The sequence below is a fragment of the Solanum lycopersicum genome, chromosome 3, assembly GCF_036512215.1.
Source record: "Solanum lycopersicum chromosome 3, SLM_r2.1".
NCBI classification, from domain to species: Eukaryota; Viridiplantae; Streptophyta; class Magnoliopsida; order Solanales; family Solanaceae; genus Solanum; species Solanum lycopersicum.
In genome coordinates, this window is record NC_090802.1 from 39,616,039 (window position 1) to 39,688,127 (window position 72,089).

Sequence of the window (72,089 nt, forward strand, 5' to 3'; positions counted from 1 at the left end):
AAAATTCAACTTATCAATAGTTCACATAACTTTTGCCTAGGACTCACCATGTAAAAATGCACAACATAACATAAACAAACCAAAAAGGCAAAATTTCAAGTTCAAATGCTAATTTCACTGTAAGCAAGAGTGAAAAAAAGACTTTTTGCAATACTTCACTAAAATCAAAATAACTTCAATTTTAGTTACTATTTTCATTATTACAAAGAACTACTAACCTTAGTTATCAATAGATGAGGGTAACATGCCTTCATGTCGGCCTCATCCTCCCATGTTACACCCTCAACTAGGTGATTATTCCATAACACCTTTACGGAAACCAACTCTTTATTTCTTAACTTTTTGACTTTCCTATCAAGAATTTAAACTGGAACTTCCTCATAAGAGAGATTATCTTTGACACCAAGACCCTCAATAGGAAGAACAAACTTGGAGTCACCAATACACTTTTTAAGCATGGAAACATGAAAAATCTGATGAATCGAAACCAATACACTAACAAGTTTCAAATCATAGGCAACCTTACAAACCCTTTGCAAGATTTCATAGGGATCCACATAATGAGGACTCAACTTCCCTTTCTTGGAAAATCTAACCACCCCTTTCGTTGTAGAAATTTTCAAATACACTTGATCACCTTCTTCAAACTCCAAAACCCATCTCCTATGATCAGCATAAGACTTTTGCCGACTATAGGCCATTCGCAACCGGTTCCTTATGATATGAACCTTCTCTAAGGTCTTATAAATCAAATTGAGACCAAGAAGCGAAGGCTCACCCACTTCAAACCACCCTATTGGAGACCTAAACCTCCTACCATACAAGGCTTCATAGGAATCCATGGAAATAGATGAATGAAAACTATTGTTGTATCCAAACGCCACCAATGGCAAATGATTATCCCAACTTCCTTTAAAATCAATAATGCAAGCCCTAAGCATATCCTCGAGGGTTTGAATAATACGTTCCGCTTGACCATCCTTTTGGGGATGAAAAGGGGTACTTAACTTAACCTTAGAACCCAACACTTTTTGGAATGACCTCCAAAAGCTAGATGTGAATTGTGCACCCCGATCTGATAGGATGGTTAACAGAACACCATGGATATACACAATCTCATCTTTGAAGATCCTAGCGTAATCTTCTGCTAAATAAGTACACTTGATGGGAATAAAGCGAGCGGACTTAGTCAACCCATCCACAATCACCCATATTAAGTCATATGACTTTTGAGTCCGAGGTAAACCCACTAAAAAATCCATACTAATTTCTTCCCACTTCAGAGTAGGAACTTCTATTTCTTACAGTAAGCCATCCGGATTTTGATGTTCGGCCTTTACTTCTTGGAAATTTGGACAGTTAGTGACAAATTCCGCTATGTCCTACTTCATTCCTTCCCACCAATATATCTCTCTAAGGTCATGGTACATTTTTGTTGAACCCGTATGAATTGAGTATTCGTACCTTGGGCTTCTTCTAGGATTCGGTCCCTCAACCCATCTACATCAAAACATGCAATCTCCCTTGGTACCTTAACACACCATCCCCCCTAAGGAGAATGACTCATTAAACTTGACGAGAATCGATTTTTTTAACACCATTAATGGTTAAGGTATTGTTTGGACTTCACTTTCACCACTAAAGATGACTCGGAGTTATGATGGACAATGACTACACCATTTGAAAAATCTTCTAATCTCACCCCCAACCTAGCAAACCTATGAACATCCCTCACTAGGTCTTTGTTGGCTTCATCAATGTGAGATACACTACCCATAGTCATATGGGTTAGGGCATCCGCAACCACTTTAGCCTTGCCGGGGTAATAGAGGACACTCATGTACTAGTCTTTCAACAATTATAACCACCTTATTTGTAGGTGATTCAACTCCTTTAGGGTAAACACATATTGGAGAATCTTATGGTCGGTTAAAACATCAACATGAATGTCATACAAGTAATGCCTCCATATTTTTAAAGTGAATACCACGGCCGCTAACTCAAGGTCATGAGTTGAATAGTTTTGCTCACGTACCTTAAGTTTCCTAGAAACATAGGCTATCAATTTCCCATGTTGAATAATTACACATGCTAGACCCACACGGGAGGCGTCAAAATACACAACAAAACCCTTTGTCCCCTCTAGTAAAGTAAACACAGGAGCGGAAGTAAGACTATCTTTAAACATTTGAAAAGTTCTCTCACATGCCTCCGACCACTCAAATTTCTTATACTTTTGGTTAAAAGTAGTCAAGGGAGATGCAATAGATGCAAAACCATCTACAAACCTCCACTAATAACCCGCTAAGCCAGAAAAACTCCTAATATTAGTTGGAGTCAAAGGTGTAGGCCAATTTTTCACCGCCTCCGTTTTTCTTGGATCAACCTCAACTTCTTCACTAGAGATGATATGACCAAGAAATGTCACAAACCTCAACCAAAACTGGCACTTGCTATATTTGTCAAACAATTGATGTTCCATAAGGGTTTGCAATACCACCCTCAAATGACCCATATGATCACCCTCATTCTTTGAATATATCGAGATGTCGTCAATGAAGACAATGACAAATGGATCTAGGTAATTTCAAAACACCCTATTCATTAGGTCCATAAATGTCGTCGGAACATTGGTGAGACAAAAAGACATTACTAAGAACTCATAATGACCATATCTAGTCCATAATTCCGTCTTTGGTATATCTTCACCTCTCATCCTAAGTTGGTGATACCTTGACCTCAAGTCTATATTAGAAAAGTAGCTGGCCCCTTGGAGTTGATCAAACAAGTCGTCAATTCGAGGGAGAGGATAGTTGTTCTTAATAGTGACCTTGTTGAGTTGGCAGTAATCAATACACATTCTCAAGGACCTATCCTTGTTCTTTACAAACAAAAGTAGTGAACCCCATGGTGAAATACTAGGTCTTATGAAGCCCTTGTCTAGTAAATTTTTGAGTTGAGCCTTCAACTCTTTCAGTTCATCCGGATCCATCCGATAAGGAGGAATTAAAATGGAATTCATTTCTGATAGCAAATTGATACAAAAATTAATTTCCCATTCGGGAGGAATACCGGGAAGGTCATTAGGAAAAACCTCCGAAAAATTACTAACTATGGGGACCGACTCAATGGGAGGAATTTCAGAGTCTAAATCTTGGAATCTCACAATATTGTATAGACAACCTTTAGAATTTCGCCCCTTCCACTCTACAACGAGTTCATTTGGAAAGTTAAACTTCACCACCCTTGTCCTACAATCAATCGAAGCAAAGTAAGCATGCAACCAATCCATACCCAAAATAATATCAAAATCTAGCATATATAGTTCTACTAGATCAACATAAGAAACTCTATTGGACAACATTATTTGACCATTTTTATACATCCTTTTTTCAACAATCGACTCACCCACCGGAGTAGACACAATAAAAGGTTCATGCAAAATATTAGGTAAAATATAAAACTTTTTAGCTACAAGAGAGGTAACGAATGACAAGATACCACCCGGATCAATTAAAGTATATACATCTATGGTAAAGACTTTCAACATACCGGTCACCACGTCGAGAGAAGTCTCTTGTTCACCCCTAGAGCAGAGATCATAGAAGTGGTTCTTCTTAGGAGCATCATTAGAACCTTTTGCTTGAGCTTGACCTCTCTTGACCCTTCAAGTTTGGACAATCTTTCATCTTGTGACCACTTTTGCCACAACTAAAGTAATTTCCCGTTCCTACGAGGCAGTCACCAAGATGATCCTTTCCATACTTGGCACATGTAGGATTCTCATTTGGTGAATTTCCACTCCTTCCCGTTTTAGCTCTCGGTTTACTTCCCATGTCATCATCATACTTAGGAAACTTGCATAAAACTTGATTAGAAACCCACTTCTTAAATCTAGGCTTGTCTTGTATTTCAATCCTATTCTTTGAAGAACTTCTATCAAATGATCTTTCCCTCTTAGCATTTCTACTCTTTCTCTTAGCCCTTACCTCCTCAACCCTTCTAGCATGCACCATAAGACGGGAAATGTTCATGTTGTCATGTATAATGGAGGAATGACACTCCTCTTATAAGTCCTCCGACACCCCCGTCACAATGGGGCTCATTCAATCTCTAGGATCAGAAACCAATGAAGGGGCATATTTGGACAATTTAATGAATTCCAAGGAGTATTCGTAAAAACTCCTTCCTCTTTGGGGAAGGTTGATGAAATCCACCACTTTTTCCTCCCTCATCTCCCTAGGAAAGAACCAATCAATAAAAGCCTTCTTTAATATCTCCCAAGTCAATGGACCACCCCTTAATGGCCTATTCCATTGCACATACCATGCTTGTGCCACATCCTTGAGTTGATAGGTGGCCAACTAGGCCTTCTCACTTGTGGTCAACCCTATAGATAAAATTATTTTAGAGACTTCATGATGAATTCTTGGGGGTCTTCATCAACCTTAGACCCGTAGAAAGTGGGAGGGTTCATCCGAGTGGAGTCCCTTAGACCGAAAGCCATAGTAGTGAATTGTTGATGAGGACGAGGTACAAGCTTCTGGTTGGGCTTGGGCAGCAGTGGATTAAGACAATTGAATGAGTGCATCCCTTATATCTCCATCCTTCAAGGGTTGAGGATTGACCGGATCTTGGTGAGCATTAGCATCTTCTTCAAGTTGAGGAACTTGCTCACCACGGGGAGGAGCTCCCGCATTGGAAATTTCCTCTTTAAGCCTTGAAGCCGCATTCCCTCGAGTGTTCATTCTTCCTATAATCACAACAATAGTATTAGATACAAAAGCACACCATAAGTATACTCTAATGCACGATATAGGGTTTCCAAGAAAATGAGAGTTTGCATCATGTAGGTTCACATTCATAAGTGTGGCGCACTTCACAATTATGAACACGAATTACATAGATGTGGTAGAGAGACACATCGCTCTAATACTAAGTTTGTCACATCCGGGTTTACCCCCTAGATGTAATCGGCGTCGTCGCCCTCTTTGAGGACTAGGACTAGCCTCTTAGCTTACATCATCACTTTCATAAGTCGAATTTAGCGAAAAATTTAAAAACTTTTACTACTTCTATTTGGAGGTTTACATAGACCGCTACATACACATAATATATATATATATATATCGAGTATACATTGACCCTTTGTATAGGAAGTTTACATAGCCTTCTACTTTTATTTCACATACATATATGCATAAGATAGATTATAGTCTCAAAGATTTGTCTCAATCCCATACCATCTAAAGATCATAACAATTTAGGCGTACCCCTACATCAATGTAAAGAAGCGACATATAATCTTATACAAGTCGTACACAATAAAAGTGAAATGAACATAAAAGTCTTAGAAAAACAAAGGAACTTCACAGGCAAGATATTGGCATCGCCCTCGGAAAGTGAGAACCTACACACATGGATGGTAGAGAATATCCAAGTCTTCTTCAAGTTGTCTTTAATGATCCTTCAACGACTGGAACCTAAAATGTTTGGGAAAAATAAAGAAAATGGGGTTAGTATGCCACTTGTACTAAGTATGAGACATATGCACATATAATATCAAAATATGCTAAAAAGGGACATTTAGTTAAACTGTGTTATTTTCCCTTTAAAAGTCTCATGCATAACCAAGCAAGTCATACCAAGCAACCAAATATACCTACTAACTCAAACAAGTAATACACATAACCATACTTGAACCCATAATCTACTACAACCCTATCATCAATAAATAACATCACAAGTATGAATAAGAGTTAATCATATCATAACAATCAAGATAACTACTCATGAATCCTTATCGATTCAACTAGTGCAATGACCAAGCAAAGCCCCATAACCTTATTCAATCAAGTAACCTAAACAAGAAACCATAACCAATGTCATACATCACAAAACATAAACTTTAAGGACACCTAAAATCATACTTTAATAGTACAACGCAATTACATGTTCAAGAGGATAATCATCACCATATGATATCATTTATATTGTAGCATCAACATGTTATCACCATATACATCATTATCATATACATACATAATATCAACCTCCCCAATCTTCCAACAAGGTCAACTAGTGCAAGGCATAAGTAGAGTCCCATACCCCTACCTAGGCTAAGTTAAACCTCTCATGTCACCTTAGTTAGTTTATATTTCTTTACTTTATTTTAATTTAGGGAACACTTGCCTTAACCGACATAGACCATAAAAGCTAAGTGTGGAATCTTGTGTTGTAAACCTTACATCGAAGGAAGGTGGTATACCGGTCAAAGTAAAACCAAACGTAAACATAGCTTTCTAGGTGGATCCACTACTTGTCTTCCTATGGGGGCAACATAGTTCAAGAACTAAGAGATATTACATTCCCTCTTCATACCAATTGGTAGTTGAGGCTCCTCTCATGGGGATCTATTGGATGAGTATTCCTCTTTGGGAAGTCAACATCTAATAAAGAACTATAGGGCGAATCTTCCTCTTTGGGAAGTCAACACCTCCCATTGTCAAGTTCAGTCGGTGCTAAGCTAACTCCCTTTATTGAAATGTCTTTAAGCCTTTAATTATAAACATAGTTTAGTTTAGGTCATAGGGTCTACCCCTTGTATAATCATAATCAACAATATCTCAATAGGAATTGCATGAGTATAGTCCTTTCATTACATTCATATAAAAGAGGTTAACACATTAGCATTTCATAGTATATCAAGGCACATTGATTGTCATCACCATCCGGATATCACATTAACATTAATCAACCTCACAACAAAGTCAAGACATTTCAATTGAACATCATACCACCCTATCAATCCTAATGTAAGGCATACTCCAACATAAAATCATGACATAACCACAATTAATCACAAATTGAAGTAAAGATAGAGACTCCCCCTAGTTTTTCATCAATGGTGGCTTCCAAATAGAGAGAGAAAGAAGAGAGAAGGAAGAGAGTTTATTTTGGTGAGTTGTGTTTAGATTAATGAGGGTTGGGGTCTTTATATGGAGGGTTATATTAGTATTTAATGTTTCTTTAATACCTAATAACCCCAAAAACCCTTAATTAATTAAATAAAACATGTAGGAAAACTTAACCCGCACAGACGGAACCCCGTCGACAAGCCATCTGTAAGTTGATGACTACCCCCCCCCCATCCTTCACACTCATCGATTTGGCTAGAGACTTGTGCAGGGGAAGGATCCATCAGTATGGCTAAGTGTTGGAAGACGGTAGGCATTGACGCCATATTGATCCACACACGAGTCGTTGATGGTTTTTCGTGGTTGCAACACTTCCTAGGCAATGTTGCCTCCTACGTGCTAGGGTCCTATTCAAGGGACCTTGGTTGGTCCTTGGGGATTTGTACCCGGACGTTTAGACCATAAATCATCTTTAGAACTTTTTATACATACTTTCTCCTAATTTTATGGATTTCCGACTCCTAAAAGCTAGTCAAATAGGTTAAGGCACGCTAGTACCCCTTAGAACTAGTTTTCGAACATCATGGACGTTCTTGGATGTTTTGATTCTTAAACTTCCTAAATGACCCATTATAATAGGTCTTAAAACAGTGCTTATACCCAATGACACCTATGTTAGGCTCTAAAACTCGTCTTGGATTTTCAAGGTGTTACAGATAACTAGACATGAAGGATCAGCATACCTTTATCTACATTAAAATCTCTAAAACTTGGTTATCCATCCATGGAAATCACAGCTCCAAGATGTTCTTCAGATTCACCAATAATGGTGGTTTCTAGGGAGAATATTTTTTGAGGGAAAGGTTTAATTCGTGTAGAGGGATTGGGAATGGGCTATTCACGTTTTAGATGACTTATATACACCCAAAATTAACTAAATAAACCTATTAGAGTCAGTTAGTACGTGGGGTGAATTTCCCGTTCACCCCTTAAATAAAACAAACGCAAGGCAACAGTTACAGGCCACCATCGACCAGCCTTGGGTCAATCGACGGGCCGACCTTTGGCTTCCATCGATTGGTTATTTGCCAATTTTTGGGTTGAGACATGCCCAAGCTAAGTTTCCATCGATAATACTTCACCAATGGCCATTGGTCAACCAACTGGCCATCATTTGGTCCGTCGATTGACACTGCCAAGGCACTATCTCGACCAGCCTTGTGTCCTTCTTATGGGCCCTTTTGCTGGGCCCTTTAGAAGACGTTCCCAACGTAAATACAACCCTTAAAAACTTTTAGAACTCCTACATGAGTTTCACCCTAAAGAAATACTCGCAACTCGTCCAAACAGGCTAGGCCCCGACAAGACACACTTGAGCGTCTTAAGTGCTATCTTTCAAATGCCTTGGGTTCTTGGTCGTTTGACCTCCAAACTTCTCAAAACTCCATATACCATCTTTAAACATTATTTTAATACATTTTAGACTTCATAATCTCATTAAATACCATATATAAACATGTACAGACACATGAGGCACATAGTTGACAAGTCCTCAAATGTTTTGGTCGTCCCATGACGTTTGACTTTCAAATCACCTCAAACTTTACACACTACCTCTAAACCATATTATAATTCATTTTAGGACCTTAAAACCATAAGACAAACATTATAGTCTCTAGACACCCTAACTCATTTTGGGGTCTTACAAGTGACTGCCATGCAATGTCCATCATTTTTAGAATTTTGAATGGTATTGCGAAGGAGAGTGCTCGGTTGTCGTGGGTGCATAGTAGTAGACAATTGGGCCATTTGTAACTCAAGATTCTTGATCGATATTGCATGTGTGTCAACATTTTGTTCGATATTAGCCAAGTCACCTCTCGATTCCTTGGCGTGCTCATCACTAGCATGAAACCTCATCATCATCTTCTGCAACATATCTTTAACTCGTGCTATACTACCTCCACCATCTCTAGGAGCAACTTCCCGATTTTGAGGAGGAACATAGGGACCACTTTGATCATTTTTGTTACCATAGTTATACTAGTTGAAGTCGTTGTCGCGGTTGTAGTTTCCATCTCAAATATACTGGACCTCTTTATTGTAATTTCCATAGTTCCGACCTTGATTTCCTTGATCAGACACCAATTCTGCTGATTGTAGCCTTGTGCGTTCGATCGGAAACCCCCCGTATGATCATTCACTACATAAGTATCCTCTTTATAATAGTAATCATCCGCTGGAGAGGGTGGTTTAGTCAAGTAATTCACCACATTTACTTTATTTGCGCCTCTAGTGACATGTTTTAATACCAAACCAAGCTCAGTTCTCATTTGAGACATCTCTTCACAACTCATCTGTGGCCATATTGTGTATAGCTTGCACTGCAAAGGTGCTTATCCCAGTATTTGACTTTCTAGTACTCCAAGCCTTATTATTGCGAGAGATTTTCTCCAACTTCTCTGGAATTTTTGCATATGTTCACTCACCATAAGAACCATCCGCAATAGTACCAAGCACTACCTTATTATTATCATCTTGTTCTCGATAGAAGTACTCTTTCAACGACTCATCAACAATGCGGTGGTTTGGGAACCTCTCATGAACTTAGTAAATTTATCCCAAGAGCTACTCACCGACTCCCCACGTACTGACACAAAGTTGTTCACTCTATATTTGTGGTTGATATTTATGTACACCGGGTAGTACCGTGCTACGAACACATCCCTCAACTTATCCCAACTATAAATATAATTATAGGGCAACTCAATAAACCATATCGTGGCCTCTCCCGTCAGTGATAGAGGGAACACTCTTAACCCGATGACGTTTATTTCCAAGTATGGCCTCCCTATACAACTCTTGCACACGTACCTCATTTTGGGTATGTGAGCATGGCGATCCTCAGACGGTATCCCCGAAAACAGACCCATCGAGCATCTACATCAGACTACTAGTTACCACAAATGTGTGCCCCTGCAATAGAGGAGGTGGGAAAAGAGGCCCATTAGATTCAATCATATTGAAGTTGCCTCGATATAACTCTTGAGTTTGTGGGATGGGAGGTTGCATCCTCAAAGCATCATCAACTGGATTTTCCACAACCACTTGATTGTGAGCATTAACCGGTAGTGGAGGCTGATGAATGATCCCATCACCTAGATTAGCTAGGTTCTACTGATTATTCATTATTCAGAGTGTCTGGTTAAGTTCAGGATCAAATGAAAGTATTGGTTCTCCTCGTCTTCGTGTACTTTCCATACACTAGAGCTAAACATGAGAGAGACAAAAATAAAAGAAAGAAGTAAAATTAGGAAATTGTTGACTAAAATTCAGTAATGTTATTAAAGTAATCTAAAAGCCACTTTTCTCGGCAGCGGCGCCAAAATTTGATACGCTCAAATTACACTTCCCTAAAGAAGTAAAAGGGTTGTATCAAGTAAAGAACCCAACTATTAAGTTGGGGTCAACCCCTAAAGGAAAATGGTTTAGACTTAACTTCAGTGTATGATTACTTCTATTTAGTCAAGTCCTTTCCAAAAAATAGTAATTAAAAGCAGTGTTTTGTGAAACAAAAGTCTTGTAATATTTCAAAGTAAAACAAGTAACAGGAGTAAATCTTTGGTGTTTATCAAGTTCTGAGAGAAACTAGTGTGTAAGTGTTCCCCATAGGTTCATAACACTGTATTCATAGCTATAACAATTCTTCCCTACTGTGTTGGATGCAAAGTGATAAGTTAGGTATCTCTATATCTTTGGTCCGGCATTTAGTTAACTGAACCCCGTACCTTGGCCCGTCTATGTGTGTCTAGGTTACTAACCCTTACCTTTACTTCATATAAAGCATCATATTTGATGTATGGCTTAGTTATTACTTCGCGCCAATCGACGATAATTCTTTTCCTATTAACAACCTCCTTGGTCCGGCAAGTAGCAATAAGGCGAGTTCTAACGCGTCCACTTTTTAAAAAGAATTCTAAGCAAAAGAATTATCAATGCATGCAATAACCTATTTGAGAATTGTTATTAAGCTAGGTTTACTTTGTTACCCATGGTTCCCAATACCCTAGTTGTGGATTTAGTAACCCATCCATAGAAGAACACAATTCATATCGGATAAACAATAAATCGTGAACTTACTTTGACAAATTAGAAGAAAATACAAAAATTCAACTTGAAAAAACAATAATTCACTTGAAATCCAGAAATTTAAATTAATGCTAAAGTTGCAAAAACTCAATCTCCAAAAACAAACTAAGAATAATAGTCATAGAATCCAACCCCAAAAATGAGGTTTTACACCCTATTTATAACAAATATTGTCCTAAATTAAAAGGAATTCAAACAAGAAAAGCTGTCCAGAAACGCGACTACAATCGACGACCCCCAAAGACGATCCGTCGATGAAACGACGGACTGTCGACTGCCTCCGTAAGTCTAGACTTATTATTTTTTTTATCCTTTAACTAGCATCTTCTAATCCAATCGACGGACAAACATCACGATCCGTCGATGCACCTACGATCCATCGATGCGTTCCGTCGTTCCATACTTAGCTTTCTTCAACTTTGGGTACTGGGACATTTTCTAATCAGAGAGAAGAGTGATCGATGGACCGTTGATCCTTCCGTAGCCCCACACTTGTTCGGGTTTCCCTGAGTTTCTCCAGATGCCTGAACTTCCAGTCAACGATCACCATCTACGGTCCGTCGATGGAATGACGGTACGCCGATGGCCTTCATGGGTCACCTCTAAATCTCAGCTGCCTTCTGCATTTTGATTTTTGACACCTTTCATGCAAAACAAAGATAAAAACATGATAAATTTACCACAAAAAGGCTCTAGACACACACCAATCTTAAGGAAAAAGCATTAAACTACCATGAAACCGAGGTACATCAATGATATGATATTACTCCAGCCAATAAACCCTAAGTGCATCATCCTTTACATAAAGGATACCATTACGGCTCTTCGACTTCAAATTCATAACATAACCTTTTCCATGTACATGACCTTCTTAACATCATTTAAGGTTTCACATATCATTCATTCATCCATGACAAGGGTGAACTAAGCCTACCTATTCAATACATCTCATATTCACATAGCATTTATACATGTATCAAGTAAGGACACAAGTGTACCAAAACAAGGCACAACATTCTTTACTTTGTTCCATATACCATATCATTCTTTGAAGCACTTAGGAATGACCCTTATCATCTTCATGTAATCCTATAAATTAGAATAACATCATCAATATAACCATCATAGACTTTATATCATCAAGTAGGAACTTTCATGCATCAACTCTATGACTACACTCATAAGCACATAGTCATAGTCTAACATGATCACCTAATATCAATAGAAGAAAACATACTTTCACATTACTTAATATGTATATAGATATTCTCATACTCCACATAATCAACTACATAAATCATCATAATACTTCAAGTAGTGCCGACAAGGCCATGATCATCATAATACATAAAGTAACGCCGACAAGGCCACTTCAATTCACATAGCACCGCCACCATAAGTGGACCATACCAAATATCATTGTAATACAAAATCTACACATAATATTAAGAGATTTAGGGCATCATACCACCCATTCCATCTCACCACTTCAATCCAACGCTAAATTATCCAATTCAATACCATAAGGTCCTTACCTATGGCCATGAACATTACTTCAATACATAAACTATAATACTCAATGAATCTAGTTCAATTCAATATGGATTTATCAATCTACAACAACCTAGATATCAATTCAATAAAATTATTTCATCAATCAATAGCCCATAGAAAACTACACTAGAATTCATAAGCATTAAGTCAATATCGATTCAATAAGCTTAATATTCATAATATCTAAGAATATGCAATACTCAATTGAGAAAATTGAAACAGCCTATAATACAATCAATCATAATCTATACATGAATCATAAAACCATAACAATCTACACTTGAATTCATTAGTATCAAAGCATGATCGCATAAACCATATTTTTGTCAAATTGAGAGATTTCACAAGGTCAAGGGTTCATGGAGAATTTCATTGGAAAAAATCAATTATACATCAATAATATCATATCTTAATGTTTGAAAACCTTTCATGCAAAAACCCAAGATGTAAAGTAGAAATTGGACTTTTTCATCTTTTTGAAATCTTTGAAAATCATATTTGAAATTGACTCTAGTAATAGAAAGCCTTAGATGAACAAGTCTCATACCTTATTATAAGAATCCAATGACAATTGAATAATAAACACAATTGAAGATCCATGTTCAAACTCTATCTTCACCTTGAGCTCTCATGGAGGTTTTTGAAGAAACTTTGGGAGGGAATGGGTTTTGATTTAGGTGCTAGGATTTAAATGAGAGTTTTATGAATTATATGCTATTAAAATACCATTAAACACCCAAAATAACCATCCTCGTGTTTTATAAGACTTGGGTGAATTTCCCAAAACCCCCAAGCCTTAACAGAAAGCTGGCAGAAAATCACAGCACCATCGACGCCCAGCATCGACGGTCCAGGGGTGACACCACGCCTGTCGATAGGGTTCTCATTGGTTTCTCCTACATCTCCTTCATCTTCATACATGCAGTCTGCATCGACTCCCCAAGTCGACGAGACATCGTTTCATTGACTGGTCGTTGGCATTGAATGCAAGTTGCCATGCAGCTTGAAGTCTTGTGTTGAGGTCTTTCTCTAGGGCCCCTTGTGGGTCCTACATAGAGTCGTACCCAGATGTTTCTGACCCAAATATGTTTGTATACGATTTTATGACCTACCACATCAATTTCATCCAAAACGAATACATAAAACTCGACGTAACTGTATAGACACACAAGGTCATTTTAAGGCAAGCCTTTCAAACGTCATGGATGTTCTTGGATGTTTTACCTCCAATCTTCACAAAACTTGACACATTGCCTATATACACCATAGTCACTCCTTTAAGTACCTCATAACCTCATGAAACACAAAATTAGGCACATAACCACATATGAGGCACATAGGTGACTTACTCGTCGAACAACTTGGTCGTCCCTTGATGTTTGACTTCCAATGGACCTAAACTCTTAGACACTTCTTCTATACCACATTATATAGCAATTTAGAACCTTAGACCATCACTATAACCATTTTAGTCTCTAACTTCATCTAAGTCATTTTTGGAGGTGTTATAAAAGGTATGCTTACTAAAACCTACAATCCATTGGCCATTATGATCATAAATAACCCAACCAATCTCTCCTCCTACAGTGGTACTTAAGAAAGAACCATATTTATTTAATTTTAATGTCCCGTTAGGAGGAGAAAACCATTTGAAGTTAATGAGAATAGAGAAGTTTGTATTATGTGGCAGGGAAATAGAGTGGACATATTAAATAGTTCTCCTTCTTATTATCCCCATGGATGGGGAGCCATTTTTGTATTAAAAACATTATTTTCCTATTTAACCAAATGTTCCAAAGTGTGAAGGGTAGGAAGTCAGTCCAGTTGAAAAGGTTGCTGGTAGTAGGAGTATCAAGGTCTCTTAGTGTTTGAAGCCAATGAATCTCGTTTCCCAGTTCATGATGCATCATATCTATACCTGCATCAAGCCAAAATTTCCTTAAAACATGGAAATGAAGCATGATATGGGTAATAGTTTCAGTAGTTCTTTTACACATTTAGCAGATAGGATCATGGGGAATGCTAATGTTGTGAAGATAAGCTCTAGTAGGCAGACGGTCATGGAAGTAGAGCCAAAGAAATTTTTTTAGTTTATTTAGCGTATTTAGTTTCTAGATCCAAGATGTTGGTAGTTAGAATTTAAGATTGGATTCAAAATTTAATGAACTGACTTAGTAGAGAATATACCATTTGGTGTGGCGGCCCAGTAAGGTTTATCAGGCATGCCACTATTTAACCGAATCAGAATCGACATTTTATGAATTTCTTGAGGGAGGTTAAAGGAAATTTTTGTCCAATGCTAGTCAGTGCCTTCCCAAAGGTAGGATAGCTTGGCGTGTTCTTTGTTGAAAGTTAGAGGACCCTTAATATAGTGTCTAAAAGGGGGGGACAATTAGGAATCCACCGGTTACCAAAGACTTATGTGATTGCCATTATACAGAGCCTAATCCATATTTTCAGAGCAAATCTTACTACCTTTAAGCATGTTATCCTAGATGAATGACTTATTGAAGGATTTCTTATGATCATAATATTTGTTAATAAGGGCATGAGCCCAAAGTTTGGTATGATTTGTAAAGAGCCTCAAAGATAGACTAGCAAGGAGGATTTTATTTTTAGTTTGGGCTGTTTGTAGTCCCAAGCCTCCATTTTCTTTAGGGGAAGTTTATTTTTCCTAAGCGATATAGGGAATTTTTCTTAAGGTTGGTGGTTCCCCAAATAAAATCCCTTTAGATTTTATCTATCGATTTACAGGTTGTTGCAAGGATGTCAAAATATTGCATTCCATATGCTGGAATAGCATTGAATGTGGACTTTATAAGAGTGAGTCTCCCAATAGGTGATAGAAAATTAGTCTTCCAAATGGAGAGTTTCTTCTTCATGTTATCTAAGATATATTGGAAATCCGACGGTTTTGTTTTATGGTTCAATATCGGAAAGCCTAGGTATTTACCAAAGCCTATAGAGGGGTTGATGTTACAAAAGTCCTTAATCAACCTTCTAACGGTGGTATTATAGTTTCTTGAAAAACTGACCTTGGATTTGGAGGAGTTAATATTTTGTCTCGATAATCGCCAAAAATTATTTAGGCAGTTACACATTGTGTTAATTGTATCAGGTTTTGCCTTGGCGACGAGAGTTAAATCATCCATAAAAAAAGAGCTACAAGAATTGGGGCCATTTTTATGTAAAGTAATAGGAATACATGAGAGAATGTCCTCTTGATGATTTATATAAGTGGATAGGAGTTCCATACATAAAATTAAAACATAAGGAGACATTGGGTCTCGTTGATGAATGCCCCTTGACGTTAAAAAGAAATCAGTTTGGGTGCCATTTACTAGAACTGCAATGTTACTAGATGTAATAAAGTTCATAATAAGTTCCATAATTTTTGGGGGGAACTTGAAAAATCAGAGTGCACAATTGACGAAGGACCATTCTAGCCTATCAAAAGTTTTTTCCAAGTCAATCTTTAACATTAAGCTACCACTGGAATCTTTAGTTTGATTAACATGAACCATGATTTCATGAACTAAAATTGCATTATCGCAAGCTCTACAACCTTTAAGGAAATTGGTTTGGTAAGGCCCCATCAAGTCATCGAGAAACGACTTTATCAATTTTCTATAATTTTGGTAACAATTTTGTAAATTGTATTGCAAAGCCCTATGAGTCTGATGTTTTTTAACAGGTTGGTGTTCTTAAATTTTGGGATCAAGCATAGGAAAGTATGATTAAGGGTACCAATAATGACTTGGGTGGTAAAAATTTCATGGCAGCATTCCAGGATGGATTTGCTTACTATATTCCAGTGATACTGGAAGAAGTGATGGTGAAGGTCGTCAGGCCTTGGAGCTTTAAAGGGCTTGAAGGAAAATAAGGCTTGAACTACTTCCTGATCTAGCAAAGGTATGTCCAGATCTTCAAGATCTACTCTGTGAAAGTTGTTTATTAGCATTTTTCATGTCAACCCAATTGGTTTATAAATGGTCAGAAGTGAAGAAATTCTTGAAATAACTAAGGGCATGGTCAAAAAAAATTTCGTGACTAGTGGTGCAATTATCATTGTCATCCTTCAAAAAGGAAATATTATTTCTTCTTCGTCTATTGATGACGGAGAGGGAAATTTTTGGTATTAGAATCACCTTCATTCAATCAATTTATACGAGAGCGTAACATCCAATAATCTTTTTCAACTTTGAGGATATCATTATACTCCTTAATAAGGGTTTTCAAGATCCTAGAGAAAGAGGCTAGGATAACTATCAGAATTTTGATACCTCTTAATCTAGCCAACAATCTTTTTTTATTCCTTAAAATTTCACCAAAGGTAAGGTTGTTCCATTCAGTTGCTTTACACCGAAAGTAAGGAAGGGCATCGCAAAGGGTTTTGTTACCCCAACAATGATGAACGATGTTTTTAAAATTAGGATGCTTAGTCCAAAATGTTCCCATACTAAAAGGTCTTTCAACACATGTTCTTTAGGATTTGGAGAGAGTAATAAGGAGGGGATTATGATCAGAATTGGTTTTTGGGAGGTGAGGGATTTGGGTATTTGGAAAGCTGGTGAGCCAACTATCATTAGCAAATGCCCTGTCAAGTCGTTCCAAAATAAGCCCACTATTTTACTTATATCTATGGTTTGACCAGGTATACTTACACCCTTTGAATTCTAAGTCAATAAGCTTACACTTATTTATAATATTCCAAAAATTAGAGCTCCTACTATTGTTAATATTCCTCTCACCTCACTTGTCTTGTTGTCTAAGAACTTCATTAAAATGACCAGCCACCAGCCACAGAGCATTTAACGAAGAACTAAACTTTTCAATATTGTTCTAAAGAATATTTCGAATACAACTACCAGTACTAGCATAAATGGATGAGAATTACTAGGAAAGGTTATTTGGTAATTCATGGATCATTGAATGTAGTTCATGGCCAGATTGTCGCTTACGAGTTATGTTTACCATATTAGTGAGCCACATCAAGACTACACCACCTGACCTTCCATTAACAGGGACTTCCAAGTAGTCATGAAACACAAATTCATTCTTAATCATTAGGTGGTCATTCATTTTAGTTTTAAATAAAGCAACAAATCAAGGATTGTGATTAAGGATGAGCTCTTCAATGTTCCGTTTAAAATTATCATTGTTAGCCCTCTAGTGTTCCAAACAAGTCGACTAGTTTGTTGATTCATTGGAGTATAGGTCATTGTTGGGTTCAGATCTCCCTCTGAATTTGGGAATTTAGGGGGTCGAATTGTGGGGGTCATAACCACTATATATTTTGCTAGATCCCTATTCAAGGCCTGAGATCGAATGAGCATTTGTTGAGAGCTATTGGACAATTGATAATGTACTTTTTGTCCTCCATCTCTTTAAAGACCATAAGGGCTAAGTTTTTTAGACTTGATATTTCTGTGAACAAGGTCAAGGAATCCTTGGTTCTTGAGGTTCAAGTAGTTTCATTGGAGGAATATCCATTAGGGTTGGACTTTGGTTCATAAATGGGATTGGATTTTGGTTCATAGTTGGGGCAAACATTGGATGACCCTGGTTGAATGGCAAAGGTTGCCAAGGGGAGAAAAGAGGGTGGTTTGTGATCGGGTCCTGAGGAGTGAAGAAGGGGAGATGGACTATGTTGTGCATGTTAGGGTATGATGAGAACTGATAAGGGAGATTTCAAAGATCTTGAATGGTCTGGAGAAATGTTGGGGTTCTTGATAGAGCTAGGGGATTCAATACATTCGCTATCCACATCTGGTTGATAAAGTTTTCCATTGTTGGTTTCATTCCCTCTGTTATTAGTTAGGCCAAGAAATTTTGGTTCTACAGTAAAATCGAGGTTTTGACTCCAATGATGCCCATGTGAAGATGGCTGCATGGCCCTGCAGTGCCATCTCCATACAAGATTGAGGTTGTTAGGATGGATGGACATGGGGGTTGCATAAAGTAGAGGGTTCTCAGCTATCTGTGGAGGGAAGAGTGGAGATTCGTTCATGGTAGAGTTGAAGGTTCTTGGTTGATGAGAAATAGGAGCAACTAATATTTTTTGGTAATACGGCATTGTAGGCCTGAACATATTTGTTTTCCTCACTTGAACTGTTTGTGTTAGAAATGTATTTACTTGGCAATGATTGGATATCATTATAAAAAGATATCATATTAACGGTATTGGTTGAAGCTTGCGTGAGATTAGCATTACCAAATTTCTTAGGAAAATGGTTAGCGCAAGTAACAGTGGCCACTTGTCCGCCCGGGTTTCTCTAATTGTAATTGTATATTGAGTGGTGGTTTTATGGTCTCGACATCCATGTCAGCTGGTATTTTAAAGTAAGTATTTTTGATTAGTCACTTATCCGTCAAATTTTGCAAAGTGTAATTGCATGTTGAAATGTGGTTTTGTGTTCTCAATTTCCATGTTAGCTGGTTTATCAGAGAGAGAATTTTGATTGGGGCTAATAGATTGGTAGGGGTTTATGGTTGCAAAATTCTTATCATCATTTAATCCTTGAGGGGTATAGTTTCTTTTTTCAGGGCAAGTTTGTTTAGTTGTAGTGAGAGAGGAGATTGTTTTTCTCTCTCCATATCAGATTCTGATGATGATGAGGGTTTATCAGTGTAAGTTATGGTGATGGATGCAAGAGTTTTAGCACCAAAAATGACATTAAATTTATTATGAAGGGACTGGGACTGAGTATTTAATTTGTTCTTAGGAATAACTTTAGCATAGTTTTCGGTAGCATTATTGTTTGATGATTTTTTGATCTAAAATCTAATTTATGCAATTTTAGGAATTTATATGTGTCCACAACATATGAATTAGTCATTGTACCTGACTCGGGTCTTGAGTAGACGAGGAAGCCCTTTGCTTTTGAGGCGTTAGACGTTTCCTCCTGGTGAAGTTTATTGTTTGTCATTCATCTTTCTGTTGGGGGTGCTCTGTTCTGGAGGAAGGATCTTCTTCGAGAGTATTCCTTCTAGTATTAATATATGAGCATCCTCCTTGAATATGCCCTAACATCCCGCAATTTTTACAGAAGAAGCCTTCACCCTCATAGATTATAACTTGGGTATGGTATCCAATTTGTAGTTTCTTCATCACAGGTTCCTCGAGAGGAATCTGAACGCATAGTCTAGCATATCTTCCCCTTAGAGTAGCTCTCGTACATGAATCTATTTTGAGTAATTTCCCAATAGAATTTCCTATTTTGTTGAGGATAGGTCCGTCTATACGTCATAGAATTTTGTTGGTCGTTGCGGTAATTTTATCCAAACGGCAGAGTGGGTGAGTATTGCTTTTTGTGGGACGAAATTGGGACTCCTTCTTTGGATAGTTAAGAAGTGACCATTAATGAACCACGACCATTAAGTTCATGAATCATATTTTCTTCCTTTGTGAATTTAACTATGCAGTAGTCTACTCCAAGATCGATAAGAGGGAAATATTCAGATGGTTTCCATACCTGTTGTAGTTTAGATTTTAGGTATTGATCAGCTATGCGTTTCCCAAGTAACTTGACAATGAGGGAGTACTTCCATGGGGAGTATAATCGTTCATTGTCCTCCTTGGAGAGTGTAATAGTTTTTATTCCATTGGTTGCTTTTGATATGTGTTCATCATCATTGATGGACATAAATACATGATCATTATAGTAATCTTTCATCTCCATTTGTAGCTAGGAGTGTTGTTTTGAAATCCCTGCTTAACTCATGCTCCTCTACTAATGATTGATTTTTTGCTTTGTCTGGGAGCTTCTTTGAGATTTGGTTTTGATCAGTCGTGGGAGTGTCATCAATGTTGTTCATCTCTCCCTACACAGTATATTTTTCGTCCCTCTCTTGTTGTTAATTGTGATAAAATATTTGATAGATGAGAGTTCAAATTTTGAACAAATTAAACAAAAATCATAATAAATTTTTATATTATAGAAATAGAATTATTATTTAAATGAAATATTGATGAAATATATTATATATCTTATGAAATGATGGAGATAACTTAAATCGACTAAACATTGTTATTATTTACACAAAAAGGAGAAATAACAGTTTTAGATCCCACATATTATACTAAGGAATATGATGAAATTATGAAACGGAAAAGGGCCTAAAATACCCGTGAAGTATTGAAAATGGTACAAAATTACCCTCCATCCACCTATTTGCTCCAAAATGCCCTTTTCATCCACCTATTGGCTCCAAAATACCCTTGTCATCCACATTTGGGTTCAAAATTGACCAACTTTTTAATTGTTTTAAAATTAAACTCTTTAAATATTTCTTAAAATACTTGGCGTTTAACTATTGGTTATAATTTTTATTTATTAATATAATTTATAAATCAACGCACTATCCCTCATTACTAACTAAACCTCACCCAATTAATAATCTAATTATAATATCAAAATAGTCATAAACACTACTAAAACACGATGAAATTATAGATTCCTGAAAATGACATCCAAAATTATTCGAGTCCGAATCGAAGCCCCAATTATATTTAGGTTGAGCCGCTTATTTAGGAGGACACTTTCTTTCAAAATTGAATTAGAAATTTATGAGTAAAGGTAAAGAAATATATACATCCCGAATTAATTCATGCACTTTTTTTAAATATAATCTTTTAAATATTTATGATTTTTTTTTTAAAACCTTTAATATATTATTTTGAAAAAAGTTACCTATGAAGTAACATCACATAATTGAGACGTAAGAATAATTAAGATGAACATAGTCAGACTTTTAATTTTATCGGTGATTTTTATTTAGGCACTTGAATGTATGATAATTTACTTCTATAATTTTTAAAAACACTCAATTGGCAATAGCTTGCATTAATAATGTTACATGTTTATTAATTTAGAGGGATTTAATTAGTAATGAGTGGGTAGTGGATTGATTTATAAATTATACTAATAAGTTAAATTATAACAAATAGTTGAGCGCCACGTATTTTAAAAAATATTTACATAGTTTAAATATAAAACCGTTAAATAAGTGGTCAATTTTGAACCAAAAGGTGGATGACAAAGATATTTTGGACCCAATAGGTGGGTAAGAAGGGTATTTTGGAAACAATAAGTGGATGGAGGATAATTTTATACCATTTCAAATACTTTAAGGGTATTTTAGGCCCTTTTCCAATTATAAAATGATTTTGCTCCTTTTGTTTCCTTCTCAAAAACGAAAGAACCGCACAAGTTGCAGATCTCAAGAGATCATTACCCAATGCATTAGGTTGAATAAGATCCATATCACCAACCTTTTCTCCGTCAATTTCACTTGACCCATTTATTCATAAAAATTTCATTTAAAAAATTAGAAGCTACAATATTATTATGAAGTTTCATTTATTGTAATTATTAATTATAGTAATTATTGCAAGTCCATTTTTTTGAAATATTAAATTTATTATATTTGAAAGAAGATGTAATAAATTTATCAATTTTTCTATTTTAATTTATATAATTCACATTATTTTAGTTTGTCTAAAAAAGAATGGTATATTTGCAATGATAATAAATTTATAAAGTTTTTTTTGCGTATATCACTCTTCATATATATATATATATATATATATATATATATATATATATATATATATATATATATATACACACACACACACACACACTTGCTCTTGTTTTAGACTACTTGTGTAATGTTTAATGGACTTTAGTTAAGAGACAATATTTTACTTATGAATTGTTCTGAAATTCATACATCAACACTAGCATATTAGTCGGATTATAATATTTTATAGGGAAAAATGCACAAGTACCCCTCAACCTACGTCCGCAATCACAGAAACACACTTATACTATACTAAGGTCCTATTATCTCCCAAAACTTATCTTATAAGTAATTTTCTACCCCTTTTGGCCCACGTGACACTAGCTTGAAAAAAAAGTCAACCAACGTTTGGCCCACAAGATAGTGTCACGTAGGCCAAAAAGGGGTAGGAAATTATTTAAAAAATAAGTTTAGGATAGTAATAGGACCTTAGTATAGTATAAGTGCGTCTCTGAGATTTCAGGTATAGGTTGATGCGGTACTTTTACATTATCCCTATTTTATATTAATAATAAATAGATTAATAACTCATATTTTAGAAACAAAAAATTATATCTAAATAATTAAATTTGTATGCTAAATTATTTAATTAAATTTATTAGTATAAATATAAAATAAAAAATCAAAAATTAAAAAACTAAACAAAATGATTAAAAGAATTTGAAGAGATATTTTTATTTTTACTTAAATTAGTTCCATGATATTAAAGTTAAAACCACCAAAAAAGTATTAGTTATACTGCCTCTACTACCATGTAGAGTGCATACCTAATTCATAAATTAATAATATATCCATACAACATTTCTATTAAATATAGTATTAAAATAATACTACACATACTATTTTTCCAAATACTTTTTAAGTTGCTTCTGAAAAAAGGGTGACATTTCCATAGGAGGACGCACTTAATTGGGATCTCCACTTAATTCCTGTGTGTGATGTATCAAAATCTATAATTGATTTCTCCAAATAATTCACAATTCTCACTCTCTTATCACTCTCATTCGAAAAGCTAGATCTGCCTTGAAGAGCTGAAAATGGCGACTGCAAATGGAGCACACTTGTTCAATCATTGCGGCTCCAATTCCAGATTCATCCATTTTACTTCTAGAAACACAACCTCCAAATTGTTCCTTACCAAAACCTCCCATTTTCGGACACCCAAACGTTCTTTCCATGTCAACAACATCTTGACTGACAAAATTCACCATCCCATTACTGAACAAGGTCTCACTCTTATTTTCATCTTCTTCAATTTATTTCAATGTTCAAAATTTGTACATTTTGTACATTAACTTTTTTAAATACATGAACTGCTGTGTTGAGATCCATCTGTCTCTACATTTCGTGAGTTAGAAAAAAAAAGTTGTTTGGATCCTCCAATGTTGTTATTGATCAAATTTTATGTTTGTTTAAAGCACTCTTGCCTTCTTATTCATTTGTACTCCCAATTAAGTGTCTTAGTGTATGAAATTAATGGAGAATGTTGATTAAATAAGTGTGAAGTTTTTGAAATTTTTTGGTAGGTATGATATTGGAATTGGAAAACTTACTAAATAGTATAAAAAAAAAGATACCCTATTTTTGGGACACTCTAGACGTATGGAGGGAGTATATTATAATGAAGCATCAGAAACTTGATGTATGGACCTTAGGAATTACTGGAAGTTTTCGAATGAACCTCTTGAAAGAGATGAGCTCGATTATTCTTTGAAACATAAAATTGCGACTAACTTGTGTTTTCTATCCAAAATAAGCAGAGCCATGGTTAATTTTCCGTAAATTGAAAAACTTATATGAGGGATATGCCTGTTGTTACCAAATTTGTGCTCCTGTGCTTGCTGTACAAACTTGTCAAAATATTTATCCTTTTGAAATTCAAATATTAACATAATATGATTAAACCATCATTTGGCAAAAATATACAAGAGATTAATGGTTATTCAAAGCTAAATGGAACTTGTAAGGACAGCTCAGAAAAATATCTTCCAGAGAACTTGCTGTACGCGATTGTATTTCCATCAGTTCCTTCCAATTTATTGCTTACATGATTTATGTTTATTCCATTGCTTGACATATATGTAGGTGGTGAGAGCGATCTGAGTTGTTTTGCTCCTGATGCCGCATCTATTACCTCAAGTATCAAATACCATGCAGAATTCACACCTGTATTCTCTCCTGAAAGGTTTGAGCTCCCTAACGCATTCTTTGCAACCGCTCAAAGTGTTCGTGATTCGCTCCTTATTAATTGGAATGCTACATATGATGTTTATGAAAAGCTGAACATGAAGCAAGCGTACTATCTATCCATGGAATTTCTGCAGGTATCTCATTAATCTTACTTTCTCTTTGCTCTTTTTTATGACCGTGCAGAGTGACCTTAAACTATATCTAGTAAGAAATTAATCCGTTTGATATTGCTAACAAATTATACAGTATATTTACTGTTACACATGAGAATTTCTGAAATTTATGCACAAACAACTCTATGCGAGCTGAGTTTAATTTATGCCCTATCTACTGTTTAGGGTAGAACATTGTTAAATGCAATTGGTAATCTGGAGCTTACCGGTGCATTTGCGGAAGCTTTGAAAAACCTTGGCCACAATCTAGAAAATGTGGCTTCTCAGGTCAGTGTGACTTTTATTTCACACATCAGAAAAAACTGCTTAGTTTTCCAAGTTCTTCTGTGTTTTAGTCAACAACAGTTGGACTATGTGTAGTCATTGGTGACTTTGTGCATCGACTGTTATAATATTCAGAAGCCATACATGCCATACTTGTTGTGTCTTTATGTTTTTATTTGGAGTTGACTACTTGTTAATTTTTGAATAATTATTGATAGGAGCCAGATGCTGCTCTTGGAAATGGGGGTTTGGGACGGCTTGCTTCCTGTTTTCTGGACTCTTTGGCAACACTAAACTACCCAGCATGGGGCTATGGACTTAGGTACAAATATGGTTTATTTCAGCAACGGATCACAAAAGATGGTCAGGAGGAGGTGGCTGAAGATTGGCTTGAAGTATGCTTATTACTTATTCAGTTCTGGATTTCACATGTGTCTACGTCCTTAGATAGTTTATATCCTTGTCGCTTACTGTTCTCCTCTTGTTTTAATAGCTTCTGATATTCGTTTTTTTTTCTTTGTTTATGACTTATTTACTTCTACTTAGTTCATGCAAAGTGAATGTTCATTATTGTTGGTTGTCCACGCAGATTGGCAGTCCATGGGAAGTTGTGAGGAATGATGTTTCATATCCTATCAAATTCTATGGAAAAGTCTCTACAGGATCAGATGGAAAGAGGTATTGGATTGGTGGAGAGGATATAAAGGCAGTTGCATATGATGTTCCCATACCAGGGTATAAAACCAGAACCACAATCAGCCTTCGGCTGTGGTCTACACAAGTTCCATCAGCAGATTTTAATTTATCTGCTTTCAATGCTGGAGAGCACACCAAAGCATGTGAAGCCCAAGCAAACGCTGAGAAGGTATATTTAATCTATTAATTTGTATTACAGTTTTATATTCTATTTGCCTTTTCTTAATGTGAATTTGTGCTTCAGTCTCAATGCTTCTGCATCTTCGGACCAACAACAGTTGTAGGACATGATTCCTGGTTGCATCATAGCCAGTGGACTTTATAGAGATCCATTTATCGGTTTCCTAAATTGACCAGAAGTAGTACTTCACTATTATACACTGGATGATCAGAAAACTGATCCAATGAGAGACCAATGACTATTTATTAACCTACTCTTCTTTTCTTTTTCCCTTTCAAGTTTGTTTGGATAATACTCTCTTTGTTGAAAATGTCAGTGATACAAGTTTAACTGTGAACTAGCTGAGTTGGCAAGTTAGTTAGGTGACGTGGGAAGTAAGTTAGAAGTAGTTGAAGTTGTCAGACTGGAGCAGTTAGATTTCCAGATTTCAATTGCTAGTTTCATTTCTATAAATATAGCCATTATATGTAATTCCATTCATGAAATAATATCTTATTCTCTCTCTTCTACATCAATTAAGCCTCAATTATCGGTTATAACGTTGAATCATCTATCATCTTCTTCGAGTTCCATCTCCTAGATTAACTAACTATATTACAGATTTCATATTCATATTCCTACTGTTCTAGACACATTTTAACCTACTCTTCTTTTATGTCTCTTCATATACATTAGGGACATAGACATACTTAGCACAGCATTAGTTTAGATGGCTAAGCCAGTTTTATTAGAAGGGATCTCTTATACGCTTTAAGTGATGGACTGCAGCTGCACATCGGTACGTTGCCTTTCGAGGTCATAGTGAAAGAGAAGATGATGTACAATATAATGATGTTGATAAAAGAGGTTTTGACGATCTTTAAGAAGAATCGGATGTTGATCAGTTTATGTTTTGGTTTTTATTTGTATGTCCAGAGGAGGATTTTTGGCTGTCTACTTTTTAGTTTTTTAAATTGAAAGATTTGCTTATGTGTCATTTTTGTTGAGCTCTTTTTATTTAGTTATTTACTTATCTGTGCGAGGTTTATTTTGGTGCTCTTTTAGAACTGTGTTTCACTTCTGCTTTAAGCAACGCGGACCCTTGTCTCTTTTTAGCGCTGCTCGCTCTCAAAAACACTAATCTAAACTAGCTCCTCTAACATCAGATATGTTACATACTCTACCCTGGGGATGAATCAGAGGAGGGAAAGATCCTTCGGTTGAAGCAACAATATACCTTATGCTCGGCTTCTCTCCAAGATATTATTTCTCGATTTGAGAGGAGATCAGGTGATCGTATTAAGTGGGAAGAGTTTCCTGAAAAAGTTGCTGTGCAGATGAATGACACTCACCCTACACTTTGTATCCCTGAGCTGATGAGAATATTGATTGATCTGAAGGGCTTGAATTGGAACGAAGCTTGGAATATTACTCAAAGGTACTGAAAGTTACAAAGCTTTGCATGTGGGAATTGAGGTTTGTGCGGAATATACTGTACGGAAGCATCATCTGAATTTGTTTAAATACATGACGCAAGTGATACAATAGTACAGGAGATAACACACTTTTACTTTTAAACATAAAACTATACCTCCAATTTTATTTTCTTATTAGAAACACTGAAATACTCAATGCTGGAAACTTACCAGAACTGTGGCCTACACAAACCATACTGTTTTGCCTGAGGCACTGGAGAAATGGAGTTATGAATTGATGCAGAAGCTGCTTCCCAGACATGTCGAAATCATTGAGGCTATTGATGAGGAGGTGATGGAGCTGCAAATTCAACAAATTTATTTGTTTATGAAAGTTAAACTATTTTGACTAATTTCTGCAGTGTGCTATCCTAACAGCTGGTACATGAAATTGTATCAAAATATGGTTCACTGGATCTGAACAAATTGGAGGACAAGTTGACTACAATGAGAATTTTAGAAAATTTTGATCTTCCCAGTTCAGTTGCTGAATTTTTTATCAACCCTGAAATCTCAGTTGATGATGATACTGAAACACTAGAAGTCCATGACAAAGTTGAAGCTTCTGATAAAGTTGTGACTAATGATGAAGATGACACTGGTAAGAAAACTAGTATGAAGACAGAAGCCTCTGCAGAAAAAGACATTGACAAGAAAACTCCTGTGAGTCCGGAACCAGCTGTTATACCACTTAAGAAGGTACGCATGGCCAACCTGTGTGTTGTGGGCGGCCATGCTGTTAATGGAGTTGCTGAGATCCATAGTGAAATTGTGAAGGAGGAGGTTTTCAATGGCTTCTATGAGGTAAGCATCATTAGTATGAATCATTTGATATGTATCAGATCAGGAGTTTTAACTCATATTATCTTACTCTTAACATTTACAGCTCTGGCCGGAAAAGTTCCAAAATAAAACAAATGGAGTGACTCCAAGAAGATGGATTCGTTTCTGCAATCCTCCTCTTAGTGCCATCATAACTAAGTGGACTGGTACAGAGGAATGGGTTCTGAAAACAGAGAAATTGGCAGAATTGCAGAAGGTATTTCATTTGCCTTTTCTGACTTGGCATGTTTAAGAATATGAGGTGGAAATTTTGCTGTTTGTCGTTAGATAGTTGAAAATGCATTCTCTGTGGCACTTTCCAAAGATTCAACATATTTATGACACCTAGTGTTTATGATTTTCAAAAAACATGTGAAGGCTGTGTTCGCGAAGATTAAATCCACAGGGATTTGAAAATTTGGAGTCACCACCTAATGGAACAGATCGTATTGTTAAGTGTGCAAGTCACTTGACCAATCCCTTGAAATTTTTTTCAAAACTTGAAGTTGATCTTGAAAGAAACCCATTTGAAGTTTTTTACTCCAAATGGTTGTGAAAAATAGAAATTAGGCCAGGAAATTCATTTGTTTATAGAACAGGTGTTAGGTATCCCTAAACCCGGGCATAGGTCACAGTTTACCCTCCTAGTTCAATTGATTTCAAAATTCTGGTCAAAGCTGTCCACAACAAATATCAACATTTGCACAAGTGCAATAACTAAAGTTAAACTAAATTATCATTGGGGAGGGGGGTTCTAAATTACGTGATTTCGGGAGAAAATCACACCTTGAACCTGTCATAAAAAAAATCACACCTTGAACCAGCACTTTTTTCCATTTGATAGTGAAGTTAAAAAATAGTACATATACTCATCATTGCTATTTACAAAGCAGTTCCAGTTTCGAACTGCATGTATTTTTCCAAAAAGGTTAGACTTATGTTCTATCTGAACTATGGGTACCACACACAGTTTGCTGATAATGAAGATCTTCAAAATGAGTGGAGGGAAGCAAAAAGGAGCAACAAGATTAAAGTTGTCTCCTTTCTCAAAGAAAAGACAGGGTATTCTGTTGTCCCAGATGCAATGTTTGATATTCAGGTGTGTTATTCTCCGTTTTTCAGTTCTGGCCATGAGATTAATTAACTTTTATCTTAGTTATATGAATCATTCTTGTTCTTGGACGAAGTATCATGCACTTGTCAATTAAAAGACCAATTCTCAGGTAAAACGCATTCACGAGTACAAGCGCCAACTGTTAAATATCTTGGGCATCGTTTATCGGTATAAGAAGATGAAAGAAATGAAAGCTGCTGAAAGAAAGACTAACTTCGTTCCTCGAGTATGCATATTTGGGGGAAAAGCTTTTGCCACATATGTGCAAGCCAAGAGGATTGTAAAATTTATCACAGATGTTGGTGCTACTATAAATCATGATCCAGAAATCGGCGATCTGTTGAAGGTATTAACTTGATTATTTCTCTTGAAAGTTTTTTTCTTTGATTTTGATACAAGCTATTCATTTCTAGCAGTTAGAGGTCACTTTTTTTTTTCTAATCTGTGATATTTATTTCTGCATCAGTTTCATCATGTGATTACTTTTTGCACTTTTAACCTGAAGAGTCCTCTCCTTTATCTCTTGTAGGTAGTCTTTGTGCCAGATTACAATGTCAGTGTTGCTGAATTGTTAATTCCTGCTAGCGATCTATCAGAACATATCAGGTAATTAACTGACTTTCATCTTTCTTTTCAATTGTGCTACCACTGGTAACAATTGATCCAACAACTCTATATTATGTTAAATTTGTTTGTCGCTTTGTGCGAACATAACTGGACAATTAGCTGGTTAGTTCTCACCACTAGTATAACTTGGGTGTTGAGAGTGATATCATGCTACAATACTTCTATTATTGTAATATTCATCATATGCATAGTTTATATGTGTATCAAATCGAATGCATAGTGAAGTGGTGTGACATGAGTCATGACAGTGATCATCTCATTCATTCGTATACACAAAGCAGCATCATTTTATTTGATAGTCCTGGCAGTTAACTGTGTATGTTATATTTGGAATTTCAATTGTTACATAATGATCCTACTTTATGTGAGAATATAGTAATTTGGGCACCATTAAGATTCCTGTCCTTGTGTAGCTATAGTCTCTCCAAGGTGTCCTGCCTTTGTGTGGACGACATCAGTTTTCCTAACATGTCTACAGTGGTGAACGCATATGATGCGAAAATTTCAGCTGAATCCTGTTTATACATCGAAGGCTGGGAATAGGGGTAGCACTTTTGGATCTTCATGCTCCTTCTCTTTTATTAATGGGTGTTAAGCTTTTCCCCAACTTTTGAGATAGACAGATCAATACTTATATGACCTAGTAACATCAATTTTATGTATCAAAATAGAACTTAAAGGGAACTACTGGGCAGTGGCTAGTCTATCTCATTGGGAAACTTTGGTAGCAGCCAACTAATGGTTCATGAAAATTGATGATGTAATGTTCCTTTTTAGAAAAAAAATGATGATTTTATGTTGTCTCTTAATGATGCTTAAAGGGGGCAACTACTAGTGTAAAATGTTTATCCAAGCCTATTCATTTCTCAGTAATGTGATAACTGCACATGAGAATCTAATATTTCCATTAATCTTGTTGCTTATGGTTTTAGCTTTATGTAGATATTTTATATGTATATTTGACTCTCTTTCTTCCTATCCCCAGTACGGCTGGAATGGAGGCCAGTGGGACCAGTAATATGAAGTTTGCAATGAATGGTTGTATCCAAATTGGTACATTGGATGGCGCTAATGTTGAAATAAGGGAAGAGGTTGGAGAAGAAAACTTCTTTCTCTTTGGTGCTCAAGCTCATGAAATTGCAGGGCTTAGAAAAGAAAGAGCTGATGGAAAGGTAATGCTCACCCCTCTTTTGAGTGACATATTGATCAATGTTCTTTTTTCTTGGTTGATATTTTTTATTCGGTCAAATTTCGTCTTTGATTTCCATACCAGTAGCCACCCCTAAAGTTTCTTCTCAGATGCATTTGAATGGTCACCTTGCTCAGTTATTGAACGAAAGTCTTATTTTTTCTCTTTTGTAGTTTGTACCTGATGAACGTTTTGAAGAGGTGAAGGAATTTGTTAGAAGCGGTGCTTTTGGATCTTATAACTATGATGACCTAATCGGATCATTGGAAGGAAATGAAGGTTTTGGGCGTGCTGACTATTTCCTTGTGGGCAAGGACTTCCCCAGTTACATAGAATGCCAAGAGAAAGTTGATGAGGCATATCGTGACCAGAAAGTAAGTCCAGTTTGTTGCAATTCCTTGAGGATATTTATTTTGGTTTATCATGTGTGTATGCAATTGATTTTGATCATTAAAATATTTTTTTTAAAAAAATGACTTGTGTTTACCACTTGGTCAGAGGTGGACAAAGATGTCAATCTTGAATACAGCTGGATCGTACAAGTTCAGCAGTGACAGAACAATCCATGAATATGCCAAAGACATTTGGAACATTGAAGCTGTGGAAATAGCTTAAGAGAGAAGTGAATGAAAAATAACGAAGGCACAGTGAGTAGTTTCACTGAGTTGTTTCTCTTTTTATCATGTGAAGGTATATAATGTATGTGTAAGAGGAAGATGTTATTACCACATAATAAGGGATGAAGTCTCATTTTCTTCTCACTTGATTTAATGTTTTGGTGACATTAAAAAGAGAATACGTAAAATCCTCCCGAACTTGGAGGCAAAATTTACTTTAGCACTTTAATTTTACAGATAATTATTTTCCTCCTAATCTCTTTTCAAGTGAATTAAAATACACCCTAATATTATAATATCAGTCTAACAATGACAAGTGCATTCCATACGCACCATGTCACTGATATGTCAGTTCCACATCAATGTCACATTAAACATTATTTGAATTTTGATTTTTAATTCTTTTTTGTTTCTTTTTATTTATTCACAATTTTAGAAAGAAATAAAAATTTCAAAATATAAGAATTAATCCATGATTATAAGAAAAATAATCTAAAAAAAATTCATTTGAAATAGATTCAAAATCTAAAAACCATTCTCACAAACTCAATTTTTAAGACACATAATCAAAACAAATAATTAATAAAACCTAAAAATTTAGTTTGGAATGAAAATTTTGTAGTGTTTCATTAAAAAGAGCTTCAAGTTCATTACATTCAAATCTTGTCATATATATTAATTTTAATTTGAAACAAGAACAAATTGAGACTATCCTATTTTTTCATTGTTCATCATACTTTTTGGATTTATTGATAGAAATTAAATAAAATGAGGGTGGGATGGGGGAATCTTTAAGGAGGAAAAAAAGATGGAGAGTAAGAAAAAGAAAAATGTGAAGCATCGAGGTTCGGCTCAATAGAAGATGAAGAAAAGAAAGATGATTGAATAGAAGAAAATAATTTGATTCACTTTTTTTTTTATTTTTTTTATATTTATGCGCTTTTTTTTTACTTCCAATTTGAGGGAAATTTTATGAATTTTCTCTAAATTATATCATGAAAGAAGAGTTATACTGCCTGATCCATCAAAATGGATAGTTCCTAAAAGTGGATGGGAAAAAGAAGTTGTGCAAACATTTGTGGCATGATAAATGTAGTGCCGATAGAAAGTGGACAACCATAAACGGATGAGGTAATTAATTTATTGGAAAATGACCTAAAATTTCTTCGAAGTACTGAAAATGGTACACAATTACCTCTCATCAACCTATTGACTCCAAAATATCCTCCTTATGCTGCACCTATTAGTTCATAAATATCCTTCCTATCTACTTTTGAGTTCAATTGTATTCACTTCATTAGTGGATAATTGAATAATCCTTTAATAATGTGGCACTCAACCGTTGTTTGCAATTTAACTATTTAATACTCATAATTTTAAATCCATCCATTACCAATCCATTTTTAATTAAGCCCACCCCAATATTGATGTTGTAATGTCATGATAGGTATAAGCATATCTCGATTGATGCTCTTTGAAATGTCTTCATATGGAATTGTAGATTCTTGTACTGTTTTGTATGCATTTTGGTAACAACAGAGATCGATGGAATATGGAATATGGAACACATATCCATGAAATATGTTCTAATTAGATGTGTTCTTTTTGTATTGGGTCGGGAAGGTTTAAAAGTATTGGGGCGGGTTTACATAAAAATGGGTGAGTAATGGGTGGATTTGAAATTATATTAAATAATTAAATTGCAATCAATGGTTGTGCACCATGTAATTAAAATGATTATTTAATTATTTTAAGTGGTGTTTCATTAATGAAGTGGCTAAAATTGGACCCAAAGGACAATAGGCAGGGTACTTGTGAACCAATGGGTGAACAGGGATGCTATATTAGAGCCAATAGATGGATGAGGAATAATTATACACCATTTTCAATACTTCGAGGTTATTTTAGACCCCTATCATTAACTTATTTATGTTGGACGAAATATGGATCTGTCCATATATTTATCCCATTACATATGGACAACCTACATTAAACTTACTATCACGAGCCAAATTCAAGCAAAATAAACTTGAAATGAAATTATGAACAATTTTTGTTATAAAGTTAATGTTGTAAAATTTAAAAACAAAAGAACAATATAAATATGAAAATAACAAAAATATAAGACGAGAAATAATGTAAAATAATTTACTTTCTTTCTTATAAGTGTATTCAACATCATTCTCAATACTACTATTTATAGGAGTACATTAATAAGGATACCAAAGGATGTCATAAACATGATGTTAAACCTTGAAATTACGAGGAAATAAACCTAGGAGTTATGATCATCCATTTGATCATATTCTCAACAATATTACTATCAATAAAGGAGAAAATTAACTTAGAAATTACGATTTTCGATTTGACCACACAATCAATAACATTACTACTGGGGCTTTTATGGTTATTTCTTTAACCACCAAATTAATGACCACAGCTAAAACACTTTTAATATCTGTTGTATTTAAAACACATGAGAATAGTTGTATTAATTTATTTAGCTTGTGAGATGAATTCAAGCCATTTAAGTTGATCCAATGTTTTATGTGCTAAGCAACCATCATTATAAGTAGGAATTTGCTCGAAGAGTAAGTGCTCGTATGTATGTGTGTGTGTGTGTGTGTGTATATATATATATATATATATACACCAACAAGTATAACAAATAGTTGAGAATGACTATGTTATGTGTCTACAAGGGACAAAACAAATACTAGGAGTAGAAAAGAATGAATCTCGGCTAAGCTCACTATCTGATTAATTACTAGACTAGTAAAAAAAGTAGGGGTTTCAAACAACAGCACGCATGTCCTTTAGCCAGGTATCCAGGGGCTTACCAATTGCATAGACAATAAATCCAATCTCTATAAGCTTGTCCGCGTCAATGACACGCTCAAATTATACTTCCCTTAAGAAGTATAAGTGGTCGTATCAAGTAAAGAACCCAATTGTTAGGTTGGGGTCGATCCCACAAGGAAAATGGTTTAGACTTAACTTTAGCCTACAATTGCGTCTATTTAGTCAAGCCCTTTCCAAAAATAGTTAATTAAAAAAAGTGGGGGTGGTCTTTTTTGGGTAATAAAAGTGTTTAATTATTTTTAAGTAAGAAAATTGGGATAATGCACAAGTACCCCATCAACCTATGCCCGAAATCCCAGAGACACACTTGTACTATACTAAGGTCCTATTACCCCCCTGAACTTATTTTATAAGTAATTTTCTACCCTTTTTAGCCTACGTGGCACTAGTTTTAAAAAAAAGTCAACAATCGTTGGGCCCACAAGATAGTTCCACGTAGGTCGAAAAGGGGTAAAAAATTATTAATGAAATAAGTTCAGGTGGGTAATAGGACCTTAGTATAGTATAAGTGTGTCTCTGAGATTTCGGACATAGGCTGAGGGGGTACTTAGGCATTATCCTAAGAAAATTAGCAAGTTTTTAACTTTGGTGTTTATCAAGTGATGATAGAAACTAGGGTGTAAGTGTTCCCCATAGGTTTATAACGTGGTAATCCTAGCTATAACAATTCTTTCCTAGTGTCTTGCATGCAAAGTGGTAAGTTATGTAGCTCTAATTCCTTGGTCCGGCAACTAGAGAATTTCACTCCGTACCTTGGTCCGGCTACAAGTGTTCAAATTACTAACCCTTACCTTTTACCTCATATTAAACATCATATTCGATGTATGACTTTGTTACTATTTCGCACCAGTCGAAACTAGCCTATTAGATAGAGTATACTAAATCTATGTTCATAATTCTTTTCCTATCAACTACCACCTTGGTCCGGCAAGTAGAAATTGGGCAAATCTAACGCGTGCACTCGTTAAAAAGACTTTTAAACGAAAGGATTATCAATACATGCAAGAAACTATTCTAGAATTGTTATTTAGCTAATTTTACCTTGCTAATTACCCATGGTTCCCACAACCCTAGTTGTGGATTTAGTTACCCATGCTTAGAAATACACAATTCATAGTTATGAAAACAAGAATTCATGTACTTACTTTGACAAGTTTGAAGAAAATCCAGAAATAACACTTGAATTAAAGAAAATATCTTGAGAATCGATTCCGGAAACTTGAAGTAATTCTCAAAATCCAAAGTTCAACTTCCAATAATAAGAGTACGAAAAATAACAAAAATTCTAACCCCAAAAATGAGGTCTTTAATCCTATTTATAATAATAAAGTCCTAAGTTTAAAGGAGTTTTAAATAAGGAAAGTCTGTCCAGAAATGTGTCTTTAATCGACGAGACCACTGACGGTCCGTCGATGGAACGACGGACCGTCGACTGCCTCCATGGGTCTACACTTAGCATCTTCTTCAAGCCTCTAACCCGCACCTTCTCTGATCCAATCGACGGACAAACAACACGGTCCGTGAATGAACATACGGTCCTTCGGTGCATGTCGTCGTTCTATACTTAGCAACTTCTTCAGCCTTCATCCTGGCATATTTTCTGATCCAATCAACGGACCAACAACATGGTCCGTCGATACATCTATGGTCCATCGATGCCTCCGTTGTTCCATACTTAGTTTTTGTTCAACTTCGGGTACTCGGACTACTCTCTTATCTGATCGACGATTTGCCAGGACGGTCCGTCGATCCTTCTGTATCCCCACACTTGATCATAATTCCATATGCTTGGACCTCTAGTCGACGGCCACCACCTACCGTCGATGGCTTCGTAGGTCACCTCTTTTGCACAATCTTCTGCATTTCTATTTTGGACGACTTTCCTGCAAAACACAGATAAAAACCATTAAATAACTACAAAAATTCCCTAGACACACCTTAAACTTAAGGAAGAGTCATTGAAAGTACCGTGAAACCAGTGTACATCTGTCAACAAGACTCCTACCATCAAATACGAAAGCAAGTTTCAGTCGTGTGTTTGTATTCTCATGAATTCATCCCACTCTATAAGAATGCAAACAACATGAGCATCCTTTGTCGCACTATATGCATCCCACACGTATGAAACTTGTTTCACACCAGTTGGACTCATTGGGTGGAGGTGAAGGAGATGATCCCAATAAAACTTGCTCGTTGCAAGGTCCCTTTGGATTTGGTCCTCATTAACTTGAGGGTCATATATGCTCAACTTAGCCTAGTCTCCCAATAGTCCCTTGAAACATCAATTGCAGGGGTCTCCCGAATATCACTAATATCCTTCTTGAATGCAAAACCTAGAATGGCTACTTTCTTGCCTGATATTGTATTTAACATGGAGGCAACACCATGATTGAAAAAATGAATCTTCTAATAGTCATTGATCTTCATTACCAGTTTCCAATATTCAACCACCTCTAGAAGACCATTGCATTCACATATGTAAACGAGATTCAAATATCCTTATGGAATCAAGAGCCACCAAATCCAACACTAGCATTAAGAAACTTGGGATGTGAATCCTTGAGTCCTTACCAACAACATATGACACCTCTGAAGCATTTGCTCCACTAGCCTCGTAGAGAGCTGACATGGCATTGACAAAAGAGATTCTTTGGGACAAGAATGCATTGGCAGTCAGTTTTGAGAGTTCAGCAGACCACAAATTGGTTGTGATGATGTAATCTTGAGGAATCCATTGAGCATAAACATCTTTCAATGCTTGTATAGCCTTGTGGCCTCCTGGAGTTTGGCATCCTCCAATTAAGACTCAGTCGGGCTTAAAAAGTTCTTCAATTGCAGTCCTTTCTGCAAGAAACTCAGGGATTGAAAGGATTTGGAAGTTAATTCTGTTGTTGCTGTTGTGGGTTAAAATCCCCTCAATTGCCTCAGCAGTTTTGATTGGAATAGTTGATCTCTTAACCACAATTTTGTCAGATTTGGAGACATCAACAATCATGCTAGAGGCACTCTCCCAGTAAGTGAGATCAACAACCTTACCTGCTCCGAGGCCTCTACTCTTTGTAGGAGTGTTAACAGAAACAAAAAACTATATCAACCTCACACACATGTTTCTCTACGTCTGTGCTAAAGAATAGATTCCTATCTCGGCATTCCTTACTATATACCAAAGGCCTTGCTCATAGATATGGAGATGGTCACTGTTCCATGCCGTGATGCGAGGCACTGAAATATCTACAACAACTACTTTAATAGAGGGGCATTTCAGTGCTATCAAATCCATGGTCGGACCACCTACATATCCAGCTCCTATACAACAAATCTTCACCATTTTCCTCTTTTTCTTTTCTAAATTCTGCAATATATATTTCAAATTTGACTACTCTTTTGAATCGGAATATAAACTTGAATAATAAAAGTCTAACATAAGCTCTTTCTTTGTTGTCGTTTATCTTTTTTTGGACTTTTTTTTTCATTAATTAGTTCTTTTTTAGAAAAATCAAAAAATCGATACACTTAAATTTTCTTTTTCCTAATTATTACTACACTATTTATATATTCCTAACTTACTTCTTTTTCCTTCTTTATTTATAAATGTTTTTTAACCTTTACGATTTTGTCTTTCTTTGTAGGTGTTTTGTCTCAATCTTGACCACTCCCAAGCGATGAGCTCCGAGTTCAATGGGTTCACCCATCAGCAAACCAGACACTGGACTCGCTTACTTAGCCCTTCAATTGTGGTCTTTCGGATTTGTATACTAGCCAAATAGAAAGAGTTTTCAATGAATTAGGTTATAAATTAAAAAAAATATATAATTTAATCAATGTATTGATACATGAAATTTAATGAATGACCTAAAAATAACTATTTGGTGCCCTACGCACCTATGCATCATGTTTTCACACATTTGAGCAGTTGAGTATATGTTAGAGTTAACTGTACAACTTGATTAATTAATATGTAGCTTCTATAAGCAACTAGAAGAAAATTAGTTAGTTAGAGTAGCTATTTTTGTAACAGTTTTTTACTCGATCAATACAATTTCTTTCTTCTTCTCTCCTTCAACTATTTTTCAGTATATTCAAATTTTTGTAGAAATAACATCGTATCAGAGCGTTGAAGATCATTCATGGTATTTTCCCAATTTTTGTTCCACTCTTCGTCTCTTCATGATTTTCCATCTCTGTTTTGAAGTTTTCCGCTAGCTCTTCATTTTATCACGATTTTTCATATCTGTTTTGATTTTTTTTCCTGCTTTTCACACATGGAGATTGATTCAATTGATGAAGCTTCTGGCTCCACACCTCTCAGCACTCAACAAATTGATTGCAATGATTCACTCTATCTTTATCCATCTTACACACCAAGAGTGTCTCTGGTTCCTCAGCTACTAACTAGGGCAGAAAACTACTCCGAATGGAGTAGATATGTGAAAATTGCACTACTCATAAAGAACAAGTTAGGTTTTATCAATGGTTCCTACAATAGAGAATAGTACGTAGGATATACATAGAAGCTACATCAATGGGATCGTTGCAACCCTATTGTACAGGCATGGATAATGCCATCTGTTTTGAAGGAACTGCGAAGAGGCATTGTCTATTCATCATCTGCGCATAAGGTTTGGGCAACTTTTAAAGAAGGATTTGATAAGATCAATGAGACAAAGATCTATCACATGAATAAGGAAATTGGGGATCTATTACAAGGTACTACAAACATGTCTACTTATTTTTCACATGTAACTGATTTGTGGGATGAATTCGAATTGATCATACCCATTCCTGGTTGCGATTGTCCTCAATACATACTTTATATGGAGTATTTAGGTCTGCAGAAAACCATGAAGTTTCTTATGGGGCTTAATGATACATACTCTTTACAGAGGAGTCAAATCCTCATGATGGATCCTACTTCTAGTCTCAATCAATTTTATTCCATGATTATTCATAAAGAGAGACAATGTCTCAATGGTTCTTCGCGAGATTTGAGTAGTGGATCCACAGAAGGTTTAATCACAGCCAATGCTTCACGCTAAAGATCAAATACTTACAATAATTCACTATATTGCACTTACTGTCACAAGAAGGGACATGTTAAGGTATTTTGCCGTCGACTCATTGGTTATCCACCAAACTTTCAATTCACCAAAAATAGAAGGCCACATGGTAATCCTAATAGCAACACCAGTTCTTTTAATTCATCCAATACTGGGAATTATTCAAGGGAGGGAATTATGGCAACAACAACTGTACAAGATAAGGGATTAATCACAACAATGACAACAACAACACTACAAGGGAGGGGATCAATCACAACAATGGACAAACTTAAAATAAGGAAAGATACAAAGAAAAAAATCCAACATATGGATCTAATGTTACTGCTAATGGACCATCATCCCACAATGTCAATTTTTGTAGTGGTACTGTAACAGAATCATCATCGCAATCCATTCTAGTAGTATAGACTTTCACTCCTGAACAATATCAATAGATTCCGCACATGCTTGACAAAGATAAGGAACCAACTGACTCATCTAACATGGCAGGTTAGCCTCTCATCAACAAGGATTATTGGATTGTGGATTCAGGTGCCACTAATCACATGACTTCATCTCTAAATCTATTATCTGATCGTACTCTACTTCCTCCTCCTCAATACGTACATTTACCTAATGGTGCTAGAACTGCAATTACTCAAACTGACACTTCAACTCTTTCCATGTCCCAATCTATTCACAATGTCTTTTATATTCCTGATTTTCAATGCAATTTATTTGCAGTTTCAAAAATCACTAGAGATCTACAATGTTCTGTTTCATTGTATCCTTATTTTTACCTATTTCAGGACCTTTGGAGTGGTTTGGTGAAGGGGGTTGGTAGACTACATGGAGGACTCTATATTCTCAATCCTTCGACACCTGCTACCACATCTCATCACTGTTTATCTTCTGTTTCTACACCTCTCCAGTATACACTGCACCAACATTTGATCTTCCACTACCAACATATGTTTCTACATCTTCAGTTTGTTCCAATTGACAACTTTGTCTCTTATTCTCATATTTCTTCCTCATTCCAATCTTTTCTCACTGCTTTTCTGCTCATATTGAGTCTTCTACTTATTCACAAGCTACTCAGGATCAGAGATTGGTTCAAGCCATGAAGCTTGAGATAGAGGCACTTGAAGCTAATCACACCTAGGATGTAGTTAATCTGCCTGTTGGTAAAATTCCTATTGGTTGTAAATGGGTGTTTAAAGTGAAGTATAATGCTTATGGGTCTGTGGAAAGATACAAGACTCACTTGGTTGTTAAAGGTTTCACCCAACAACAGGGTATTGATTTTCATGATACTTTTTTCCCTGTTGCTAAGATGGCTAGTGTTAGGACAACGATAACATCAGTTACTCTATATTCTTGGACTATTTTTCAAATGGATGTTCATAATGCCTTCCTAAATGGTGATTTGTTCGAGGAAGTATATATGAAACTTCCAGAGGGCTTTGGTAGTCAGGGGGAGCACCCACATAAGTTATGTAGAATGCTCAAATCCTTGTATGGATTAAAGCAGGCTAGTAATTAGTGTAATCTCAAACTAACTGAAGCACTTGTACAGTCAGTATTCATTCGAAATAAACATGATTATTCTTTGTTCATTAAGTCTAATGGAGGTACTTTTGGGGTGCTGCATGTCTATGTTGATGATTTTATGATTACAAGAAATGATTTAGGTGCAATTAAGAAGGCACAATATGCTCTACACCAAAAGATCAAAGTATAGGACTTAGGTGAGTTGAGATATTTTTTGGGGATAAAATTTGCATGATCCAAAGAAGGGATTGCCATGTCACAAAGAAAAATGCACTTAGTCTAATTTCATAATTCGGACTAGCAAGATCAAAGATAAAAAAGGCACCACTTGAGCAACACTTAAAATTGAAAATTATAGAATATGATGCAAATATGGAGAATGGCATGGTAGACTCGCCATTGGAAGACAAAGAGAATTATCAAAAATTGATTGGGAAGTTGTTATATCTTAAAATAAAAAGGCCAAATACTTCCTATTCAGTGCAATGCCTAAGTCAATTTATGTCTGCACCAAAACAATCTCATTACGAGGAAGATCTAAATGTGGTAAGATATATAAAGAAGTAACTAGGTTTGGGGTTTACTAATGTCAAGTGCAGAATTACCACATATGACAGCATATTGTGATCCCGATTGGGCGTCATGCCCTGTGACTAGAAGGTTAGTTTTAAGATACTTTATAAGATTAGGTTCATCATTGATTTCGTGGAAGTCTAAGAAGCAAAGCACTGTCCTAGAAGTTTGGCAGAAGCTGAATACAGGTCTATGGCATCCATTATTGCAGAGTTGGTTTGGATAGCAGGCTTGCTAAAGGAAATGAAGGTTATATATATATATATATATATATATATAATACAATGTTAAATAGTATGTAGGTAATAGGTTTTAGTAAAATTTTATATCGTAATAATAATTTTGATCAAAGTTGAGATATATATTTTCAAACGATTTTCTCCTACTATTTACTCCATATCTTTTCAAGAATTCCTTCTTTTGTCTTCTTTACTTAATTTAAAACGTGTACAAATTTAATTGTAATTAAATATTAAATATATATTTGTTATTTATATATACAAAAACAAATAGTATCATATATATGCAAAGTTATATTTTTCTCTTTTCCCCTATTTGATCTTCTTTTCTATATTTTCTCCATTGATTTATTTCAAAATCTCATCTTTATAACACACAACTCTAATGTTTATAAAAAATAATAATCTTAATTATATTAATAAAATACTCATAACTATCTAATCTTCCATATTTTTAACTTTCATTAATTAATTTTGCATATGTTAAAAGATGGAGGAAAATTTATTTACTTATTTTATTTTTTATAACTAAAATATATTTATTCAATTCGATCAATTTTTCACCACCCACTATAATTGTCTTCTTTATTAAAAATTGTAATATATATTCATGTATTCATCCACCTTTAATTTATATAATTCTTAATTGATTTTATTGATGTATGTTAGTGAAAAATCTTACGAGGTAGTAAAAAATTAAGATTACAATTGAAAATAAAATGAAGAAATAAGTTTACTCAGGCTGAGGCGCGGATACTCGCTCTCTTTAAGGAGATTCAAGCCCAATGTAACAAATGTTTTCACTGATCCAGCAGTAGTCCTCTTTGACTTGGACCATCCATGATACCACAACCTTCACAAAGTATTACTCAACAACTCTGAACTAGAGTTGAGTCCAAAGCTCCACAGAAAAAAGCACCACACTTCAACTAATAAGAATTCTCTTTTTAACAAACTCTTTCACTCTATAATTTTCATCTATCTTGTTTTACAAACCAAATGAATACTACCACTATTTATACTGGAAGAAGTCTTCCTAGCAATAAACAGAAAGATAATGGTGTAGTAAATAGTGAAGATAATGGTCTTAGGAGTTACATAGGTTACAAGAATAATCGAGGAATAAAAAATGAAATAACGTGAATATCAATAGAGGAGTAATGGTCTTGGATGACCGCGTAAAAGGAAGTAAGTAAACAATCAGTAGTCTAGGCAATTAAGCCTAAAAGGCATTTACACCATGTATGAGTAACTACACACAAATGCCTACCAACGGCAACAATAAAATTGCTGACTAATTACAACTTCTTTCTAACTCCAAAATAAAGCAAGTATATAAATCAAACTATTAATATTAAAATGCTAACAAATAAACAATCTTCACTCATTTTAATATTAGATAAAAGAGTCTATTAGTTGAAGGAAGACTGCCATACATAATGACAGTGTGTTCTGCATTAAACCTCCACTTAATTAAACAATAACTTTTATTTCAGAGTCGTAGTGGTCTCTAGACTTGATCTATGACTGTTTGAGGGAAATAAAATATCAATGTCCACAGATAATAATCAAGGTGTTGACATAAGCTTTAAAGTGAGCACGTTATGACCATATGCTATCCCGATTTCATGAGTGTTTTTGAGAATAAGCCAATTCTATAGGAAGCGACTTACTTCCACACTCACATAGGTGAAAATATGTCGAGAGTGATCATGTAATATTAACACTCCACCCATACGGGCTACATATTTTCATTAAGAGTTTTATCAACTCAATATTTAAAACTACATGAAACAATACATTCACATCGTAATACCTCTAAAATGACTTAGGCGTATCTAGATACTAACACTCATGTATTGATTATTTGAAGTCCTAAATTTAGTTATAATGAGGTTAGGCGGCAGTGTCTAAAGTTTTGTGAAGTTTGAAGGTCAAACGTCCAAGAACGTCCATGACATTCAAAAGGTTTGCCTTGAAACAACCTTGTGCGCCTTAGTGTGTTTTGTCGCGTTTTACATGTTTGTTTTGGACTAAGTTGATGTGATAGGTCCTAAACTCTTATACGATTATATCGGGGTTGGAAACGTCCTGGAAAACATCCCCAAGGACCAACCAAGGGTCCTTGAGGAAGGACCTATAATTTTAGCCAAAAGCTGTCAAACCAGCCCAACCTACGAAAGACAATCGACGCCTCGTAGAGGAGGTCCGTAGGTTGAAATTAGCAGTGGGAGGTTTTCATACCTTTGGAATAGACTTTGACCCAAACCACGGACCAACAGGACGGTCCATTGGTTGGGTGACACTTTGTAGGCGAGGCAGGCGTCGATGGGCTTGCTATTTCGCATGTTCACTATTAAGAGGTGAAGTGGTAATTTCATCCCACGTCCAAATAATTAAAAGGGAGATTTAGTTACGGTATAATGGGTATTATAAATAGTTTTGTATGTCTCAAACACTTAGATGAATTCACTTTTCAAAATGAAAACTCAAATTCTCTAAGAAATTATCTAGAACTCCATTGGAGCCAAAGCTCAAGGTAAAGTTTGGATTGAAGATTTCTTTGGTGATTCTTAATCAATTATTCATCAAATTATTGGTCTAGCATCAATTAAGGTATGACCTTAATCCTTGAATCACTTTTATTCAAGGAGCCAATCTTCAAAGTGATTTTTGAAGTCTTTCAAAGATGAACTTGTCCAATTTTGTAATCTATCCATGAGATCTTGCATTAAAGGTTTTGAATCATGGCATATTGATTGATTTGTTTTTAATTTTATGATTTTAACTCAAAAACTCTATGAACCCATGTGATTCATGTAACCCTAGATTTGACTACTCTATGGGTGAATTGATTATGTCTTAATGCCATTGCATTCTTCTATAGTTTGATTCGGGCTATTGAATTATGATAGAATCATGCTAGAACTGTTAGTTGGATTTTTTGATTTCAGAAATTCATGTTGTATTGTGCTTGATTAATTCTGTATTTTGATTATTGGTAGAATTGTAACTACGGACATTGCAAGGGCCTCGGTATAATATGTGGGATGAATTGGGGTATGGATCGAAGTTTTGAGGTTGGATAAATTATATGTTGACCTAAATTTCTCTATATTGTGTAGTCTAGTTTTTAGATGATGATGATGATGCATGGTATGGTCTGTAACACTTCGAAAATTCAAGACGTGTTTTAGATACTAACATGAGTTTCATAAGTTTTAGACACTGATTTAAGGTCTATTTTAATGAATATAAGTCATTTAGGAAGTGTAAAAACCAAAGTGTCCAAGAACGTCCATGACGTTCGGAAACTAGTTCAATGACGTACTAGCATGCTTTAGCCTATTTTACTAGCATGAAAATTGGTGTAAGGGTGTATAACATGTATTTAAGTTGATTCATACTCGAAATTTCTGTGAACGACTCCCTAAGGACCCACCAAGGGCCCTTGAGGAGGACCCTTGCACTCTAGGGTCAAAGACTGCCTTCGTAGTGTTCACCCACGAGGGGAATCAAAGGGGCGTAGGTTGATTATGGGGCGTCGATGCCATCCGTCGACCAACACATGGAAATTTAATATAATGGTCCATTAGGACCAGTCTCTAAATCAAACAACAGAGTGCAGCACGAAGGGGGAGCAGTGACCGTCAACTCACAGACGGACTGTCGATCGGGGCTCATCTATGAGGGCTTAAGTTTCTTCATGTTTTAAGTTGGGTTACATTAACTAAGTAAAGGGTTAGTTAACTAGTTGTAGGATTAGGGAGGTATAATTTAGTTATTTAACACCCTATATAAAGACCTAACCTAATTAGCCTAACCTTAACTTACATAATTCCCAAACCAAAATCTCTCTTCCTTCTCTCTTCTTTCTCTCTCTAGTAAAGAAATCCATTGAAGACCAAGCTAGGGGAGGGTTTAAGGGCTTAAAAGAGTCAAGTTTCTCCATCAATCTTCATCAATTAGCACGGCATGAGATCTCTTTCACCTTTGAGACCTCTTTCCTCAAAGGGTTCCATCAAATTGATTTCAAAAGTTGTGTTTTCATCCAACAAGCAATTGTTGTTTTTAATTATTTTGGATATTATAAAAATATTAACATGTATTTTAACAAAATTATGTCGTATCTTGATTAATTGGTCTAGTTTGTAGAAGATGACCTTTACCCCTTAACCGTAGGTTGTGATCTTGATGTGGAATTGAGTAAGGTTTGTTAAAGAATGGGTTATTAGTTGAATTAATATCCTAAGTTGATGTTTTATAAATTATGAATAAATTAGGATGAATCATAGTCCTGTCATGCTAGTTCTTGAGAAGTTGATCTAGATTATGAAGTAAGTTGTGAATTGACCTAAGTATCTTATCTTAAGCTATGAAGTAGTATGGAATTGTGATGTAGTGATTCAATTAGCCTTGTTTTCATGTTGATTATGGTTATATGATGATACTATACCCTAATTGGGTTGAATTAAGGGTTGATGGTAAGACCTTGATGATGAATTATGAAGGAGACTTGGTAAGTCTTGTGATCCCTATTATTTCCTTCAATAATGGTAAATTGTGATTAAGTCATGATGGTGTATTGGAGTATGAATTGTATTAGAATTTATAGGTTTTGTATGATGTTGAATTAAAATGTATTGACTATGATTTGTGAGATGTTGGATAAAAGATATATGATGTAAGTATAGTGAAGGATTTAGCAAATAGCCTTAACATGAAGTGATATGTAAATGTGCTAACCTCACTTATATGAATTGTAATGAAAGGACTATACTCATGCAATTCCTATTGAGCTATGATGATGATGATGTTTATACAAGGGTTGGACCCTATGACCTACATTAAGCTATGATTGTTAATAAAGACATTAAAGACATTTCAAAAAGGGACTGTTGCTTAGAATCGAGTGAACTAGAGTGAGTAGTGTCCCTTCCCACATAGGTAAGGTAGGATCACTATTGTACTCTTGAGATTGGAGACTGTAGCATTAAGAGTGTCCCAATTGTATCTCCTAGTTCTTGAACTATCTTACCCCCTTAGGAATACTACCTAGTGGATCCACGTAGTTGCTATGTTCATGTTTTGGTACTACCTTGGCAAGTAGTCCTCCTTCTTTTAGTGTAGGGTTCCAGGACAACAAATTCCACATAAGCTCATGTAGTGTATGTCGGTTAGGGAAAGATGTTCCCAAAAAGTTAAAATGAACTAAAGGATTGAACTCTTAACTAATATGACCTAAGCGGTTTAGCTTAGTCTAGGTAGGGGTATGAGACTCTACCTAATCATTGCACTAGTTAGCCTTGAAGGAAGTCTTAGGAGGATGTTCTTATGTATGAATATGTTTATAATGGTACATGATATGTATATGATAAATTTATACATTGTTGATACTATATGTTGATTGGTGTCACTTATGACTATCCGTTGTTCTACGTTGTTAAAATTTAATGATATGCACTCTTAAATGATATGCTATGTGAAATAGGAGGTTGTTCATGATTCTTGTTGGTTTACTTGATTGAGTAAGGTTATGGGGCTTTGCTTGGTCGTTGCACTTGTTGACTTGTTAGGTCTTGTGCGTAATTGTCTTGCTTTGGTTATGTTATAATAAACTCTTATTCATGCTTGTGGATATTTATGACTTGATGAGTTACTTGACTATTTATTCAATTACATGATATGCATGTTGACTTGACAAGTTTTTGACTTGGTATGGTCTTGTTGAATGTGCATAAAGGTTTTCAAAGTAAATTGCCTACTTAATGAAATGTCCTCATTTAGCATGTTTTCATGATATGTGTGCATATGGTCTCATACTTAGTACAAGTGATGTACTACCCCATTTCTTCCTTTTCCCCAACATTTTAGGTTGTGGTCGTTGAAGGGATTTTGGAGACTACTTTAAGAAGACTTGGTTTTCTTAATCATCCAAGGAGTGTAGGTCCACACTTTCCGAGGGCAATGCCACTATCAAGCCTATGATATTACCTTAGTGTTCATGAAACTTATGTTCTTTCCTTTTTCATTTGGATATTAAACGTTATATGACCTATATGTGGTCTTGTTTCATTGATATATGGGCTAGGCCCAATTTTATATAATCTTATTATATGATTATGAGATGAGACTTATATTTGAGAATATGTTATATTCTATATATTTATGTACAATAAAAGTATAAAACTAAGTAATCTTCATATACGAAGGGTCTATGTATACTCGACATATATCTATTATGTGTATGTAGTGGTCTACGTAAACCTCAATGTAGAAGTAGTAAAAAGTTTTAAAATTTCGCTAATTTTGACCTATGAATGTAATGATGTAAGCTAAGATGCTAGTGTTAGTCCTCAAAGAGGACGCCTACGCTGGGTATGTCTAGGGGGTATTCCCGGATATGACATGGTCAACTTATGGTGGAGGTGCTTATGTGCTATACTTGTGACTAATGTGGCCTTGTCAGCATTACTTTATGAATTGTGAATGATGTGGTCTCATCCACATTACTTTATGTATTATGGATTTATCATGTTATAACTTTATTATGTGGATATTATGAATGCCATGATGATTTATATGTTTATGTGGAGTCAAAGCATGATTTCTTCTAGTTGATGATATGTGTCTCTAGTAAACTATAGTGCAATCATCATGTGGATTACTTGATGTTGAAGTATTATGTTTGTGATATTTTTATTGTTGAAATAATATTAGAGAATAGGGTGACCTATATATGATGTTGGTTATGCCTATTTGCTTCTAGAATGATATGATATATGTGAAGTAAGTTTATATCATGTTTAGGTAGACTTGTATCCCTTACTTGATACATGTATAATATGAATATGACTTAGTATGCTAAAGCTTCTTAGTATTTTATGTGTGATTGACATGTGACCTTGTACATTACTAAGAAGGTCCTTTATGTGGAACCTTCATCCTAGATTTAAGGTTTATGATACCCCTGAAGTCGAAAGACATAACAATATCCTTCTTGTGTGAATAGTGGACTTAGGTTTGATTGGTCGGAACGGAGTAGGTTCATGAATCCGGATTCCATGCATAGATAGTATAGTCTATGTCAGTTATTTCCTATTCTTATCATATGGGATATCTACTAGTTTTTGAGAGGTTCTATGAAGTTTAGGTGGTGGTATGGGACGCTATCTAGACATTGCGGGATTAAGATTTGAACATGTTAGAGAGTGAGTCCCTAGGTCTTCTCCAAGACCATTAATTGAATGTCCTTATCTGACGAATATCTCTTAATGAACTTATAAAGATAATGACTTAAGTTGGAAAGTATGTTAATGACTAAGTACTTACCTAGAGTAGTTTAAGAGTTTCTAAGTTAAGGTATGAAGGGGGCATAGGAATGGTCACTACATCTCTTACCTAGGGAAGTCTTAAGAATGACTCTAGATCGGTAAAGTAACTTGATTAAGTAGACATGACCTAAACATAGGTAGTCATAAGGATTATTTAGGTAATCTTGGAGAGGGGGTATAGGCGTTCTCTTCTTGCATTACTTAAGTAAGTCTTTTGATAACCTTTGGGAAGAGAATCTTATATATATATATATATGCTATTATGTAAAGTGAGAATGATCTTATTGTAGGTAGTCTAAAGGATCTTTTAGGTGTGTGTGATGGGATTGTATTGGCGGTCGCTTCATAACTCACTAAAGTGAACCTTAGAATAACCTTTGGTAGGCGGATCTCATGTTTATGTGTTTTTGTTGTATTTTGATGGTACATTATGAAATATGAACTTGTGGTAAAGTTACAGTGAAGTCACTATAAGTTCAATGTAACCTCACTGTTAAGTTCATATAAATTGAGTATAAATTGTAATGTCTTCTACTTGTGTTGTTTAGTGTTTAAATATGGTTCTTATGATTATACTATGAAGGTTTAATAAAGAGGAGCATATTTATCATAAAGGTACGTTCTCATGATTTTATGCATTAAGCCATACTTAGTACAAACGTTTGTAGCAATTCCATACATTTTGTTATATCTAAAGGTGTAGGTGGAAGGTGAGAAGCGTATTGAAGGAAAGCTTGGAAAATAGTTATCGTTCAAGAAAAGTTGAAGTATGTCCTCACTTGAATCGAGGGAATAATCATCTTTAGATTTCTTTTAATTCAAAGTATTGTAATAGACTAAGTATTTCTATATTCGTATTTTATGGGCCGTATCCCAAGTATTCTGGAGTCTAAGATTGGCATATGTTGAGACTTAGTGTTTTCTATGATTTTTAATATGAAAGATGTTTTAAGAAATTTCATGTAAAAAGTTTTAATTACGTACTACATTTCATACATGTATGCAATGAATGATGTCAAAGGGCTTGTACAAGACCTCTAACAGGTCAAGTACGCCAGTCACGATCCGGGAGCGCCATATCTTCTAAGGTATGATCTCGGGATGTGACACACATCATAGGGAGGGAATAATAAGAGAGTTCATTGCTCACAACAAGTCATCAAAGGATTTGTTTTTCCCTTTGAACCTTGTTATAGGATCTCTAGCCCCAAAGTTGGGTTTCCTCATATATGACTCAAAAATTTATAGGCTTTAATCCATCCCCCTCGATGTGCTTGAGAAATTTTCTCTCGTTAAGGTCTTAGTACGAGGATCTGCAAGATTATCACAAGATTTAACATAATCAACATGATAGTACCACATGTCAAATATGATCTTACATTACATTACTATGTTTCCTCCTTATAGGTCTGGAGTTACTGTTGTAATAACAATTTGAACTCTATAAATTGCAAAGATGCTATCACAATCAATTAAAATATGAGGAATTGGTCTTTAAACAACAGTAAATCTCTTAACCAATTCACTTCCTTACTATCTGAAACTAAAACAATTAGTTCAGCCTCCATGGTAGATTTAGCAATTCTAGTTTGATGTTTTGATCTCCAATAAACAGCACCACCACCTAACGTAAAGACTGTTACGACCCAAAAGTATCCCCTAGAAGACCGGGCAACCCTTTGCTCAGAACAATTGCATACTTGACCCTTCGAAGGTCTTGTACTATCATGCTATCTATCATTCATCGCATAAGACATGAGTAGAATTAAATATTTTAACGATATTGATAATAATAAATATATTTCATAAATACTAAAGAGTAGTCTCGTCTTCACAAGCCATCTTAAAGACACAACTTAAATATCTTTGAGACACGACCCTTTACATTGAATCATAAAAACATAACAAGTCTTGATAGAAGAACTAAAGAAATAAATATTATGCCCTTGGATATATGAGGACATACTTAGTCTTCAGAGAGTCGATTCCCAAGCTTTCATTCAAACTTTCAACTTGCCTCCAAGATATACTTATAGAGTATAGAAGATTATGGGGTTAGTACAAACAATATAGTAAGTATGGGCATATGCAAAAACATGCAAAAAGGGACATGCTAGTAGAAATATACTTTCATGCCAATTAAGTAACATATTTCATTAATATGGAGGTGAAATATCATATAGATAATCATTTAGAACATAGCATAGAACATGCACAATTTTTAAAATTTACAATGCACATTACAGTGAACCCATGAAAATATTAGAGTGAACTCATTTCAAGCCAACACGCAGTGAACTCAACAACTAGAAGTTTCCATAACCAAGGTTATCCTAATATTCACTAAGGTAAATCATGAAGGAACCACCCATACAATTTCTTCAATGCACACCCACGTGTCCAACAAGACTATAAATTGCAGGCTTACTTCGTTGAGGTAACAAGTTCACATCTTATAACAAGACTTTAGAGGAAAATACTTGCATCTAGAACTTCACATAATTGCCCTTTGTCAAGTGGACTTTCAAGTTACACAAAGTGCAATGCAAAGATGGCGTCCCATACTACTATCCCACTTTGTGGTCCTTGACGATTTCATGAGGTTAGATACACCACATTAATCATTAAACTTCATTATATAAGACAGAACTTTACCGCACTTTCTTAAGATTACACATTAAGCCATATATCTGCATTTTCGTTGCATAATGATACATTCATACATTAGAGATAAAGAAACACCAATACACCCCTTTCAAGTGTCTACTTTTGCAATGGATAAATAGCGCCCCACACCACACCTACCCTAAGTAGTACACTCTTTAGGGGACTTAGTTTATTACATTCTTTTGTGGGAATTAGCTTTAACTGACATAAACCATGAGAGATAGACATGGAAATCCCGACATTAACCCCTATCGGATGAGGGATCCCCACTTTCCTAGGGTAGGCTCATTCTCTTAGCTTTACATGGATTCCCAATAGCTACACCTTGCGGGCGCATAGTTAGGGGATAAGGAGATTGTTTCTAAGTAACTCATTCTCTACTAACGGGGAGTTCTCATCTCAAGAGGTACATTGTATACAACATCTCAACTCACGAAGTGTAACAACCTCTTCTTCATATCCTCTCAGTGCTAAACATAACTCCCCCACGGAGTCATAAACATTTGTTACTATAGGTTAAGGAATAGCTTATTGGAAACCACATCTCAACTAAAGAAGGGTAATCCATCCATCAACCTATCATATGAAAGATGCTGGGAGGTAGTGAGGTTGCTACTAAACATTACATCTTTACTCACGAAGAGTGTTTACCCCAAAACTCCACTTTCACATTTTTTAGATTCATTCATTCATTCAAAGTGTGAGTGTGTGTACATGTGAGCACGCCTTTCACACAAGCACCATTTTCACAGCATTTACTTCTAAACATGCTTACATCTTCATTCATCGTATTACACACATTAGCATACTTCACATAAACATACACTTCTCTTAGACAGTTTCTAGCATACTTCAAATAGACATGTACTTCACTTAGGCATAGTCTCTAAAATCATACCTAACAATCTTCATAAAAGACATCAACAAGAACATCATCATTATCATATTACTTCACATACTATGCTGTCATTTCCATTCTCAAAATTAGTATAAAAATAGACATTCATATATTTCAATTAAACACCGCCACTAAAGGTGGACCATACCACTTAAGAGAAATTCATAATAAGAACTATTCAATATAACCAACTTACCATTCATCCATTTTTTCACCACCTATTCTCAATTTCTCCAACAATTTATCATTAAAATAAACCTTAGGGTCGTATATAAATCACAATAGAACCATATCTAGAACATAAAACTAACATTCTCTAATCATGCTCATTAAACTCATTTCATAATCTAAGAGTTGATAAAAAGTATAAATATGGTTTAATTGGGGTTTTGACATAATAATAATCATTTAGCACTAAAAAAACTCATCTTAATCAATAAAACATTTTCATTCAAGGACCCGTAATTAGAGTCAAGGAATAAAGAAGTTTGAACCGTTTAAATCTTTTAGAAGTGTCTCCTTGAATGAAAGAAAGTTCAAGGATGACTACCATACCTCAATGAGAATAAACCCACAAATTTTGGTGAAGACTTCGACCACAACCAGCTCTCCTAGACCTTCCTTGAGTCCAAGCTTATACAGGGTTTTGGGAGAGTTCTTTCTTGAGGGAGGGTTTTGAATATTTGAAATGAGGGTTCTTGTCTAGGTCTATGACTTAAAACTAATGTAATATACCCAAAATATCCTAAAAAAAATAATCAAGGTTCACAATAGACTTGGGGTAAATTTAAAAAAAACCCCAAGCCTGGGCAGTCCGTCCAGCATGTTCTGCAGGACCTCCATTGACGGATCAAAGAAATGATACGTCGATTGAACAATGGCCAGTGCTGTTTGGCGTCGTTTGGTCAAGAGACTTGATTAATGGGGTCTAATATCCCAACACTAAGTGTGGGGCTACGTCCCCAGTAAATGGGGCGTCGTCTTGACTACTGTCTATAGGTCACAAGTCGTCGATTGCCCAGTTTAGCTTGCTTGTCAAGTCTTAGGTCCTCCTCTAGGACCCCTTGTGGGTCCTAGGTGGGGTCGTACACAGACGTTGAACCCCTAAACATTGTTATATAGGTCTTACAAACCTCCACCACCAATTTCAACCAAAAGGAACACAGAAAACTTGCGAAAACACATAAGGACACACAAGCACATTCCAAGGCACATCTTCCGAACGTCATGGACGTTCTTGGACGTTTGACCTTCACACATCCCCAAACTTTATACAACTCCTAAGGACATCATTATAAACCTTTTTAGGACTTTAGAACCACATCACATTTATGATTGGCTTTAGTTCAACCTAGTTCATTTTAGGGTGTTACATTCTCCCCCACCTTGAATAACATTCGTCCTAGAATGACATTAAACATCTTTAAGGACATCAAGGAATCAAATACCAGCACATAGAACCTCGCACCAAGGTCAACACATTCATATACAATGAACCAAACTTACAAGGAACACAAACTACGAAATCTTTAGGCACTCTAAGCAACATAACAAACTTGGAACAATTTTTACAATTTAAAGTGCACACATACTTCATCATTTTCATTTCATTTATGGATGAAATACCTTCTAAAACATTCAACATGCTATAAAAAATCATTTTTACAGACATTGAATATACAAATTATGAAAATGCAGTTTAGTTAAATTTTTTAAACTTTTTTTCAGAGAATGCTAAGACCTGAACAATGAAACATTCTTAAAATAAAACAATTCATCATCTAGAAAATTTAACATGAAGGCATGAACATATGAGAGAAAAAATCATGTTAACTCATTTAATGTAAAACCAGCAACCATAAGGAGTTAAGACTTAGCGGGGCTCTCATTCCGGATTAGTTCCTTTCTTAGTTCCTAGTACAAATAAATGATTCTTCCTTGGAGCATTAGGATCCGGAACACCACTAGGGTCTTGGTCGAACTATTTCCTTTTTTCCTTCATACTAGGGCAGTCCCTCATCCTTTGACCCTTATTAGCACAAGCACAACAACCATTTGTTCCGACAAGACACCCAAGTGTTGCTTTCCAAGTATCACACCTAGACCTCTCAAAAATATGGCCACTCCTTGGGAATTTTAGTTGGGAGACCTATCCTTGTTCCCTAAAGGAGACTCTTGATGATAGAACCTCTTCTTCAGTTTGGGTTGGACTTGTTCATCTGACCTAGAACTCTTCCCCTCTTGCCTTATTTCCCTAATCGTGGACTCCTCAATTTGTTGAGCATATACCATGTGTTTAGAAATATCCATATCATTAAGGAGAATTTACGTATGACACTCTTTATCCACCAAGATATACACTCTCATCATAAATTTGTTCATCCTAACCCTACAGTTATGTACTATGGTTGGGGCATACTTAGAGAGTTGAGTTAATTTATAGGGTACTCTTTCACACTCATTCCCCCTGAAAGGAGATTCATGAATTCAACCATGCTCTTCTCCCTCCACTATAATGGAACGAACCTATCAATAAAAACCTCTTTGAACACTTACCAATCAACCGGACCATCCCTTAAGGGTCTCTCATTCCTCTATTGCTCATACCACACTTAAGCCACATCTTTGAGTTGATTAGTAGCTAGCTTTGATTTCTCTCAACGGATCACACCCATAACATCTACCACCTTAAGTATCTCATCTATGAAGCTTTGTGGATTTTCATCCACCTTAGTTCCATGAAAAGTAGGAGGTTCATCCTTAAGAAATCCCCAGTTCTAGAAGGGGGAATACTTACATTAGGTTGAAGACCACCTCCTTGGTTATCTTGGGAAACCTAATGATTAGTGATAACTTGAGTGGAGCCTTCATGAGTCTGGTCAAATCCATAAGGGCAGCCCTTAGCTCCGCATTAGTCATATCCACTTCAACATATGGAGCTTGAGGACCTTAGGGCATAGGGGGTATTTGGGGAACATGAGGTGCTTGAGGCATATGAGGGGGAACTTCCTCATTCCCATCCTCTTGGCTAACTATAGGGTCTTTCTCTCCACAGGGAAGGATCCTCTCATTAACTACTCCTCTCTCCTCCTTTCTCGCGGTTCACCTTCTTTTATTCATGTCAAATAGTCACTAGAGAAGATGTTGAGAAAGACATCTTATGGAGTTCGACTCAAAATCCCAACACTAGAATAATGAAGAAAAGTGAAACTTATATCGCCTTATAGCCTCTCACACATTGATGTGTCGCGACTCACACTAATGAACAAGACTCAACTAGACGCGTCTTGTGAAACTTTAAACCTAAACTATTTCCCATGAACTCATTCTCTTATACATAGCTTGTCACGACTCAAAAGTACCCCCTTGAATATGGATCAACCCTTAGGTCAAAACAATTGCGTACTTGACCTTTCGGAGGTGTAGTACTAGCCTTCTAGCTATCATTCATCGCATAGGACATGAAAAGTAGTGTGGAATTAAAAATTTTCACGACATAAATAATAATAATAAAATATCTTTCATAAATACTAAATAGTAGTCTCATCTTCACAAGCCATCCTAAAGACACAACTTAAATATCTTTAGGAAACTGGACCTTTATATTGAATGAAAAAAAAACAGTCTTGATAGAAGATTAAAGAAAAAAAGACTTTGCCCTCGAATATATGAGGACATACTTAGTCTTGAGAAAGTCGATTCACAAGCATGCCTTCAAATCTTCAACTTGCCTCCAAACTATACTTATAGAGTATAAAAGATCATGGGGTTAGTACAAACAATGTACTAAGTATGGCATATGCGAAAACATGTAAAAAGGGACATTTTAGTAGAAATAAGCTTTCATGTTAATAAGTAAAACATTTCATGAATATGGAGGTGAAATAGCATGTAGATCATCATTTAGCACATAGGTTAGAACTTACATAAATTTTAACATTTAAATGAACATTATAGTGAACCCATGAAAATACTAAAGTTAACTCATTTCAAGCTAACACACAGTTAATTAACCCCCTAGAAGTTTTCCTAACCAACGTTATCCTAAGTTTAACTAAGGTAAGACATGAAGTAACTGCCCATACAATTTCTTCAATGCACATCCAAGTGACCCATAAGACAACCAATTATAGACTTACTTCATTGAGGTAACAAGTCCAGTTCTTATAACTAGACTTTGGAGGAACATACTTGCATATAGAACTTCACATAAGTACCCTTTCTCAAGTCGATTTGCAAGTTACAAAAAGTGCAATGTGGGAATAGCATCACATACTACTACTCCCACTTTGTGCTCCTTGAGGATTCCAAGAGGTTGGGTACAGAATATTCATCATTCATAAACTTCATTATACAAGACATAACTTTAACATACTTTCTTACATTAGACAGTAAGCCACATAACTTCATTTTCATTACATAGTGACACATTCATACATTAGAGATAAAGACACACCATGACTCCCCTTTCAAGTGTCTACTTGTGCAATGGATAAATAGCGTCCCATACAACCACCTACTCTAAGTAGTACAACTCTTTAGGAGACTTAGTTCATTACATTCTATTGAGGGGTATAAGCTTTAACCGACATTGACCATGAGAGCTAGACATGTAATCCCGATATTAACCCCTATCTAATGAGGGATCGCCACTTTGATAAGTTAGGGTCATTCTAATAGCCTTTACATGGATTCTCCAATAGCTACACTTATGCGGGCGCATAATTAAGGGGTAAGGAGATTGATTCTAAGTAACTCATTCTCTACTAACTAGGAGTACTCATCTCAAGAGCTACATTGGGTACAACGTCTCAACTCACGATGTGTAACCACCTCTTCTTCATATCCTTTCTTTTCTAAGCATAAATCTCCTACGGAGTCTCGAACATTCGTTAGTAGAGGTTAAGGAATATCTTATTGGAAACAAGATTTCAACTCAGGAAGGGTAATCCATCGCCCAACCTATCTTAGAAAAAGCTATTGGGAGGTAGTGATGTTGCAATTAAACACTACATCTCAAATCACGAAGAATGTTCACCCCAAAACTCCCCGTTCACATTCGTTAGCTTCATTCATTCATTCAAAGTGTGAGTGTGTGTGTACATGTTAGAACACCTTTCACATAAACACCATTTTTGTAACATTGACTTCTAAACATGCTTACATCTTTATTCATAATATTACACACATTAGAATACTTCACATAAACATATACTTCTCTTAGACATAGTTTCTAGCATACTTCACATAGACATGTACTTCACTTACGGGTCGTTTGGTAGGAGTGTATAAGATCAATGCAAAATAGGATGTATTAGTAATACTTGCATTACTAGTGCTTGCATTAGTATTGCTTTCATTAGTTATGTCTATATTATTTCTTATACACTATTTGGTTTGATGTATTAGAAAAAACAAATTTTGCATAATTTCTATCTAAAAAGTGTATGTTTACAAAAATACCCCTTACACACTTTTTGTTTATATACTTCATTTGAAACAAGGTTCTTTGCTAAAACATCAAAAAAGATTTCTTTGCTAAAATATTATTTCTTCGCTAAAATATTATTTCTTCATGTTCTTCTTCTTTTTCAAATATGATACTAAAAGTTGTTGTTACATTGAAATAAGATTCAAAAAGAAAAATAAGAAGAAGATTTCAAACATCTTCAATATATATGGAAATTCAAGATCCTAGTTGATTAAAACATTCAAAAAATGTCAGCAGAAAATGATTCTAAGTCAGTTGGAAAGCTTGCAATTAATTATGTACACAAAAAATAGCCTAATTTAAATATACGAAGATGTTCACAACCAATGGAAAGTTAAAGGTTTAACTTGTAGCAACATCTCATAGCAGCTTCCTCTTCAGGCTGCCATTACCAATGATGGCATCACCAATTTGCGGGGAGTCATCAACTTCTGAAGCTTTGTGTAATACCTTGCCTCAGTTCCTTGACAATTTCTTGACCCAAGTGATAGGTAACATTCATAATTTTTCCACCATAAGTCCAAAAGCCCAACTTGTTCATATGCAAGGTAGGGATCCTTAGTTTTCATCCAAGAAGCTATATTTTCGCAGAACACATAATCTTAATACACACTTACTAAGCGATTCATAAAAATTAGAATGAACATAGATATAAATCACCAGCTCCTCACACAAACGGGAAGTTTAATACTTCATGCTAGGATGTCCATACCCCTTGTTGGAGGTCTCTGTCAACCCATTACTTGAATCAGTCTATTCTCATTTTACTAAGATGCAAGAAATCTTCACATCTACGTCTTTTTTTGTTTCATCTAAGATCCTTCTCTTTAACTCTGACCATCAATTTGTCTCCTCGAATTTCATCAACTGGGCGAGGAAATAAAAGTTTTAGAGAAATGAATTTAAATATACTTGACTGGACTGCATTTACAATATAAAACACAAAAATAGTTCAAGTTTGAGTAATAATCATCATCTTGGCACAATTCTTTCTCGAGGATGATTTTGGAAATCATATAATGGAAGTCATCAACGTGTGAAGTAACAAAAGAGGTAAGGTAAAACTTTTTGATATAGTAAATGGGTCTACTTCGAATCTTCTTTTTTGTACACCTGAACTCTAATTCTATCAAAGTGTCCACAAAATTGTTGTGGGGAATCAAGACGTGCAGGTACGGATATTGAAACGCAGTTTGAGGATATAAGATTATACATATTACCAATATATGAGCCACTTTATCATGAACATATACGAGCTCAAATACAACTTAGACGTCTAAATGAGAGAAGTGATATTTCAATCCACTTCTTGGATGATATTTGTGTATATAATGCTCTAACTCCATCAAGTGTCCTAGTCGAAAGGTACCATTATCACCTCTCCAACCATTAGCACACAATTCTTTAAGTCCTTCTAAAAGAGTTTTTTTTCTGGAATCCATGTCCTTCGTGTTGAAGGTGTTGAGTTGCTTGATTTTTTTGATCTCTTATTTGATGATATTTGACTATTCATTTTGCCTATAAGAACTAGTGCGACAAATTATTAATAAAATCAGGAAGAACCAAATATCATAAGATTCACTATAAAATAAAGCATACAATAAAAGAGACGTGAAGAGTACATAAGGTCGTGCAATTAAGGTCACAAAAAAACAGAACTCTCTGACAATACAACAATTTATACTAGTCCAGTTCTAAAGAGCAAATAAAGTCCAAAAAGGTTCTATAGATAACAAGTAGGAACATACTTCAAAATATAGCAATATGTCAATTGTTAAATCTGGCATTCCACATTGATTGAGCCAACTCATCCCTCCACTCCTCCGATGATTCAACAACATCAATATTCTTGTGTTGATACTCCATTTGTTCTTCTATATCAATATCTAAGGGATCCACTTCCATCTCTCTATGAATGATATTATGAATCAAACAATAAGCAGTATGATCCTGTTATGAACCTTAACAGAGTACCATGAAGGACTTCTAAGAATTCCCCAACGTCCTTTAAACAAACTAAATTCCCTTTCAATTACATTACGAGCTCTAGCTTGCCTCATGTTGAAAATCTCATCTTTACAATGAGGCGATGGATTATCGCCGCGCCAATCCTTTAAACAATATCTATAACCTCGTTAAGGTGAAAGAAATCCTTTTCCATTCGTATATCCTCTGTCACACAAATAAAAGTTACCTATAATATAAAACTATAATTTATTTACTAGTGTCTCTCTTTCTATGATGTAACTTTAAAGCATATAAAAGGCTTACCCTCATTAATTTTCAAACCATTCCTTCTTACTATAGCATCTCGTAATACACGACAATGGCAGCTGAACCTTCCCATCCAGGTAACACATAAGTAAAATTGAGATTTCTATCACAAACTCCCAAAACATTAGTTGCTATCTCTTCTTTTGTTGTTCTATATCTTTGTTTGTGTTAGATTGGAATTCTAATAGGAACGTTAGTACCGTCTAATGCAACGTAACAACCCTTTAAGATAAAATATATTGTTATCTCAAAATATATAATATTTTTCTAAAACAATTAAAAATGCATATTTTGTATATAACGTAAAAGATGCTAAGCGATAATTTCACCTATCTCAAACCATTTCCATCAATCTTCAATCTCATCCTCAAGTACCGATTTATGATTAACAAGTAGCAATGTAGTTAGTTTGAGAATAGCACTTAAGCATTCATTGAAAGCATGACTTACTCTCCATCCCGATCTAATATAACCTACCTTGATGGATCTATTTTTATCATGATGAGCCAAGATATTTAAAAACATAGCTAATTTTTTGCTACTTGACATACTTTTACTATAAGTCAGACCTCCAATATCCTTAGTTAAGAGAACTAAAGAGTGAAAGGAATTTTTGTCCATTCTTAACTAATCGATACATACACTACCATTATCATTTATAATATGGTATAAGTGAGAAATGATTTTTGGAACTCGAACACTGAAACGATATCTAGCCTCACGTCTGTTTCTTAGAGAATGACCATGACTAGCCATGAAAAGAAAAAAAATGAGAACAAGAACTTGCTGAAACATTATTTCCACAAGAATAATATATTTAATACCTAATAATGGTTGAAGATCCATAATAACACCTATATTTTCCATGAAAATAAGAATTAATACATATAACACTTTTAAACAAGTATCTATGTGCCCTAATTTTCGACCATATAAAGAGTGAAATAGACAAATTCAAAGCATATTAAAAAATGAGCTTAACCTAAATTTCATCTTAAATTGTTAAAGTGATGTTGAAAAATACAGATTTTAAATAAAGATAAAAGTACTAACCTTATGAAGATGAGCAAACAATGTTTGATTGAGCAAAAGGAAGAAAACCTACTCATGAATTTCCATTGACAAAGTACAGGTGACGAAAGAGAAGATGATAGGTTTTTGAAACAAAGTACTATAGAAAATGTTTATTAAAGGGCTTTGAGGGTACTTTCATAATTAGATAATCTAATGCAAGTGTTAAAATGCTATGTATTACTAATACCTAGAATTTCTTGGTATTAGTAATACATAACTTAATACACAATATTATGTATAACTAATGCTTGCGTTAGTTATACATGACCAAAAAAAATGTAACTAACAAGGTATTACTAATACACACACCTAATGCATGTATTATTTTTCCTAATACACTCTACCAAACGACCCCTTAGGCATAGATTCTACAAATCATACCTAACAAGCTTCATAAAAAACATCAACAAGGACATCTTCATTATCATATTACTTCAGATACAAAGCCAAAATGCCCATTCTCACAATTCATATATAAATACACATTCATATATTTCAAGTAAACACCGCCAGCAAAGGTGGACCATACCACTCAGAACAATTCACAATAACAACTATATAATATAACCGACTTACCATTCATCAAGCTTTCACCACCTATTCTCAATTTCTCAAACAATTTATCATAAAATTACCCTTATAGAAGTAGCTAAAACACAATACAACAATATATAAAACATAACCCTAACATTCTCTAATCATGCTCATTAAACTCATTTCATAAGCTAAGAGTTGACAAAAACTATAAACATGGTTTAATTGAGGTTTTGCATTAGAATAATCATTTTACACTAAAAAAATCATCTTATGATTACAATATTTTCATGCAAGGACCCATACTTAGAGTCATGGAATAAATAAGTTTGAAGTTTAAGCCCTTTTAGAAATCTTTTAGAAGAGGCTCCTTGAATGAAAGGAAATTCAAGGATTTCTACCATACCTAAATAAGAATAAAACCACGAATTTTGATGAATATATCAACCACAACCATCCCTCCAAGCTCTTCATTGAGTCCAAGCTTCTGTGGGGTTTTGGGAAAGTTCTTTCTCGAAGGAGGGTTTTGAATATTTAAAATTAGGTGTCTTGTCTAGATATAGGACTTAAAACTAACTTAATATACCCTAAATACCCTAAAAGTATCATCCAAGGTTCACAAAGGACCTCGAGTGAATTAATAAACAATCCCAAGCCTTGGCAGTCCGTCTAGCGGCTTTTGCAGGACCACCATCAAAGGAACCAAGAAACGGGGTGTCGATTCATCGACATTCCATGCTACTGGGCTTTGTTTTGTTCATTTACCTTCTTCATGGGGCTATGATCCCAACACTAAGTGTGTGACAACACCCCCAGGCGATGGGTCGTCGTCTTGGCTACTATTCGTAGGTGACGAGTCGTTGATTTCCCAGTTTTGACATCTTAGTTGCCAAGTCGTGGGTCCTCCACTAGGACCCCTTGTGGGTCCTCCACTAGGACCCAGTGGGGTCGTACCTGGACTTTGACCCACTAAAAATGTTCATATAGGTCTTAGGAACCTACACCACCAATTTCAATCAAAACAAACACGTAAAACTTGCTAAAACACATAAGAACACACAAGAACATTCCAAGGCACATCTTTCGAACGTCATGGATGTTTTGGATGTTTGAGCTCCAAATATCACCAAACTTTATACACCTCCTAAGGACATCATTATAAACCATTTTAGTAGTTTGTAACCTCATCAAACTAATTCTTGGCTTTAGTTCAACCTAGTTCATTTTACGGTGTTACATTCTCGCCTACTTGGAATAATATTCATTCTCGAATGACACTAAGGACATCAAGGAATCAAATAGAAGCACATAGGACATCACAATAAGATCAACACTTTCATATCCAAATCACCAAACATACAAGGAACACCAACTAGGAAATCTTTTGGTACTCTAAGCAACATACCGAACTTGGAACAATTTCCATAATTTACAGTGCACACATACTTCATTATTTTCATTTAATTTATGAAGGAACCTTCTCCAACATTAAACATAATCATACAAATCATTTTTACACATATTTAATCTAAAAATCATGAAAGTGCAATTTAGTCAAAATTTTGAACTTCTTTACGCTGAATGCTAAGACTTTAACAGTGCTACATGCTTAAAATGGAATCATTCATATTTAAAAGAAATTTTCACATGAAGTCATGACCATATGAGATACAAAATCATATAAATTCATTTACAGTAAACCCAACAACAATAAGGAACTAAGGCTTACTGGTGCTCTCATTCTGGATTAGTTCCTTTGTTCGTTCCAAGTGCAAAGAAATGATTCTTCTTTGGAACATTAGAATCCACCACAAAGGGCTTGGTAAACCTATTTCCCTTTTGCCTTGACGTTAGGGAAGTCCCTCATCTTGTGACCCTTATTACCATGCACAAATCAACCATCTGTACCGGCAAGATATATACCCAAGTGTTGCTTTCCACAAGTAGCACACCTAGACCTCTCAAAAGCATAGCCACCTCCATGGGAATTTTTGTGGGGAGTGTCACGACCAAATTATAGGTACTAGACGAGACCAGTGTTGTTGACCTCTTAGAGGTCGCAGGCAAGCCTACATACGTCATCGTTACTTCATCTAGGTTAATTTTGCGGAAAATTTGAATTTTTGTTTACTTAAACTTAATATTGGAAAACATTGATCTCACATAATACTATCTACGTTAACTCATAACAGTTCACAACAAACATCTGAATGAACATAATCAAATGAAAGATATAGTCATAAATATAGAGTTGCCAAAGTGGCACCAATACAACGTCTGAAAGTAAATACGAAATAAACGCTAGCGAACATACTTCATTAGCTCATGCCTACGTCTACGCTAGAATAAATTAGTAAGCATCCTCGAAAGAATGAGGGCCTACCAAAATCTAGATGAAAGCTCCACATCTGAATAACTTTTCATCGACTCCTAAGCTCTATCGTCTAGCTGCACCTACACTAAAAGTAGATAAATATATGGATGCACCTACACTAAAAGTAGATAAATATATGGAATTAGTATACACTTGTACTAAGTGTGGGTATATGCAAGAATACACCACTGACATGCATGATTTAGAATAGATCTCTCCTAACGATATGAGTTAAGGAAAGTCAAGTTAGTGTACTTGCCTAAATAAGATTAGAAAAGTCATGTCATGGAGTAACGTGCATCATCATACGTATAATATTGCACACAACACATAGCATATTGCATATAGCACATTACATATTGCATATAGCACATATCATATTTCATTTCATTCATTTATATGCCATGAGACCCTGGCAACATGGACTTAACATTAGGACTTCCCAAAATAAGGTCTCAACATATGGGACTTCAACTAGCGAGCCTTCTTTAGCAAACATAGAGTCTTCTTCATTCGTTCATACATACTTCATTTCATTTCATTCATAGGCTAGTGTACACCATTTATAACTTGGATGTAGTTTTAGACTCTCATTGGGTTCACTGTGCAATAACAAAAAATGACCTAGTGTGATTATATAAGTCTAGTCCACCTATAGATTATCCTACCCAAACACCTTTTGTATCGTTCATTTTATTGTGTTCATTACATGAGGCTGGCCTCATTTTTTCTTTGCAAACTTTAAGTTTAACCGATATAGATCATGTGAGCATCATGAAATCCAGTGTCTACCCCATACTGGAAAGAGGTGGAATTGCCGGCCAAAGTGAAACCAAAACATGCTAGCGTATATTGGGAGTTGAACCCTGCTAGATCCCTATGTTGGCTGCATCGGTTCAAAGACTAGGAGATATAAGGAGACCCATACCTGTCTGGATGGAAAATCTCATCTCCTGAGAATTACACGAACCTCTGCCTTCCCGAAAGAAGGAATCACCACTCATAGCTAGCCTATCGGTGCTCAAGATAAAGTTCCATTACATTCATCTCATACATCATAGAAGCTGACTTCTAGCATGAGGAAATGATATGTAATTAGATGATTTCTCGTCTCATCATTAGTATTAAGTATATATTAACTTCAATACTTTTATTAGAATATTCATAAAGACTGGTCTCTTCATTAACTTCACACTCTTATAGGTGCGTATGTTTTGGTAACATTTACTTAGACTCATTTGAGATTGATGTCATATTTCACATTATCATCTTATCATATTTTCACCACATTCATTAGCCTTAGCACATTTTCCCTTCATAATTACTCACCCCTTTTTACATGAATGTTTATTTCATCATATGCCAATGCACTTGGCCTTTTAGTGTGTTTCACACTCTTACTTAACCCTTCTGGGGTCAAATTATTCATCACATAACATGATAGGTTCACTTACTTTATAAATGTATGATGGACTTATGAGTCCACACACATAAGCCATGAGAATTCATTCGTAATTTGTCTAAGCGATTCATACTTATCCAAGGTTATGTGGTAAGTCTCTAAGTAATTCATACTTACCCAAGGTTATGTGGTACAACACTTATGCACCTTGTAAGTATGATAAGATATTAGTTTTGATCCTTGAAGGCAGCATTCATTTAATCATTTATTCACGTATGATTTATGTGTCAATACAAATCGGGCAAGGGAACCTGATTTTGAATCCCTTGAGCAACATTTAATATTATATTAAACTTGGTGATTGTATTTTTCAGATTTGGGAAACCTTAGGTCGATCCAGATCACCCCATATATTTTTCTTTCTTTTCCCTCCTCTCTTTTCCGTTTAAGGCCAACAGGTTGTGGGATCGATCCCCCACTACTTTATTTTATTTCTCTGAGTTTATCTCTTAACTTTCTCACCTATCCAAGAGGTTGTGGGTTCAATCCCCACTCACCACATCTTATTTTTCACTTTCATTTTTCTCCTAACTCTCTCATCTATTCAAGAGGTTGTGGGTTCAATCCCCACTAACCTCATTTATTTTTCTTTCATTTTCTACTAATTGTCTCATCTATTTAAGAGGTTGTGGGTTCAATCCCCACTCACCTCATTTATTTTTCTTTTCATTTTTCTTATGAAAATTTTATGTAATTTGCATTTGGTGAGGTGTTGGTTTCAATCCCCAATTACCTCACATTTAAATATTTTTTTAAATATAGCTCCTTGTCCACTACACAACCCGAGACCAACATTTCCAGCAAGCTGGAAATTTGGTCATCTTCCAATCCATCTTTCTCTCATTTTTTTTGTTAGTTCTTGGAGTATTTCGTGTGACATTTATTCAGCAACATTATACTCATATAAACATAACACTTTTAACATATTCATACACGTAAATACAACATTTTAACATGTCGATTTCAGGAATCAAACCATGGCTAACTCACGACACACACATGCACAAACAAGTTAATGTAATTCACTTTTTATAAACATATCTTTCATTTCTCACATAATTTCGGAATACACATTCAAACACGTAATCACAACCAGCCCTAAAATAATATACCAGAAGTCATACCAACACATACTTTGAATCATTCACAGGATCTAATGACTAGGGCATGCAACGGGGACAACCTTAGTTTTTTTTATTGTGATAAGACTGAACCTTAAGGGTATCTTGAGAAAGGGACCAACAGGGAACAAAAACCATAAATGAAGTCGTTCAATGAGTTCTAACGTTCTGCCAAAACTCCCACTAAGCCAACGTCTCACCACTGAAATCACAAGCACATTCTGTCGAGAACTTGATTTTTTACTTTTCATTCTTAAACTTATTTTGCTTTTGAGTTTGAGGGATCAAGTTCTTGAATGTGGATGAACTTTTTTATATTTTTATTCTGTTCTTTTGTTTAAGAGAAAGTTGAGCATGAAAGTGAGAGAGAAGTAAAGTGAAATGTGTGATAGTGTTAGCTTAGAATTAGGAGATTAGGTGGACACTTAGTAAAATTAGGAATTATCATTAATTAATAAAAAAATCTGTTCTTTTCCTTTTTCCTAAATCATAAAATTAAATATTAATTAATTTAAATAATTCAATAAATACAATTTAGTCAATTAAATCATTGCTTCCACCAAGGCTCGGACTCGGGTAGAGCTAGATTTTGTTTAAAAGGTCAAATTTTGCAACCTCTACCCGAATTGCCCCTTAACCATATTAATTTATTAATTATTTAGGATAATTTCAATACTACCCTTAGACTGGAAAATACCCTTTTACCCTTGGACCTTCAAAACTTAAGATTACCCCTTTCAAGTCCCGTTAAGACTCATCGGAGTGAATCCTAATATATGGGTTCCCTACATGGCCGTAACCAACCCTGCCTAGCTCAACTAACTCACCAAGTTGGTTGGATTGGCTAGTGCATAGGTTTAGAGGTCGGGTTCTACACGCATCAAGCCATATTAACCTGGTCTAATCTCGGTATAATAGATACGTTTAGGCATCACGTCGTATAGTCATTTTCGGGTTGTTACAGGGGGACCTATCCTTTTCCTCATGGGATACTCTTGATGATAGAAATTATCTTAGGTTTGGGTTGGCCTTGTTCATCCGACCTAGGCCTCTTCCCCTGTAGCCTTATATCTCTAATCTTGGACTCTTCAATTTGTTGAGCATATTACATGAGTCTAGAGATATCAATATTATTAAGGAGCATTGCCGTATGGCGCTCTTTCTCCAGCAAGCTAGACTTCCCATTACAAACTTGTCATCCTAGACCTAGGTTGGCTACTATGGTTGGGGCATACTTAAAGTGTTGGGTGAATTTGAGAGAGTACTCTTTCACACTCATACCCTCTTGATGGATATTCATGAATTCCACCATCTTCTTTTGCCTCCACTTTAAGGGAAAGAAACTATCAAGCAAAGCATTGTTGAACACTTCTAATTAACCGGACCATCCCTTAAGGGTCTATGATCCCTCCATTGCTCAAATCACACTTGAGCCACATCTTTGAGGTGATAAGTGGCTAGTTCCTCTTTCTCTCTAGGGTTCACACCCATAACATCCACCACCTTGAATATCTCATCTATGAAGCTTTGTGGATTTTCATCCACATTAGTTATATGAAAAGTAGGAGGGTTCATCTTCATGAAATCCCGAATTCTAGAAGCGGGAGATTAGGTTGAGGTCCACCACTATGGTTTGCTTGGGAAACCAAATGATTAGTGAACACTTGAGCTGAGCCGTCATGAGTCGGGTAAAATCCATAAGGGCAGCCCTTAGCTCCACATTAGTCATATCCCCTTCAACAAAGGGAACTTGAGGACCTTGGGGCATAGGGGGCATTTGGAGAACACGAGTAACTTGAGGCATATGATGGGAAACCTCCTCATTCACATCCTTTTGGACAACTATAGGGACTTGATCACCACGAGGAGGAATCCTCTCATTAGCTTCTCCTTCCCCCTTTCTTCTAGATATTGTCCTCCTTGTATTCATGTCCTATAAACACAAGAGAAGAGGTTGATAAATACATATTATGGAACTCAACACTAAGGCACAACACTTGAATAATGAAGAAAAGTGAAACTTCTATCGCCTTATAGCCTCTCATCAATGGATATGTTGCTACTAACACTGATGAATAAGAATGTACTAGACATGGCTTGTGAGCCTTTAAACCCTAAACTATTTGTCATATACCAACATTGTCACAATCTAAAAGTACCCCTAGAATGTGGGACAATCCTTAGGTCGGAACAATTGCGTACTTGACCCTTCGAAAATCTTTTACTAGCTTGCTAGCTATCATTCATCGCATAAGACATGGAAAGTAGATCGGAATTAAAAAATTTCATGACATTAATAATAATAATAATAAAATATCTTTCATAAATACTAAAGAGTAGTCTCATCTTCACAAGTCATCGTAAAGACAAAACTTAAATATTTTAAGGACGTGACCCTTTACATTGATTGGAAAAAACATAACAAGTCTTGATAGAAGAATTAAAGAAATAAAGGCTATTCCCTCGGCTATATGAGGACATACTTAGTCTTGAGAGAGTTGATTCCCAATATTGACTTCAAACATTCAACTTGCCTCCAATGTATACTTATAGAGTATAGAAGAGCATGGGGTTCGCACAAACAATATACTAAGGATGGCATATGCAAAAACATGCAAAAAGGGACATTTTAGTAGAAATAAACTATCAGGCCAATTAAGTAAAACGTTTCATGAATATGGAGGTGAAATAGAAAATATTTGATCATTTAGCACATATGATAGAACTTACATAATTTTTAATTTACGATGCACATTACAGTGAACCCATGAAAATATTACAGTGAACTCATTTCAAGACAACACGCAGTGAACTCACCCCCTAGAAGTTTCCATAACCAAGGTTATATTAAGATTCACTAAGGTAAGACATGATGGAATGTCCCACACAATTCCTTCAATGCACACCCAAATAACCCTCAATACTACCCATTATAGGCTTACTTTGTTGAGGTAAAAAGTACACATAATATAACTAGACTTTAGAGGAACATACTTGCATCAAGAACTTCACATAAGTGCCTTTCTTAAAGTGGACTTGCAAGTTACACAAAGTGCTATGTGGGAATAGCATTCCATACTACTATTTTCACTTTGTACTCCTTGAGGATTCCATGAGGTTAGGTACACAACATTCATCATTCATAAACTTAATTATACAAGACATAACTTTAACATGCTTTCTTAACACTAGGCATTAAGCCACATAACTTCATTTTCATTACATAATGACATATTCATACATTAGAAATAAAGACACACAAATACTCCCCTTTCAAGTGTGTACTTGTATAATGGATAATAACATCCCATACAACAATCTAGACTAAGTGGTACACTCTTTAGGAGACTTAGTTCATTACATTATATTTTGGGGAATTAGCTTTAACCGAAATATACCATGAGAGCTTGACATGGAATCCCGACATTAACCCCTATCGGATGAGGTATCCCCACTTGCCTAAGGTAGGGTCATTCTCTTAGCCTTTACATGGATTCTCCAATAGCTACACCTATGCGAGCGCATACTTAAAAGATAAGGAGAACGCTTCTAAGTAACTCATTCTCTTCTAACGAGGAGTTCTTATCTCAATAGGTACATTGGATACAACATTTCAATTCACAAAGTCTAAACACCTGTTCTTCATATTCTGTTTGTGCTAAGCATAAATCCCCAACGGATTCTTAAACATTCGTTACTATAAGTTAAAGAATAACTTATTGGAAACCACATCTAAACTAACAAAGGTTAATACGTCCCTCAACCTATCTTAGGAAAAGCTGTTGAGAGGTAATAAAGTTGTTACTAAACACTACATCTCAACTCAAGAAGAGTGTTCGCTCCAAAATTCCCTTTCACATTATTTTACTTCATTCATTCATTCAAAGTGTGAGTGCATGTGTATATGTGAGCACACCTTTCATATAAGCACCACTTTCATAAAATTGTGTAACACCCTAAAACAAACTAAGGTGAGCTAAAGCTTCGTGATTATTTATTGAGTTAATTTTGTGTTAAAACGAGTTATATTAGTGTCCTTAGCCAATGTGTGAAGTTTGGTTATGTTTGGACACCAAACGTCCGAGAACTTCCATGACATTTGCAAAGTGTGCCTTAGAAAGTGCTTATGTCTTGACGTATTTGAGTGAGTTTTACGTGTTTGTTTTGATAAAAATTGATGTGGGATGTTCCTAAGACATATATGACTTAGTATAGGGGTTTAACCTCCTGGTATGAATTCATTTATGACCCAGGAGTGGACCTAGAAGAGGACCCTAACTCTAAAACAAAAACTGTCAAAAACAGTGTCCATCGACGAGCCAGTCAACGACCAGTAAACCAGACGATGGATATTCGACCTGATCCGTCGTTTTAAATAAAATCTGGAAGGTTTGGCAATTTCAAACCCAAATCATGATCCCTCTACAATGGGACGTCGAAGCATCGACTGTCTGTCGTTGAGAGGCGTCGATGGTCGTCTGCAAAAGTTCTCACGTCTTCTGCCTTTACTTGGATTTTTTGTAAATTCACCCCAAGTCTTTTATGACCCTCGGATCATATTTTAGTATTTTTAAGGTATATTAAATTATTAAGTCCTAGAGCTAGATAAGCCCCTCACTTCAATATTCAAACTCTCTTTCTAAAAACAAACTCACCTAAAGTCATCAATGGAGCTAAGACTCAAGAAAAACTAGGAGGGCTATTTTGGACCTATTTCTTCATCAAAATTAGTGTATTTTCTTATAATTGAGGTACGGTATTCATCATTGAAATTTCTTGTATTCAAGGAGTCCCTTCTAATGAATTTTCAAAAAGGGTTTTCAACCATAACTTTTTCGATCTTTTACTCTAAATATGGGTCTTGCATGAAAACGTGTCTAATGAATCAAAAATTATTTTTATAATGTTATTTGGTGATTTTAATTCTAAAATATCAATGAAATCATGTTAAATCTTTTTTATCAAATTATGACTTAGGAAATAGGTTAAATGAGCTTAGTTTTGTAGTCTTTGAGCTTTGCCGTACTTGTATTGTTATTGATGTTAGCTGCTGCCCTAAGG

General features: G+C 35.4%; 1 protein-coding gene and 1 pseudogene across 2 annotated transcripts; one reads left to right on the forward strand and one right to left on the reverse strand.

The window, feature by feature from the left end:
• Window positions 1-23,041: 23,041 nt before the first annotated feature.
• Window positions 23,042-31,788, forward strand: PHO1a (plastidial alpha-glucan phosphorylase). Of its 2 annotated transcripts, NM_001375645.1 has the most exon segments (15): window positions 23,062-23,432; window positions 24,291-24,529; window positions 24,734-24,835; window positions 25,051-25,227; window positions 25,422-25,697; window positions 26,855-27,126; window positions 27,338-27,455; window positions 27,542-27,967; window positions 28,050-28,202; window positions 28,956-29,084; window positions 29,209-29,445; window positions 29,629-29,705; window positions 30,712-30,898; window positions 31,089-31,289; window positions 31,414-31,780. In NM_001375645.1, coding segments are annotated over 15 exon segments (2,901 nt in total). In that variant the 5' UTR covers window positions 23,062-23,242; the 3' UTR covers window positions 31,531-31,780.
• A 2,537-nt stretch (window positions 31,789-34,325) lies between these two features.
• On the reverse strand, window positions 34,326-37,722 carry LOC101258136 (UDP-glucose 6-dehydrogenase 4-like; annotated as a pseudogene).
• Between the last annotated feature and the right edge of the window lie 34,367 nt (window positions 37,723-72,089).

Coding starts and splice junctions, on each gene's coding strand:
- PHO1a (XM_026029883.2), top strand. CDS start 23,243: ATGGCGACTGCAAATGGAGCACACTTGTTCAATCATTGCGGCTCCAAT. Junction 24,530..25,050: donor TATCCATGGAATTTCTGCAG/GTATCTCATTAA, acceptor AATTATTGATAG/GAGCCAGATGCTGCTCTTGG. Junction 28,203..28,955: donor AATTGGCAGAATTGCAGAAG/GTATTTCATTTG, acceptor TACCACACACAG/TTTGCTGATAATGAAGATCT.